General features: G+C 42.2%; 3 protein-coding genes across 3 annotated transcripts in view; all 3 read left to right on the forward strand.

The window, feature by feature from the left end:
* pi4k2b (phosphatidylinositol 4-kinase type 2 beta) overlaps positions 1–1,602 on the forward strand; it is a 17,318-nt gene extending 15,716 nt beyond the window's left edge. Inside the window, exon 10 of the mRNA XM_079692219.1 lies at positions 389–1,602. Within this exon, the coding sequence (XP_079548345.1) occupies positions 389–562 (174 nt within the window). The 3' untranslated portion in view covers positions 563–1,602. The remainder of the gene's footprint in view (positions 1–388) is intronic.
* A 138-nt stretch (positions 1,603–1,740) lies between these two features.
* LOC307018955 (serine protease HTRA3-like) lies at positions 1,741–11,446 on the forward strand. Its single transcript, XM_079649508.1, has 8 exons — positions 1,741–5,322; positions 6,024–6,134; positions 6,285–6,513; positions 6,880–7,074; positions 7,180–7,212; positions 8,276–8,420; positions 8,510–8,560; positions 8,850–11,446. Exons 1-7 carry the CDS (start codon positions 4,844–4,846, stop codon positions 8,524–8,526), a joined length of 1,209 nt encoding a protein of 402 aa, XP_079505634.1. The 5' UTR covers positions 1,741–4,843; the 3' UTR covers positions 8,527–8,560; positions 8,850–11,446.
* Positions 11,447–21,085: 9,639 nt separating this feature from the next.
* Positions 21,086–45,853, forward strand: LOC307016920 (neuronal acetylcholine receptor subunit beta-2-like). The gene is made up of 8 exons (XM_079646303.1): positions 21,086–21,769; positions 28,405–28,550; positions 33,547–33,591; positions 33,678–33,787; positions 35,357–35,883; positions 40,777–41,270; positions 44,315–44,457; positions 44,878–45,853. The coding sequence occupies exons 1-8, from the start codon at positions 21,724–21,726 to the stop codon at positions 44,891–44,893; spliced, it is 1,527 nt and encodes a 508-aa protein (XP_079502429.1). The 5' UTR covers positions 21,086–21,723; the 3' UTR covers positions 44,894–45,853.
* The last annotated feature ends 26,236 nt before the right edge of the window (positions 45,854–72,089 follow it).

Below are 72,089 nucleotides of genomic sequence, written 5' to 3' on the forward strand. Positions count from 1 at the left end.
CATGTTATGCTATTTCGTACTTCTACTCCACAACAAGGAGGTACATCCTGTGCTTTTACTCCATGTGAGACACTACATTTATTTTGCGCCCTTAGTTACTTTACAGATTTGGATTAATTATGTGAAATATAATCAACACTTAAATCAGACTTTAGTTACACCTGGAGTAAATTCACAAGCTACGCTGCAGTATACAAGTCATTACAGCTAGCTGCACTTTTACCAGCTTCAGATCTGAGTATATACAGATGCTTCATATAACAGTGTTTATGGATCAGTACCTCATCAAGCCCTCTCAATTTAACTTCACATACTCTCAAAATCAAGCAATGCAACAATGAAAACTGCTTTCTCTATGTCATACATGACCACCCCTGTTTATCACCAGGTGTTGAACCTGACCCAGGCGCTGAAGGACGGGAAGAGCCCCATCCAGCTGGTGCAGATGCCGCGGGTGGTGGTGGAGCGCAGCCGCTCGGGGGGGCAGGGACGCGTGGTCACCCTCGGCAACGCCTTCACACAAACCTTCCACTGCAAGCGGCCCTTTTTCTCCTCTTGGTAGAGGGCAGCGGAGGGAAGACTTTTGCTACAGCTCTTTATTTTTCTTTCCTGAAGGGAGGAAGAACAACATGGCACTCATATTTTGGGTGGTAGGAAGTAAGATGGAGAAACATTCCTCAAATTGTGAAGAGGCACACCAGTGTCTGCAAAAGACCTTGGGGCTGTTTGTTGTTACCATGGTGACTTGATTGGATAATTGGATTTTCCACAGAGGTGGGCTTTGTTTATTGTTAGCAGGCAGAAAGGAATTTATTTTGTACCCACCTAAAGTACCTACGGAAGTCTTTTGCAAGGTCTCTCAGTGGGCTAATGGCCAAAGACGAAGTACTTGACAGATTTGTGGTTCAGTATGTTTGGGGATCGAAAGAGATTTTTTTAGAATTTGGAACAGTTTGTTCCTGATATGGGATAAACACCCAAACTGTTTGCTTTGCCTTGTAGGATTACTTAATAAAATATAGATGCACTTGCACTGCTGGAAGTGTTTGACTTGTTCAGCAGCACTGGGTCAAAGCGCTGTTTTTACCCAGTGTTAGTTTTTCAAATCTGCATCTAACGCAAACCAAGTGTCTTCAACTCTCACTACTGCCAAAATCTGTGTGTGGACGGAGTATTTAAAAGCCTCAAGAAAATGAATATCGTTGAAACTTGAATATAGACTTTGGAGAAGGAGGACTTAGTAAAAAAACAACATTGCTTGAATGTAATCTGTTTACGTTTTCTATATAGATTATTACTCCTGAACATTTCAATAAGAGTGAATGCTGTCAAAAATATACTTTTTTTTCTTTTTCGTAACAAGGAATGTATTTGTTGTTTGACATATATTTAATTGCTCCTTATAAGGCGCAGCACCTCTTTCCTGCCCTTTATGATACGTTATATGAAGAGAAGAAACTAAACAGAGGACAATATTTCCAACATGCTCGAGGCTGTTTTGATTTCTTATGTATGCATCTTGAAATTTCTTTTCCAACTCAATGATTGTATAAGAAAAGTGGTATATTTAACAGGTGAAAAATTAAAATGTGGGGAATTTGAGTCTTGTTACGTCTTAAAACATTGTCGACCAAGGTGTGTTCAGCAAAGACAGTTTCCACTCCCACGCCAGGAGCATTGAACCTTAATGATTAACTGATGACGGGAGTATTAGCTCAAAGTGAGCTATTAATAACTCCAATGCAAACCAACCAGACTGTTCCCTTTGTTATTACAGTTAAATCAATGACCTTGTGGACAATAATGTTACTAACAACCTTCAACCGACACCATCAAATTGTAGCTGTGACTTAGACAGTGAGGGAAGAAGTATTCAGATCATTTCCTGAAGTAAAAGTACTGATACCTTATGCTTAGGGGGGAAAAAAGAAGGGAAATGTTTACAAGAAAAAACACTAAGAAAATGACTAATAAAATATGAAAGTATATCAGACTTTAAAGTGGAAGAGCATTAAAAAAGTCCCAGATTTAAAACCTAAAGTAGGTTTATGGACCTATTATCTACAAAATAAAAAGAAGCTTAACATTGAATTAAGATACTAGATCTAACTAAGTATTTAGGTCAATAAATTGAGATCATGTACTAATTTACATTCCACTGCTGGTCTTGTATGCAGTGGAACGATCCACATCCTCAAAGATCAGGTTGCAGGTTAGAACATTTTAATTTGAAAGGAGGCAGTGATGATCACATGTTATTACCTGAGCACAAACACATTCATAATTTAACCGCTGTCAATTAAATGTATATAAATATATGAAACACGTGCACTAGCAAACACCCACATGCTCCCTCCCCAGTATGCCGTAAGTAGTTGAAAAGTGTCAGCACACACTCATATGGACTGAGGCAAAGCATTTGGAGAAGAAATAAGATATGAAAACATATGTTACAATACGATTAGTGTGTGTTTCAGAAGTACAAAAAAAGAAAGAGCACACGTGGCTTAATACTGCCACCATGTGGATAAAAAGGTGCATCTCTTAAAATTAAAAATGCAATATTACCACTCTCAAATTGACTAACACTTTCTCTAAAAACAATGACTAAATATTACAATCATGTTAAAAGCTGTTTTCCGATGCACACTGCATGTTTACATCAGTCATATTTTAAGCAAATGGCTCATGCACTTGTATATTTGTGGGAATTTGTTTAGGCCTATCTATATTTTGATTTGTAGGCTACTGCGACATAAGCAGCAATAAAATAGATGAGAAATGCTTAACGCAAGGATACTAAAACAGTTTAACTGTAGTCTGCACTGAAAAAACTGAAATGTTCATTTTAATTAACTGTATTATCTCTACTAGTTTCACATAACTATTAGGTTAGTTGAAAGCAATACTATTAAGTTGAACCTAATATTTGTTTCTAAACTCGATATTATAGTTTTCAACTACCTAATACAGTTGTGTGAACTCTGCTGACATCAATCAATCAATCAATGTTTATTTATATAGCCCAATATCACAAATGTTACATTTGTCTCAGTGGACTTCACAGTTTGTACAGAATATCAGTATGACAATACGACACCCTCTGTCCTTAGACCCTCACATCGTACAAGGAAAAACTTCCAGAGAAAACCCACAGTTTAAAGGGAAAAATGGGAGAAACCTCAGGGAGAGCAACAGAGGAGGGATCCCTCTCCCAGGACGGACAGACGTGCAATAGATGCCGTGTGTAAATTGAAAAGATAATACATTTGCAACATAGGTAGTCCAAATGTTTGGAAATGCATGTGTGTATAATAGGAAGATGAATCCACGAGTATATCCATCCAGGACTTATGATCCAGGACCACAGCCACGACTCAAGATCCAGGACTCGCAATCCATGACACAGGACCGCAGGATCATCCATGACTCCGGATCCCGGCGTATAGACACCAAAAAGAAAGAAATTTGGGGAAGCTGGGTTAATCGGAACATGAGAGTACACAGGTATAGACAGAGAGAAGGAAGAAGTAAGATGTCCCCCGACAAACTAAGCCTATATCAGCAAAACTAGGGGCTGAATCTAATCAGCCCTAACTATAAGCTTTATCAAAAAGGAAGGTCTTAAGCGCACTCTTAAAAACGGATAGGGTGTCTGCCGTCCGAACACAAACTGGAAGCTGATTCCACAAAAGTGGAGCTTGATAAGAAAAGGCTCTGGCTCCCATTGTACTTTTAGAGACTCTAGGAACAACCAACAACCCTGCATTCTTGGAACGCAATGCCCTAGTAGGACAATAGGGTATAATGAGTTCTTTAAGATAAGATGGCGCCTGCCCATTAAGGGCTTTGTAGGCGAGAAGAAGAATTTTAAATTCTATCCTGTGTTCTATAGGGAGCCAGTGTAAGGCAGCCAGAACAGGAGTAATGTGGTCCCTTTTCCTAACTCTGGTTAGTACACGAGCTGCAGCATTTTGAATCAGCTCAACATCAAACATTTAATTCAAGTCAACGATTCAGATATTTCAGCATGTAAGGTAAGGTACGTTTATTTATATAGCACATACTGTTTTGTTTTTGTTTAATTGTAGGAAATTGTTGCTCATCCAGCTACTGATTTGTTCCATGCAGTTGGTGAGGGATTGTAATTGTCCGTAGTCGCCATGCTTTATTGTAATGCATAACTAACTGAGTGTCATCCGCATAATTGTGGTACGACATTTTGTTTACTTTTAAGATCCGGGCTAGTGGAAGCATGTATATGTTGAATAGAATTGGACCAATAATCGACCCTTGGGGAACTCCTCAAGTCATTACTGTTTGTTGTGATTTAAAAGAACCAACAGAAAAAAGGCGCGTTCACACCGCAGTACTTTTCCCTCTTTAGTTCCGAAATGTCGCTTTCACACAATTGATTCCTGTACAATATTTCACTCTGAATTGTTGAAGAGAAGAAGTATATAGTTACATAAGAAGATCATAATAAAATAGAAGCATCAAACGTGTTTCTCAATTATGTCCAGTATTTTTAGTACATGCACTTACTACTGGAGGAATAGGCTGCTTTTATTTAGTGTTGTGCGTTTTATTCCCACTGGATGGCGTGCACTACCAGCTACATGTAGTGAGTGGCCTCCAACTAAGTGATGTAGTCACCAGGTTGTCAGAATATGCAGGCAGGCCCTGATGACTAATGTCCGGAGTAAAACTTCCAGAGAGCTGAGGACACGAGCCCAGTCGATCTTTGGAAGTAGCCATCGGGTCCAAACACAGAAAATCATTAAGAAAGAGATATTAAACAATCCAGAAATATCCACCATAACTTTTTGTCAAGTCTATCACAATGCAGTTACTTTTACTCGCAGCTGCATTTCTCTTTACGCACGACTTCACCGGAGCTGTGCGTCCAGAAAGGTGCGCGTCCCGTTGCGAGGTGAGCTCATGTCCGAGCCCCAGCTGTCCGGCCGGCGCGTATGTCCCGGACAGATGTAACTGCTGCATGGTGTGCTCCCCCCGCGAAGGAGACCCTTGTGGCCGAAAGAGCGACCTGCCCTGCGGGGATGGCCTGGAGTGCAAGCTGCTCGCTGCGGGGAAGCGGCGAGGCTCCAAGGGGGTCTGCCGGTGTAAGATGGAGCATGAAGTGTGCGGGAGCGACGGGAAAACGTACGGGAATGTGTGTAAGACGAGAGTGGCCAGCCGCAAAGCTGAGCAGAAGGGGAGACCTGCAGTCAGCCAGGCACATAAAGGACCCTGCGCATCCACAGGTAGGACAGCTTGGAGTGCGCACATTTTGGGGGATGGGCAAATGATGATCATCCAAATGTATAAAACTTCTTTAATTGAGTACATTTTTCTGTTTTGATAAGTGCTTAAACGGCATTCTCATGGTTATTTTGCAAAGCACACGCTGTGATAGTTATCAGTGCCAAATCAGTACAAAGAATGTTCGGTAAAGTTGGAAAGATATTGACAAATTTGGACTTGACGGATCTATTATTCGGAAACCAAACACCAACGACGTCTCCTAACATCTGTAGTAAGGTAAACAACTCGCTAAACCCTCATTTTCATAAAACAACAAGCCAAACACGGTCCTATCATACAGTAAAGTGCTACCAAAATCCCTTCACACATTAATGGTCTCCTGTTTGTTTTACCACCACAAAATCATTTATTTTTGCATATCTTTATGAATATTAATTGTGTCAAATATTAAAAACTTCACTACTATGCAGTGCTTTACAAATAATTTCTCACATGATTTGTCTCCTTATCGCTGTACTACACAACAAGTTAGGGAAAACAATTCCTCGTGCATAGATTTGGTGAATGTTTCATGTAAAAAATATTAAATCCATTTAATATTTCTTCCTATTTATCTTCCATAGTGTATGTTTTACTAACTATAATACATTTGAGCATTTTAGTGTCATTGCCTGTCTCAAAATGTAATTTAATCCTACAGTAACTATCGGTTGTGTGTTTGTGTGTGTACTATTAATGGAGTTTGTTTTTCATGCCAGTACAGGTCGCTTCTCAATCCATCCCAGCAGCCCTCGCTATAAGTTCAACTTCATCGCTGACGTGGTGGAGAAAATAGCACCAGCTGTTGTCCACATTGAAATGTTCATAAGGTGTGGCATTTGTTATAATACATAGCCTTTTAAATTATAAATATAATTATTTGGGTAGCCTTCACACATCTTGTCAATAGAAACATAAAACAACCTGCACCCAATATAAGACGTGTTACAAATGTAAGCCTCACTCTCTGCCGTCTCCAGACACCCCCTGTTTAGTCACCACGTGCGTCTCTCCAGCGGCTCTGGTTTCATCATGACCCCCTCAGGTGTGATTGTGACCAACGCTCATGTGGTGACCACGGATGCCATTGCCACGGTAACAGGGCGGCCCCAGCTGCGCGTGCAGCTCCACGACGGTGACGCATATGAGGCTGTGGTCAGACATGTAGACAGGAAGGCAGACATCGCCACCATCAAGGTCAATCCCCAGGTGAGAGCATACAAACTCAGCACCCTTGTCTCTTCATCCAAATCAAAGTATGTTATGGTACAAAAACATTCTGAACTACTGCACAATAACCCACATCCTGACACGTGTCCTTGACAGCTTTCTGCTAGATATTCTTAGCCAGATACTTTCCTAAACACCCGCTCTGTGACTCAGAGACACCGCGCCAATGTGTGTATTCTCACACCCACGTCTCAAATACTAAAACAGTTTTGTTTTCATTACACTTTTTCTTAATTTCTCTCCCAGTATGTCTCTATTGCACATTTATTTTCAATACATTTCAATGTTTTCATTCTTCACGCCTGTCTGTTCTGTGCTGGTATGTTTGATCCCACATGGGAGCAGAAGAAGCTCCCTGTGCTGTCTCTGGGCCGTTCAGCTGGTCTGAGGCCAGGGGAGTTTGTGGTTGCTATTGGCAGCCCCTTCGCCCTGCAGAACACCGTCACCACCGGAATCGTCAGCACCGCCCAGAGAGACGGAAAGGAGCTGGGCATCAAGGACTCAGACATGGACTACATTCAGACCGACGCCATTATTAATGTGAGCACAGCACACACCACAGCACATGAGGTTTCTTGTTGCATAACGATGTTGGTTGTTTGCATATTTCTTAAAATGTCAATGTTTCATCTTTTCTGGGAGAAGTATGGAAATTCTGGAGGACCTCTTGTTAACTTGGTGAGTAGTGTTATGATAAGCCTAATATTTTTAGCTCACATTTATGATTGTACACTCAAGGGCCACTCGTGGTTGCTGAAATTCACAGAACAATTGTATTGAGTGTTTTATACCTTTATTGACTGCCGACACCTTCCTCCTTGTACACAGCAGTTTGGGGCCTCTAGTTATTAACAAGACTAAAAACAGTCTGATGACAGCCGCATTTTGCCCTTTTTCGGGCCTCTAAAACTGACATCTATAAATATAAATCTGTGTAATTTGAACCGGATTGCAGAAGATCAATTCCATACATACACCATGTGTTATGATCCATGTAAGTATGGCACAATACAAGGTGAATAAATATGTGGTTTTTTATTTGCCTTCTGGACTGTAAGCTTGGAGATTTAGTGAGTTTTAGTTTTGATCTATATTATTAAAATTGACTTTTTGGTTTTTAAATATCTGCACTTCAAATAACAAATACAAACTTGTTGCATGAAGAAAAGGATAAAATAATGTAATTGAATGATGAAAGAGGCCCTATTACGCATTTCTCTGCCACACACTCACCCCCCTGCCTGAAACGTATACATTGTAGTGTTTACCTCCGCGACATAGTGACATCATTAAATAGGGTCAGGACATCTCTAAGCAGTTGACCAATTACAACAGAGCTGGCCAGTCAACCAATAAGAAAAGACTGGGCTCTGGTTTCAGACAGAGGGTGGAAAGAGGTGCTGCTGCACAGGCAGTATGATAAACCTAAAGAGCTTTTTGAACATAAAAGCATGTAAACATTTCAAAGTAGAGGCAGAAAATATAAATATGAACCTGAAAATAAGCTTAATAGCCCCTTTTAAGACGTGAATCAGACTGTATTCCATGCTAACATTTGCATGAATAATTGCTTTATTTTGTATCAGTGCCTGTTTATGGCAACATTTCTGGTTTTAACCTGTATTAACTATTTTCCTTTAGGTGATATTTGTACTAATTGCAATGATATTTAAGCCTTTTTTTTACCCGACACTAAAGTCCAGTCTTATTTGAACTTTGTTAATGTTTGTGTTGCTTTCAGGACGGTGAGGTGATAGGCATCAACACTCTGAAAGTGGCAGCAGGGATCTCCTTTGCCATACCCTCAGACAGAATCAGTCGCTTCCTCAGAGAGTCACAGCCCAAACACAGCAAAAGTCAGAGGTCAAAGGCTGAGCAGCACAGAGGTACTAATATAGTTTCAGTTTGATGTCCTGTGAGAGTTTAATGCCTATGAAGTGGTTCCAATCACAGTTGTTGATTTTTGTTGTGACAGAAAAGACAAAACTCTAAAGAAGACTTCCAGAGGAACCACAGGGTGATGCAGGTGAGAGCTGTTGTAATGCTTTAAGTTTGACCTGTGTTGTTTTCGGAGATGAATATTCTTTAGCCATCAGGATGCTTACCGCGAACAAAGCTTGAGTTGTGACATCCATACACACTTTGAGTAGTTATACTAGCACAAATTTAACTCAGCTTCTATTTGAAAGACAATGGACTTTTCCCCCAGTTTCTTTCAGTGAAACTACTTTTTATCCTATCTGAAAATAAGTTTATTAGTATTGTTGTTGGTATTTCTAACACTGATGTGAGCGTTGTGTTTTTGTGTGCTTCAGTCTGGTAGCAGAGTTGAAACGTCAGAATCCAGACTTTCTGAGGGCTGCAGTGAAGTTTTGGTGCAACAGGTCATACCAGACACTCAAGCAGAAAAGTATGTTCACACACTCCTGCAATAAGCCAAGCACACACACTGACATCGCAGTGAGGAAACCCCGCTGGGAAACGGACAACGTGTCATCAAAGTAGCACTCAATCGTTGATTTTCAAATGCTATATTGATTGCCATTTTGTATTTCCTTTTTTACATTTGGTCTGGTGTTGTCAAGTTCTTACATTCATTTGTAAATTATTTGTGCAAAGGGAATTACACTTGGTTTGTTTAGCTCTTGTTACATTTGTTTTGTCCTGTTAGCCATTTTAAACCAATTTTGCATCTCGAGCTGCTTAGCTCGCTAACTTGTGCTAACGTCATGGGCTCTGCCGCAGCCTATTTTGTCACTACGGCAGACTGAAAGGTGGTGAATAATTTATTTTAACTTCAACCCTCGCAAAATGACTGTTTCAACTGAATTTGATACATTTTAGGGAAGTCCCGAAGAGCAGCTTGATTTATTAAGGAAGAAGAAAATGCCACAGCTAGCTAGCTAAAGCTGCATTCACATGATAAGCTAATTTCTTTGCAGTGAAAACAGCCATTCAAGTGTCGTTTCTTAAGTTAAATTCTCTGCTAGCTAGCGTAGCCACGTCATCTTATTGGTTGTGTGTTGAAAGGTCAGCAGTGTCCAGAGGTGGGAAATAGTGGAGTACAAATACTTTGTTACTTTACTTGAGTAGCCTACATTTTTCTGGTATCAGTAGGCCTACTTTACTCAACTACTTATTTTTCTGATGACTTTTTACTTTGACACTTTACATTTTTAACACAAATACCTGTACTTTCTACTTCTTTCATTTTGAAAACAGGTTTGTTACTTTAGTTTAAATCTGTGTTTAGTGGCGTGATCATTATTATTTAGAGTCATTGCCTGCCTATTGATTTTAACACGATCCGTGAATCCATAATTTCCTCTTTTCTCTAAAGAAGAGGGACCAATACAAACGTTGTCATTTTGCCGTTGTTCAGCATCGAAACATTCTTTAGCTAACAATGACATTATTGTTCTATTAATATAAAATTACATCAGTTACTCTTTAAAACAGTTGGTAGTAATGGGCACTTTTTACTTAAGTACATTTCAAAGCCCATACTTCTTTACTTTTACTTGGGTAAAGAAGTTTAGTCAGTACTTCTACTTTTACCAGAGTATTTTTTAACACGAGTATGTGTACTTCTACTTGAGTAAAGGATGTGTGTACTTTTGCCATCTCTGGCAGTACCTAGGTCAAAGTTTAAATAATTGTAACTTTCAAGCAGTGGTCGGCGCTTCTGCCTAGTCGGGCGGCACTGCTCTTTCCATAGACACACAACGGAGCCGTTTTTCCACGTATTGGATTCATGAGGGTGATCTAATTTCATATTTTGGTAAATATACAAAGTAGCCTGGATGAACACACCATTTAAAGCTCCTGTTGTATTCGGGTCAAATCTGAACGATTTACTACTTTCATCAATCATAACTTTTTTGTTTTACATTAGATTGCATTAAGGCTTTATGATATCCTTCACAGTAGACATTTGAACATATAAATTGCTGATCACCACTTTCATTGAATTTTCGATGATTTAGTCAACTTTGTAACACCCATGGTGTCCCCATAAAGACATGGAATTAGTAACCATCCGGATCAGATAACGCACGCACGCACGCACGCACGCACGCACGCACGCACGCACACACACATATACTAGATGTGTTTTCCCCCCCTTATGTGCCCATCCCCCCATGTGAATCACACCTGGTACACACACACACACACACACACACACACACACACACACACACACACACACACACACACACACACACACACACACACACACACACACACACACACACACACACACACACACACACACACACACACACACACACACACACACACACACACACACATACACACAGAGAGAGAGAACAGCTTGATACATTTCCCGCTCTGATGTGCCTATGTGGATCACACCTGGCACACGCAATACATGTTCAGTGTTTATTTTTTTTATATTTACTGCAGTTTTTCATGTATACCAGTTGTCTGATACGATATTTACAGTTTGAAAGGGTGTTAAATGAAATTTGGTAATGATTAATGTTTTTTGTGTTAATGCAATAGCAGTAACACCAAAGTAAGGGGGAAAACGAAGACAACAGGAAGGTTAATTACTTATTGTTTAAAATAAATATAAAACAAGAGTAGTTTATTGGTGATGTGATTTGTTGCATTGTGTTTTGTTCTTATTGGACTGCATTCAAACCTTGCATGTATCAGGACACATGAGGACTTTGAACCTCAATTATGAATCATGATTCGCACTATTCAAAAATAAATGTGTATGAAGCACCAGGTAGGGAATCTGACTCAGGATCTACATGGCAATAATTGTGTTGGTTCATTTTATTTTATTTATGTTTTGATGTTCAAGCAATACAAAGGAGAATGGCGTTATGTTCTCTTTTTCCCTGGTATAACAAATATGACTTGTTTTGGTACCTAATCATTCCTCCACCTGTCTACTAATGAATACCAAAGACCTGGGGCCTAAAGCTGCCTTCAAAACAAAAGCATATAGTCAGACTAACTAAAATATTGGCACTAATGTAATGCTCACATTTCTCTGTACAAAACAGCAATACAATACCTATAACAATATAACAATATAACAATATAACAATATATATATATATATATATATATATATATACTTATATATAACAATAAATAGGACCAGTACATCTCTTTTATATGTTCAATACACATCACACAAGTGTTTTTTAAGTTTAAGTCAATATATTTACTGACAAAGAAAACAACAACAAAAATAATAAAACAATAGAATAAATGAAGACCATGCAATAAGCTGGTTCAGTTGCTGTCACAGCGGACACAGGAGAGTGTTTCTGATGCGTTTCTGATGCTCTTCAAGAATCTCCCGACTCTGCTTTTTCTTTCGCCGCTGGTCACTTTGATAATCTCTGAACAACCACAAAGAAGCAGGATGTTAGTGCGATCAAACAACTACAAACACATGAGACTGTGAGGGCTTTAGACATGTGATTTACCAGGCTCCATGTGAGCAGCTTCGTCTTCAAGCTTAAAATAAACTGTTTCTGGCTGAGCAGAGACTATTTGCTCGGGAAGAGTCACAGCCTTGAACGCAACACTTTGGACGTTCTTTGATAGCTGCAGAGTGACACTTGGTTCAGAGTCTCTCATGTCAACAATCACGGTTTCAATGCTTTGGTTGACTTCAGGGTCCTGCTCCTCAGCGAAGAACGGATGCTCCAGGACTGTGAGGGGAATAATCCGTCCGCACTTGTCCGGCACTAGCATCTTTTTCAAGAGGTCCACAAAGTTCAGCAACTCCTCTCTCTTGGCCATGTGTCTGTAAGGTATTACCTGCAATACATTGAAGGTAAAACATGTGTAAGTAATCCTGTAAAATGATGCAAAGCAGTCAAAAAATGTATCAGAGAAATCCTTGTAATGACATTATATTATCTAAAAAGACAACCTACCTCCACCAGGTCATTAAGAGACCTCAGGTAAAAAAACGGGTTTCCTCTGAAGTGATGCCCGGTCTGTAATGCAAGCTCCCATGGAGTCTACAGAGAGACAAAGTGTTGCTTACATTGTTTATCCTGAGAGACAGACAGACAGACAGACAGACAGACAGACAGACAGACAGACAGACAGACAACACACACCTTAAGTGTCCAGATTTGCTGGTTGTAGCTCCCCTCAATGTTAAAATAGAAGCTGCTTTTTTGTCCACAGTTCAATAGAACATCTGGAGGCTGACCCACCAAGTCCACAATGAGCTTAAGCGCGTCATATTCGTGGTCCGCGGGGAACAGTCCAAAGCCTGCTGCTATTTCCGCAGCCACAGCACCGAGAGACCACATGTCAATCTGTTCACTGAAGTCCATGCCCAGGAGGACCTCTGGTGCCCTGAAAGGAGAGGAAAACTTCTTTTTAAGCTCACTTTTGTTTATTTTCCTTTACAGAAACAGACTTTTAATGTTTGCATCAAAGCCGCAGCCTCTGTGCCACATGTTTTATTATTCCTACCTGTACCACAGACTCTGAACAGCGGTCCCTGGAACGGCCTCGGACACGTGGCGAGCCAGGCCGAAGTCAATGAGTTTGACCTGAAGCGGATGCTGCCAGCGGTTCACCACCATAATATTCTCAGGCTTTATATCAGCGTGGATTATTTCCAGGGCCTCAAGGTGGAGCAGTGCTGTTGTCAGCTGAAGAAACACAAAGATTGAGATGCTTTAGGATCACAACAATGTACATTTTTAGGTCTGATTTCTCATTAAATCTCAAGTAATTAAATGATGCTCCTAAAGAAAGGAATGATTCCACATACTTGACGTAAAACTGGATGGATCTCAGCTATGGGCAGAGCGTTGTGTTTCCTCTGCAGCATGTACTCATAGAGACTCAGGTCCAGCAGCTCAAACTCCAAACAAATTAACTTTTCATGGTAGAACGAGCCATACCATTTCACCAGACTGCATTTATCGGAATCGAGAGTCTGCAGCTTCTGGAGAATTTTAATCTGTGGAAGAAATACAAAATGTGATTATTGCCATTTGTTTGTCACCTTCAATACGAGGTTGTAGGTTTCTCATTTCAAAATATCTCATAATGCAGCTTCAGATTTTATAATAAGAGTTTGTAACCTACCTCTTCCATAGCTCGCTCAGAGAAAAGGGGCCTATCCTTGGATATTTTAACGGCCTTCTTTGTGTTGGTTACATTGTCCATACACATGGCCACCTTACCAAAGCTGCCCTCCCCGAGAAAGGCCTGCACCTTGTAGCCGGAGGACAGCAGGGTCCCCTCGTGGATCGGGAAATCGTCTGTGGAGGAGAGGATATGGACACAAAATTAAGTTTCCCAGTCCACAAAACAAATCACATCACATTGATCAAATGATACTAGCTTTCTATAATAGCTGGGAAACGAATGAACAAAACACAACACTCTTCTTTATGAAATTTTTTAGGATATGTCTGTAGTGATTGAGAAATGAAGTAGTCAAAGTATTAAACAATAAAAACATCACTTTGTTGTGTTATTAAGCATTTTTAAGCACACACTTTCCCCTTAATAAAGTACTAATTGTGTACTTCAAGGAACAAAATATTAGTTACTTAGTTAATTGTTACTGAGATTATTACAACATTGTGTTTAAAAAATGCACATTGATTTAGATTTATGTCATAAACAGGAGTATTCACAAAGATGTACTCAATTACTGTACACGATTTAAGATCCAAAAAAAGATATTTCTAACCATAGCATGTTACTTTCATTAGTCATAAAAATAGGAAACATGTATTTGATCACTTAGTACTAAGCCTGGTTCTTATTTTGTAACCACAGACTAAATAAAAACAGTGCATTGGGCAAGCATAAACTTAAGTCTGTTTTTCAGGACTTGACTTTAAAGACTGTTGTTTACTACTCTCTGCTTACCTGTGACTGACATGTCACTTATTGTCTCTGATAGTTCTGAATCAAATCGTACTTGTGTTGAAAAGGCGGTGAGGAGCAACAGATGTGTGTCTGTGCGTCTCAATTTCAGGTAAATAACTGAACAGTTGGCCTGGAAGCCGGTCCATATGTTTCTAAAACCTTCCAGTGTTCCATTCTGGAGTTCCATCCACTCTGATGGAACATTCCAAAATGGAAGGCATGCAATTGGGGAAACATGTAAAATGTATTTTAAGAAAACATGGAAGTCACATAAATGTAAGTCCTTTAATGGGCTGAGATGTTAAAAAGTGAAAAGAGAAGCTTTTTTACACACTCTGATCCACATGTGAATAGAAAATCACAGATCCATTTAGATTTTTTTGTCATTTTGTCAATAAAACTGCTAGTTGAGTGCATGCATCAACATCAACCTACTAACAGCAGCAGCAAACCAGTCAGCTGCAGGCTGTTTACATTGATAAGAGCCACTCAGTACGTCACTACTGCCATCTAGTGGTGATAGAATATCTATGACCAACATCTTATCTTTTTAGAAAGGTTGGCTTTAATTTACTTTTTTACTTTTTTTTTAGAAAGCTATATTTGAAGCACATAGCAGGCTATGAACAGATTCACCTTCGTCAATTAAAAAATGTGGGTACAATCCAGAGGTGGAAGAATACTACAGTGTAAAAATACTAACAATACTTACAAGTAAAATCCTGCTTTCAAAATTGTACTTAAATTGTAGTAAAAGTGAAAAAGTATTAGCACCAATATATATTTTATGTACCAAAAGTAAAAGACACTACTGGGTTGCTTAACCTATAATAATATATGATAATTTATGTGCCAATTTATATCTTGTACATGGCTAAATCTGCAAAATAACAAGTAAATAGGTCAAGTTAACGTAGTGGGGTAAAAAGAAGAACATTTGCCAACAAACTCTAGTGGAGTAAAAGTTAAAAGTAGCATAATATACAAATTCTAAAAAAAGTAAAATGTACTTAGTTACTTTACACCACTGGTAAAATCCTACATGTAACATGTCAAGTGTATTTAAATCAAAATTGCACTAGACATCACATACACAACTCTGTTAAACTGAGTCTTTATTTGATCAGATGACTTTATGAAATCAATCTTTAAGTGACGTTTTGAACCAGATCCAGGCTGCTGCCATGCATCAGTAAAGCAGTAGGTGTTGCATACATCGAGTCAGCTAATCCGCTTAATCTGAGTGAAACCCGTCCAAAACATCAATGCATGTAATCATCTACACTGTCATATCGTGCCAATAAAGAAAATAGATTTACTTTAAGTTAGTTTCAAGCCTTTCAAATACGCCCCCTCCCCTGTACCTGAGGTGAACTTACTTACTGCAAGATCAGTCTAAAAATCAGTTATTTGATAATATCAGTGAGCTAAGAGATGTTGAGTAAGTACATTTCTTTTTCATCAAGATACATACTTGATTCAACCTTTAATTACGTTTTTTGAGGCCATAGATTTAATTTTGGAAAGTATTTCTGTTAATTTGTCACACATGTCATACAGAAAACAGCAACACAGAAATACATGTCATTAGTTTTAATATGTTAAATGAACTGGAAACCTTGGTAGTAAATTCAAATATCCTATAAAAATACTATGAACTAAATCATTGCTTATGTAGAATATGTGCACATTCATATGATATTAAAAGCTAATTATTTGCCAGCCATGAAACTATAAAACACTTTGCAATAACAACATTTGTATAAATGGTTACATAAAGTTACACATGTTTTGCTGCACATGGACTCACACAAAGAGTGAAAGAGATGATGTGAGAGCACAGAAGGAGGATTAAATGCAGAGTATACGCTCCAGGGCCTGGATAACATATTACACCTGTTACCCTCCTGTATACATAATGTGCTTCGCCTGCTTATCTACGTCGTTAATATTGATAGTGTCCTGCAGTACCTGCTTTAGATTTGGCTTCAATAAGATTTCTTCTTTCAGACTAGTGAAAGGAATACATCTTCCTTTTCAACTTAGATTTGATTGATTTCAGACAATGAACATAAAACAACACAACAAAACAAACAACATAAGCACAGCACAGTACAGTGCAAAACATTGTTGTCAAACAGCCAGAGTTTCACTAAATAAGTATTACTGACACAGACGGCGGTTGAGATACATAATGTTGTTCAACAGCAATCAAGGTTAGTAGAATTAACGTTCCCAATAGTAGGGTAGTAGGGTATATCCACAATCATGCTCAATTTGAGATGTTTTTTTTTTTTACCATAAACTTAGATTGGTAGGTTTGATGTGAACTCACAACATAAGGTAACCCCTGTCCCTTACAGTGAGTTGATGCCCCCGGGTCTCATGTTGTGTGTTTGATCTGTCCACTTATCAGAGATGTGGTGGGGAGCAGGGAATTTCCGCAGGCGCCTTCCTGGACTCCTATCTACTTCTCACTCCAGTTTATTTGACCCTATCACAACATCCCTCACCTACCATTACTATTCCGACGACACTCAAATCCACTCCTCTCCCCCAGCCTCCAGCCTCCAGGCCGAGGTGTTCATATCTCGTACACCTCTCGCTCCAATTCACTCTCAAGTAGATGGAGTGAGTCTCCTCTGTGGAAGAGTTTGCCCTGCATACGACCTTTACATTTTAAACCCACAGTGACTTCTTTTTTTTCATGATCTTGGTGTGGTTATAGAAAACATAGTGCACTCAAAACATTTCCCCATGTGACTTATACTGGCTCATTGCTTCGACGCACATTCTTGGTGGTTCCCTGCCTTCTTCCTGTTTGCCACGTCTTATTTGAGGTTTTTTTATTTTAAGAAGCACTCCACTAAAATGGTCAGCTTACTGTTCGTGCAGAGAAAATAACCCTGGATGATGCTATATACCCCATATTACGTGTGGGATTAAAATGTGCCCTCTATATGGATAACATATATATGCTTATTGAAAAAAAAAAATGAATATAATAAAGCAATATAGAATGTAATAAAACTGAGGTCCAGTCTCAATGCTAGCACAAGCGGGACTCCAGAATCCTTTTAATAATAAAAATAATAATAATAATAATACATTTTATTTATAGAGCACTTTTCTATAAAACGGAAAGACACTTTACAGAGTCAAAATTCATAAAAACAACACATTTTAAATATATAAAACACAATACCCCTAACCCTTAATTACAGATTAAAAGCAGTTCTGAAAAGGTGAGTTTTGATTTGTGATTTGAGCATGGTGAGATTGGGGCAGTGAGGGCTGATGAATACCTGGCATAAGACCCGGTATCAGTTTATCCAAATCATTTAATAAAACTAAGTGTATACATGTTGCAATTGTGATGTCATAGAGTTTGCCTTAGGATTGGGGGCCAAGGTTAAAATGTCAAATTTAGAATGTTCCTACAAAAAAAGTTGAAGTGAAACTTGTATTAAAAGGGCCATTTTATTATGATCGTTCAAATTATATTAAATTGCGGCCATGGCAATTTTTGAGTGACAGGTCGCTACCACAAAGCCTGTTTTTTGCAAGCCACAATTAGCAACCCAATTAAGATCTCAGTTTATTTGAGTTACGCTAACCAAGCTAGCAAGCTGGGGTTTGCTGGCATTCAAGCAATCCTTGTGCTAATAGCACATGTCCCGCTGGGCCTCGCTCTTTCTCAGCTCCAACCTAAACAATTGGTTTCTTCTGGTGCCAAAAAACAAGATGCTGATGAAGCCAAACTCGAGACAAACATACAAAACGATGGCTACATCCACTTCTTAAATACAGTTAATGGTGTTTGACGATGGTAAGAAGTGCATTACAGGGAAATGTAAAAAAAGTGTTTGTAACTTTACCCATACGAAGTAAAATCAAGATATGATTGCTGCTTTAATGTCAATCATTATTTTGTCTCTGCCCCAACATTTTAGTGTGATACTGAGTTGCCCGGGAAGGCTCTCTTTTAAAGACAACCTGACACTGCATTTAGTCAAAGTAGCTTGGTTGAGTTTATGTTCTTTTTTTACTGTTTATATCTGCATTAAAGATCCTTATAAAATCCGCCACCGGAGCCGTTAACCGCTCTAACATTAGGCGCTCACCCAGGTGTGAGTGTGTGTGAGTGTGTTTATGAACAGGAAAAGGCAGGTTGTATGTTGCAAGCTCAGCAATCTTACCAACACACGCACACTCAGCAGACCTTATCGGGATAAATAAAGATTAAAAAACCAACAAGTACGGAGCTCGGACACAGTAACTCCTCCTCTGTGTAACAAGTTGATATTATTGTCAGCCCCAAACAGAGTATGTCCTAACTATAAATATATAAATGGGTCAGGAATCATCTTGGTTCCTGTCGTTGAGCAGCCCGTTACAGAGAGAGGGGGTGGTAGAACAGCAGAGTTACAGAGGGAGGGTGTTGGGGAATTGCCGTAAGCTGTGGCGTGCTCATGCCAGTTGACTTGACCGAAGCAGACACACACTTCCATTATGGCGGATTGAAATGTCCACTGGACCGTGTAAAAGGGTAATGTGTTAGCTATATGGCGTGGACTGTGAGGGATTTGTGCACATGCTAGAGCCATGAACACTGACACAGGAGTACATCTCTCATCAGTCTTTGTTGTGACATCATTATTTCTGTTTTAGGAGGCTTTATGAGTGCATTAGGAGAATGTGTGTGTGTGTGTCTGATTTAGATTCAATTACAAAAACGTGTATTTATTTTGTATTTTGACACAAGATTGTTGATTTTTTATTTGTATCTTGCTTGTGACTTGTGACAAAACAAATTAAAGACCCTCTCAATTCCCCTGGAATCTATTATGGCCCCTGTCAGCCAGTAAATCTGCATTGGGTTATTCATGAGAAACTAGCAGGAATATCTCAAAAAGGTGCAGACTCCCTGTCTTCTCCTCTTTATTGCTTTCACAACCGAGCCTTTCTCTCTTTTTCGTGAATCCTACAGCTGAGTGGCCTGCGACATGACTCTCCTTTTAGTGTAATGGCAAATTATAGCCATGTGCGCCTAACTCCTGGTATGAATATAAAGGCGAGGCCCACACACTGGGTTTCTGTATAGCAGCCCTGAGATTATGTAATTATTATAATAACATTATTTGGATAGCACTTTATGAAAAGATGCAGCTCAATGTGTTTAACAGCAAGATAACATAACACAATCAATACATAGCAATATAAACAGTTTGATAGGAATACAACTAACTACATCACTGGAAGTTATTATTTTCTGAGTTGAATTACAGAAAGGCTGCAGATGGTGGATGAATAAAGACATCGTGGTGACAGCAATTCCCACTACGCCCTGATTTGAAAGTCGCCCTCTGGTCAAAAATGTGTTCTTGTTGCTGTCGCGATGCAGAATGATGCAGGGTCAGAGCTATTTTTACATTCACCTGCTGAAGAGGGAACATTTTCTGTGTTCACCTCATTTACAGCTGGAGAGGATTCTGCTGAATCACAACTCGTTTCGGAGCGATTGTCATCCAGTATGCAACTTACACAAGTGTCATGTGGAAATAATATTTTGAATTAATAAAAAAACAAGTTTAAGGTAATGTTAAAAGATAAAGATTGTTGCTGTTACAGATGCAATCCAAAATGTGCAGCATGTGGATTGTCTTGCTTGGTTTCACTTTAGCTGGGCATGCTGTTATTGGGGATCAATACAGATTTTTTAGGATCCCAATTAGATTAACTTGCTGGGGTCTATAAAAAAGTTCCCTTACAGTTTTATGTGATAATGTAAATCCAATTAAATTAATATATATATAAATAGATAATGCTTATACAGTATATACAATGTAAATATGAGAAACAGAATGGGGTGTGTGGGCCCTCAGAGGTCTTGGCACTCATGATTCAGTCATTATTTTCACAATATATATTTTTATAAATAAAAGGTTATTTCTTGCTTTAAAAAATAAATAAAAATAAGCTAAGTCAAATGATTGCATTCATGAGGGGGTAGCAGTATTTTTTCTCTATTCTGCATGGGTCCTTGGCTGAAGAAAAAATATATAGCGTCTGTCAATCATATACAATAACGAAAATGTATATACATAGATGGTGTACTTTAAGTAGGTTTCAACACATTACTTTGAAGATGTAAAATATTTTACTGTATTTTACTTTTCTAAAATCCTGCAATATCATATTTTATTAGATGTTGTATTTTTGTTTAATGTATTATTCCATTACTCCCCCCTAGAGCCCTCCCCTCTCACATTATGACAACTTCTGGTGACAGCTGGCACGGCATGGCTTTCTGTTTATACTATAACGAATATTCCTGGAGTAAATGTGTCCCTATTAGCACAGAATGTCGTAGCCTTATGCTCCTTTAGCTCGCATGAATATGCAAGTACTGACAGATGCTATCATAGGCGAACACATGTCCGGTTACGGTCACTGTACTGTGGTCTCGTGCGCGTTTCCCTCCTTTTCTGGTCGAAGTTTGTGTTCGCTTAGTGCCATGATAAGTCGACTACCACAGCACCACTGGCTCAGCTAACCGACTGGCAGCTCTGTCTACATCAGTTGAAGCCGTGACGGAGCTCAATGAGGAACACACACACACACACACACACACACACACACACACACACACACACACACACACACACACACACACACACGCGCGCTCACACCCTCCTCCTCCTCCTCCTCCTCCTGGCTTCACCTCGGGGCCACACGGAGTTTCGTGGGAAACACATGTACAATGAGTATCCTTCCCGTTCACGCTGCTCTTTCTGCCACTGTGCCGAATTTATTTTAAACTTGTCTGCTTTTTAACAGAGACGAAGGAATAGCGCAGGTGAGCGTGGCTGCCTACAAGCAGAGAAGAAGAAGTTAAATACGGATTTTATTTGTATGGACGACAAGAGCGGCACTCAGTCGGACAGCTGTATTCGGATCGGTTAAATTTCCCCGTGGCTTCGCACAATGGACAGCACAGCTTCTATAGTAGTCATCTATAAAATAAAAGACCAACATGTTGTCTCTGGCAGATAAACATTGTCTTCAAATAACCTCTTTATCATATTAGAGAAGTTTCTTTTTTATGGTTTGGCGCTGCTGAGTATTCCGGTAAAAGGAGATCACTCCGCGTGGAAAGAAGTGAGTTGTAAAAAGGCTTACGATATCGGGACGGAGTATTAACACTGTATATTTCAGCTGTTCACTGTCGATGCAGTTTTTTTGGAAGACAATATAAGAAAGTAGCAAGGTCTTCCAGGAAAGGAGATGACTTCCAGCGCTGTCCTCCTGCTCTTCATCCTCTCTCTCACAAGTAAGTTCCCCTGTCAAAGTATGGCTGTGTGGTGACGTATTAAAACGAGTGTTTTAATTTTTTTTCTTATTTATTATATTTTCACCACAAAAACGCGTTGTGATTTTCCAAATTAGTATTATTGATATAGTCAGCTATTGTACAAATGCGTTTAACAAATGTAAATGTTCTGTCCATCATTAAACAATATCCATGGTGCTGATGCACAGACAATTTTGCAATTATGCAAAAAGATGAAGACACACTTCAGTACCCCCCCCCCCTCTCGCTCGCTCGCGCGCGCGCACACGCACGCACACACACACGCACGCACACACGCACACACACACACACACACACACACACACACACACACAGGAAGTTGACTTTATTAGGTTTCAGTGAGCTGATAACTTACCCAATAATACGAATTTGTTGTAGATAACGATGCACAGTTCACATTAAAGGTGTCACTAATTTGAAATGGGCTCTTAATGAAATGAGAATATATCCAGAAGGCTTGTTTGCTATGAAAGGTTCATTACTGTGAATCCAACTGTGAGAAGTCTTTGAGAGGACAGACTGATCAAACTGCTGTTTTTTATTTTGTGATGATGCAATGCATTACACACAATACATAATTCAACCTCTTCTCCACATACCAGAAATATCATACACATTATTTTACTGAAATTCTATTTAATATACTTGATTTTTTAACCAGCCACATTTGAAATACAATTGAGTGGAACAGGATATCAACATCACTACCAAATACCCCATCAGGTGTAGTTTATTTGTAGAATAACAGCTCCTCCAGCTGCCCACATCCCCCTTTTCCAGAGAGAACATCAAGGACATGACCTGAGTTTCATTAATAATAGCTAGGCTTCGCTATGTGTGTCTTTAAATAGCATAAGAGCAAAAACAGTTCCTGATGTGATTGGTAGGCTACCAGTTGCTGATACAAATGTTGCGACATATTTGTATTCTGTGACATCTCGTTTACATTGTGGGTATAGAGCCTGGTGATAAGTGTGAGCCCTCATGACTTAAAGAGGCCCTATTGTGCTTTTTGGGATTTACCCTTTCCTCTCCTACACACTCCCCCTGCCTGAAACACCTTGATAATAGTCCTTTTTTACATTTGCGTTATATAGTGACATCACTATGTAACACTCAAGCTTCTATTGGCTTCATACATTGTATGTGATAGGCTAATGGGCGGGAAATCTCTCAGCGGTTGACCAATCACAACAGAGCCTGCCAGCTAACCAATCAGATAAACAATATGAATTAAAAATAAAGCACTTTTTGAACATCCAAGCATGTTAACATATCACAGTAGAAATACAATTATGAAACCTGGAAATTACATAAGATGTCACTTGTTGTTCAATTAGCATAATAGCGCTACTTTAAGACACTCAGCGGACCCCTGTGAATCTCTTTTGGTATGTCTCTGATGACAAAGTTGAGTTTCTATATTCAAACTCTTAACTTTTCCTCACAGACAGGGTCCTAAAAAACTGTTTGTGGTTCATACTTTGAAGATACTTGTAAGTAAAAGCAGATGGGCCCTTGAATAATTTACAGGAGGCTATTTTATACCTACCGCCAAGAGAGCACAGTCTTTTATGCAGAACACTTGGCTGTCTTCACCAGTGTCCTAAAAGGAGAGCTTCTTTTTTTTCAACCTGACCTTCTTTCAGGGTTTTTTCCATGAAATTGCATTAGCTGGTGGGTTTCTCTTTCGCTTTAGCTCAATAGGAAAATAATTAATGAGACAAAAAAAAAAAATCTGAGCCATCGACATTCATATCTGCGCAACAGACAACTAATGGACTCTGACAAAGATCCGATATGACAGGAAACACAGCCAAGCATTATTCTGTTACATCCATCAAGGCAAAGATACACTAGAATCAAGCTTTGAATTATTGAAATGATGTAATACACAAAGAAGGCGCATAGCACTTCACTGTATCTTTCACCATGTTGTTGTGAGTGTTTGTATTTCCCCGAAGGACTGGTGATTTGACCAGCTCTTGTTATATGCAATAATGTTCGGCACTATTCCTCAGCATCTGTGCTTTTACTGAATCTGTCGTAAAACAAACCAGTTATAAAAAAATATACAACTTCATCAATTGTATACATCATAGTCTGTTTTGGAAGTTATAAAGAGCCCTTTTGGCCCTAGAGGGAGCTTTGTGAAAAATTGCAAATTTCTTCAAGATGTCACTTGAGCCATTTGCTGGGTCTGAAGACTGCTTGTTTAAAATCCGGGGGTTTGGAGAAAAGTGAGCTTAAAAGACGTTTGTAGCCTCCTCATTTCTACTGAAAAATGGCAGCTTGATGCTACATTAGCTGCTACTACCATAACACGCCTAAATATTTGACAGAACATGCTATTATCAGTTGTCATTCCCATTATGTACCAAGGTCAATTGGGCATAAGCATCTGATGGTGAAGCATCCCCATTTGGGCTTATCTTCTTGCAAATGTATTGCAGCAACATCCTTGGCTTCTCTTTGCTGCATTACTTCAATCATATACATGAATAAATACGATCGAATGTTTGTATTAGACATAACACTGTAATGTGCATCCTGGTCCATAACATCCTCTGCACTCATACTTTGGGGTACCATTTTTGCTTTTGTATACATTGCAATACAAGCAATGCTTTCTTGGTCAACATAGAACGCATAGAGACATTCTTTAGCATCCGAACTGATGGGAAATGTACATCAAAGTGTGCTGAATTTCCCTTTATTATTACCTTACCCCTTGTGTTCTTTCCCAATAGGTTACACATTTTTGCAGTATATACTACATCATAACTGAATAATTTGCAAGGTATAATCTTAAACTTTCCCAAACATGGTTATACGTTAAATACAAGCATTGTAGCTAACTTAAAGTCACTTCAAATGGAATATAAATATGATTAAGGCCTCTTACTACTATGTTAACCTTCAGTTTAACTTACATCTTCCTCTTGTGTTAAAGACTCAGGTTCTTAGACGTGAATTCAACAATAATTTATCAACCAATTAATTATTAAGTCGAAATAAACTTTAGACTGAAGTTCCATTAAGTTCCAGATTCCCTTGCCTCTCTTGCTTTCAAAATAGCTGAAGCTTTTGCCGTTGAATGTGACATGAAAACTTGGTACAGCAGGGTGCTGTTCTGGAAAAAGAACATCGAAGCTCACTCAGCCTTCGCTGCATGTGATATTACCACAGCAGAAACTTCATGTGGCACAGAGGGGCTGAAGCATTCCAAATATTTAACGCGCTTTCCGCTGTTGTCAGTTTGATTGACAATGTAGACACAATGGCTGAGGGAAACCAGGAGAGCATTTTGCTTCTGACTTATTCATACGATCACTTTTTACATAACCAATAATTTAGGGCTGAGGAAACACAAAGCTTCAGGGGTCCTCTCACAGGGGGAGGATGCATGACTGGGTTTTTTTGTTTGTTCTTTTGCTCTAAAACCCTGCAGTGAAGCGTGAGACCGCAAGAAGCACCAACACATACACACTGGCATTATCAAGAGAACACGGGATTCCACCTTAATGCCCCTTTGGAAACATTTACTTCATTTACAGCCAACTTGTTTATTGTTCATCATTGTGACTCTGAACTGAAAACAAACTGTGATGTCACGCTTGGAACAGCAACGCTAACACGCACACATAATTGTTGCATTTGAAGTCATTGCCAGGGACATAAAAAGACAACAACATCTTTATTAACATGTATTTTTTGTATTTTTAAATGTATGATATGTATTTACCTTTTAAAATAAATACATTTAAATTGAAAATCCATCCATCCATCCATCTTCTCCCGCTTATCCGTGGTCGGGTCGCGGAGGTAGCAGTTCCAGCAGAGAGCCCCAAACTTTCTTTTCCCTGGCCACATCAACCAGCTCTGACTGGGGGATCCCAAGGCGCTCCCAGACCAGCGAAGAGATATAATCCCTCCACCTGGTCCTTGGTCTAACCCCTAGTCTCTTCCCAGCTGGACGTGCCTGGAACACCTCCCTAGGGAGGCGCCCAGGTGGCATCCTAACTAGGTGCCCGAACCACCTCAACTGGCTCCTTTCGACGCGAAGGAGGAGCGGTTCAACTCCGAGTTCCTCCCGGATGACTGAACTTCTCACCTTATCCCTAAGGGAGACACCAGCCACCCTGCGGAGAAAACCCATCTTGGCCGCTTGTATCCGCGATCTCGTTCTTTCGGTCATGACCCATCCTTCATGACCATAGGTGAGGGTAGGAACGAAAACGGCCCGGTAGACAGAGAGCTTTGCCTTCTGGCTCAGCTCCCTTTTCGTCACAACGGTGCGGTAAAGCGACTGCAGTACCGCTCCCGCTGCTCCGATTCTCCGACCCATCTCACGCTCCATTGTTCCCTCACTCGAGAACAAGATCCCCGAGATACTTGAACTTCACTTGGGGTAAGGACTCATTCCCTACTTGGAGTGGACAGTCCATCGGTTTCCTGCTGAGAACCATGGCCTCAGATTTGGAGGTGCTGATCCTCATCCCAGCCGCTTCACACTCGGTTGCGAACCAATCCAGTGAGTGCTGAAGGTCCTAGACCGATGAAGCCATCAGAACCACATCATCTGCAAAAAGCAGTGGTGCAATCCTTAGTCCACCGAACTGCAGACCCCCTCCCCCACGACTACGCCTCGAAATCCGATCCATGTATATTACAAACAGGATTGGTGACAAAACGCAGCCCTGGCGGAGGCCAACCCTCACCGGAAATGGGTCCGACTTACTGCCGAGGACCCGGACACAGCTCTCGCTTTGGGAGTACAGAGATTGGATGGCCCTGAGTAGAGACCCCCTCACCCCATACTCCCGCAGCACCTCCCACAGTAACTCCCTGGGAACTCGGTCATACGCCTTCTCCAAGTCTACAAAACACATGTAGACCGGATAAGCGTACTCCCAGCCCCCCTCCAGGATCCTTGCGAGAGTAAAAAGCTGATCCGTCGTTCCACGACCAGGACGGAATCCACATTGTTCCTCCTCAATCTGAGGTTCGACAATCGGCCTGAACCTCCTTTCGAGTACCTTAATGTAAACTTTCCCGGGGAGGCTGAGTAGTGTGATGCCTCTGTAATTGGCACTAGGCATGGGCGGTATCATTTTTTTCATACCGTCATACCTTGCTGACATCATACCGTGGTATACGGTATATGACGGTATCAGTCCCAATTTAAGGGGTAATTTCTGCCAAATATTTTTTTTTTACTCACTATATCAACAGCCCCACCAAAAATATTTTCCACCAGCCGCCACTGACGGTATGACTTGGGTCGACTTGAGTGAGGTGGCGTTCGGCGGAAAATAGATGTTTCGAATGGTATATTATATGTTCGGTGTAAAATGCAGCCCGAGCCGGTAGACGCTCGCAAAGTGAAGCGACGTGCACGCAAGTGCAAAACAAGGGCTGCATATATGACACATTGTGCAAATGGCACATTTTGAGATCGGATACAGGACGCGTTTGTAGATGTACGACGTTGTTTCCATAGTGAGCTAAGTTAACAATATATCATCATACATAAACATTTTCCGGGAGTAAATACTTGACTTATTGAATAAAGTTTGCTACATTCACTAACTAGTTTGGCAATATTATTCCGTGCATGTGTTAAAAACCTTATTTCCATTTGATTCATTGGATTACTCGCGTGAATGTTTAGCACGTAAATGCTTTCGTTTTTAAAACCGTCCGACCTCGACTACAAAACCATCAACCAGTTGCATAGGATTAAAAAATGTCAACACTCACTCACCCCATTTTAAACATTCCCAAAGAAGTGCCTCTGTCTCTCGTTGTGCTGGATGAAGTCACTGGCGACGAGTAAACCCAAAATAGTCCCAAACAGGCGCAGAGGCGTTTTTCTTTTTTACTAGTTGTCCGAGTTCGGGGCCGGCAAATGCTGCCGCCATCTTGCTCAGCTCAGCTCTGTGCTGAGCTCTGAGAGCGGGAAAGACGGACTGCCCTCCCCTGCCCTCTGCTGGCGCATGCTGTGCATTACAACCAATGTCGTCCCCGTCAAAACTCCGTGTCAGTGTAATAGAATGAAACGCATCTGTGATTTGGCGCACAGTCTGTGACGTCACGGTATTGAAAATCATACCGACGGTATTTCGAAATACCCTGGTATACCGTAATACCGTCATACCGCCCAAGCCTAATTGGCACACACCCTCTGATCCCCCTTTTTAAAAAGGGGAACCACCACCCCGGTCTGCCACTCCTTCGGTACTGTTTCCGACTTCAACGCAACGTTGATGAGACGTGTCAACCATGACAGTCCCTCAACACCCAGAGCCTTCAGCATTTCTGGGCGGATCTCATCCACCCCCGGGGCTTTGCCACTGAGGAGTTGTTTGGCGACCTCGGTGACCTCCCCCCGGGAGATTGGTGTCGATCCCCCGTCATACTCAAACTCTGCCTCTAACATAGAGGGCGGAGTTGTCGGGTTCAGGAGTTCCTCAAAGTGAAAATTGAAAATAAATTGAAAAATTTAAAATACAACTTAACATTTTTATTTTTGGGATTCAAAGCCCTTTCAAAATTGAATGTTTTCCAACCCTCTGCATTGTGGCTTGTAGGCAGCAGGGCGGAGAATGCAGAGGAGCGGCTGGTGAACTACCTGTTGAGTCCAGAGCGCTACAACAAACTGATCAGACCGGCCATCAATAAGACGCAGCAGGTCACCATCTCCATACAGGTGTCTCTGGCGCAGCTCATCAGTATCGTAAGTATATTTGATTTTATTCAGATATTGACAAAAGCCCTGAGTCTCTCACAAAAATGCTCCTTATTTCTACCTGTTTGACAGAGGTGGACAGAGTATTCAGATCTGAACTTATGTTAAAGAAGCAACACTACAGTGTGGAACAACTATTTTACAAGTAGAGATCTCGCACTAAAAATCTAATTTCAGTAAAGTAAGATAGTATAGGTTTCAAATTGTATTTATTGTATCAAAATGACTCACACAATCTCTTATTTCAGAATAATATATGTTATTACTTAATTGAGTAGTGACGCATTGTTGTGTTCATTACTTTAAAGGTGCAGCTATTAAAAGAGGTTTACTGCCATGTACTGTGTGAATTGTACTTTAATAATAATACATGATTATTTGTTGATCATATATTTTTGTAATAAGTTACTGCAGAAAAATGTAGTGGAAGTACAATATTGACCTCTGAGATGTAGTGGGGTAGAAGTTGAACGTAGAAGAAAAATTGAGAATATGTAGTAGAGTTCAAGTGTCTCACAATTGTACTTAAGTAGAGCACTTAAATGTACTTAAATTCTAACAAACTGCTATTTGATAACCGACATCCTAAATGTGATGTTTATGATATAAAGCTTACAGCTGTTCTTGTGCACACAGCTCATAACAAACTTGTAACATGAAGTAATATTTTACACTTGGTTTCAACATTAAGTCTTTTAGGATAATATTAGGGGTACTTTTGCCATCAGTCATACTGTGCATGCTACATCGTAAAGCCCCTGCAGGCCCATTAGGCCCCCACACAGGTGATTTCACTTAAGTGCCCTGATTAGTGCGCTGTGGATGGGTAGCAGCTGTGTTTGATTGACATCTCCATTGGGGCGCGACACCCTTATCACGTTTTTTACGAGGTTAATTAACTTCATTAACTTCATTGTACAAGTTTTAAAAAAATGTGTATGGCACTCTACTTGAATCTACAAAAGGCTCTTCTTATAGTAGACATTTTTACAGTTTATAGTAAAAAGCAAAGGCGTTAATCATAAGACTGACAGTGGCTCAGCTCTATTCAAGTGCCCCAGTCAGAGAGACAGTGAGAAGAACGCATCAAAGCAGCTAAATGGAATTGAGCCATCATTAATTTGATTATTTACACCTGTGTTGTTTACACTGTGACCTTTCGTTTACATCACGACCCCATTTATACGGGAACGCAAACGCAAACAAACCGAATTCGATATCAAAAAAGTATTCCGTTCACACGCATTCGGCTCAATTAACGTGTCCGTTCACACGAGACCGCTCGACCCGCTGGAAACTCTGTAGTACATATGCCGGGTCTGTAAGTGGCGCTGTACTTCCGCCACAAAATACACCAAAAGCAGTGAAGAAGACCCTCGAGTGTGGTTGCCATGGTTGCCCTTCTGTTTATGTTTTATGTCTGTTTTATCACAATTGTACTTAAGTAGAGCACTTAAATGTACTTAAATTCTAACAAACTGCTATTTGATAACCAACATCCTAAATGTGATGTTTATGATATAAATCTTACAGCTGTTCTTGTGCATCACAGCTCATAACAAACTTGTAACATGAAGTAATATTTTACACTTGGTGTCACCATCTACTGACAGTATCTACTGACCATGCTACAGCAGTTAGCAGCAGAGGTGGGGAGAGGTGGGGCTATGGCTTCATCGTTATCAGGAAATGATCGTATAGACGTACACACTGAGCCGCTTGGCCCCCCAGAGCGTTCCATTTGCAGATCTATCCACCTTGGGACCAGTTTCCGCGGTTCCGTTACGGCCTCGTGTGAACGAACGGGCTATACGCGAGAGAAAAGTAGCAGATACAACCCGTGTCGTTCTTGTGTAAACAGCACATCAATCACAATGGGGAATTCACAATCACAATGGTTAGGGTTAGGGTTAGGGTTGGGGGGAAGGGTTAGGGTTAGGGTTAACCCAAAATAAATGTCAGTACTACATTTTAGACAATCTTGGAACTAATCAGCTGTTGGTCTGACAATGCTTTATACTTTGGGGATAACAGGTTATATTTTAGCAGTCTGGTGAAGCTAGCTGACCTCCAGATGCCCCACATTCTCTCCCTGCTCCAGGCATTGTTTACAGTTCAATTAACAATTTGAGTCATGAGACTGGAGTTGTTGCTGGGCAGACAATGTCTATGACCGGATTCTTCTATTTTTCAATGCAGAAAAACAGTTTAGAAAAAGTGTAATTAAAAGCTAAATAGACCTCAGTTGATAGTGTTCAAGATTGTACTTTGGCAAATGAGTTCAGCCTTTTTTGCTCTCCACGATCATACGTGACCACAAAGCCCGTTGTCAACAGATTCTGCATTCAGATGTAGATATCTGTTTTTTTAGATTAAAATGTACAATTTGTTATATTCTCATTTGACCACACATATTTTTTCACTGGGTGTGCAATTTGAAACTCTTGCAGAATAAGATACATTTCAGTTCTGTATTGAATCTACCTTTGTGACATTTGTGTATGCTATTTGTCCCCAAGATTCAAGATTCAAAGGCTTTATTGTCATATGCTCAGTAGCTAGAGTGTAGAAATGGCTAGAAAAGCTCCTCCAACATTGCAACATAGTTATATAGGACATAAAACCATAAAACAAATCAAAAATAAAAATAGTGCCAAAACAAACAGTAGAATGATTAGAATAAAATAGTGCAGATTATGTAGCAAGACCAGTGTTGGGCAAGTCACTTTTAAAAAGTAACTAGTAATAGTTATAGTTACTGCTCTCAAAAAAGTAACTAGTTACTTTATTAGTAGGGCCGGGACTCGATTAAAAAAATTAATCTAATTAATTAAAGGCTTTGTAATTAATTAATCGCAATTAATCGCATTTTTAATCACATATAAATATTTGACCTGAGAACAGTGAGAAGCAATTTTTTTCACATGGATTTTAGCATACCATTGAATAATGACATAAGCTTATGCAACAAAACATTGTTTATTTTTTTCAAGGTGGTACTTAACCAAGACCAACAGAAAAGTGCAATTTTTGCCATAAAGTGTAGCAATAGCATATTTAGGAATATAGTACATTTCAGAGACTCAGGTAGCCTATAGGTAGGTAGACCTTCTGTAAACTATAACACTTTGTTTTTTAAGTAAAACACAATACTTTCAAGTACATTCAGAACATTGGAAACCCTGACTATTAAAAAACATCTCTCTGTTGCTTCAGAGGCCATAACAGACTTTGTTGATTTACCAACAGTTGATTTAAAAAATCTAATACATTTCAGTCCAACTCTCTCAATAACCTTGGCCAAAACAATAAACAGTTCAACATAAAGTGCCAGTTGCACCAATAACATAATAAATAGTTCAACATAAAGTGTACTTTACCATTTAAAATAAAATAAAAAAGTGCCAGTGATTGACCTCAATCCCTCCTATTCTTCCAATATCCTGATGAAAAATAAAATCTCTCTGTTGCATAGGCCACTGTTTGATCAATGCGAAATGGGTGTGGGTCCTTGTACTCCGAGTCGGGCTAACGTCCAGGCTAGCTTCCACGCTAGCTGCTATAGGTTCTGCATTGAGGTGATACTTGAGGCTTGATGTGCTGCGGTGATATGCAAATTCCTTTTTGCATAATTTGCAAACAACCTTGCTCTTATCGACGCTTCCATCCGTCCGTTTTTTAAAACAAAATGTCCCATCCACGGGGCCAACCAAAGCGGTCTCATCAGCTTCTTCGTTCATGTTTGACTATTGTTCACTGTGGTTTGTTGTTGTCTGAAGTCATGAACGTTAGTTGGTGCTCCAGTATAATCGGTACCCCTGAAACTCATCCAGTGAGAAACGTTCCGCGGTACAAACATAAGTGCGATTAAAATGCGTTAATTTTTGTGTAATTAATTAATCTTAATTAACGCGTTAAAGTCCCGGCCCTATTTATTAGTTACTAAATTATAAAAGTAACTAGTAACAAGTTACTTTACTTTAAAAATAATAACAATAAAAATATAAGTTTTTGTGTTGTTTTTTGCCGACTAGTTCTCTGAAGGCAACAGACTCGACCGTTGCAATGGGCAGCATGTCCTCAACAACATACCTGGCAATCAATCTGTTTAGTTGACTCTGGGTGACATGTGGCGATTTAAAAAAATCGTTTTTTGTCTGTTTAGATGGTGTTGCTCCATCTGGGTCACTGCCGGTGGTTGAGACGGTGGGGTCTTTGGCGACTAGTTTTATAGCCCCATGTACATTACTTAGGTGCTTCAGGAGATTGGCATTGCTGTTTTTCGATGTGGACAATGCTTTCTGTCCTGCACAGTTTACATTTTACCGTAAGATTTTTTGCGTCCTTTATCCCCACAAATTGAAAATAGTGGTTATATTTCCAAGTTGCAAATGCGCTGCTGCTCTCGCTGATACTTGCATCTGCCATTGTGTGTGTGTGTGCTAGTGGTGAGCGTTGCCGTGTGTGTGTGTGTGTGTGTGTGTTAGCATTAGCAAGTGTTCTTGTGTGTATTTTCCCCATAAGGCAAGACCCGCCTAACTCTGTCTCTGATTGGCTTACCCTGAAATGTTACCCCGCGTTAACCAATCATCACTCCTCTCTGGTCACTTTCACTTTTCCATGCTGCTGTGAGAGGACATCGCTGTATTTGCCTTTAAGTTACATCTGCAGGGAGATTCGGTTGAGTTCCATCACAGGATTTAACGCAGTAACGCACCGATTTAAATCACAGTAACTATAACGGCGTTACTTAATGGGAATAGGTAAATAGTAACGCTGTTAGTTACCGCAAAAAGTAGTTGCGTTACAGTAACGCGTTAGTCCCAACACTGAGCAAGACCAATGTGAAAGTAAAGCAGATGAAGAAAAGGTTTATGTTTCTGCGTTGACTAAAAACACTGCCAGTAGACAGCACTATAATAATTCATCCATTTATTTTATAAAGTTTAAGTTTTATGTAAATGATATCATTGTTTTTTTCTAGAATGAAAGAGAACAGATCATGACGACCAACTTGTGGCTGTTTCAGGTACAATCATTTTTTATCTAGCGTGCCCAGTATGCCCATGTGGGTGATTCTGTCAGTGACATAATTTATTAACACTATCTCTGCAGGAGTGGAATGATTATAGGCTAAGATGGGACCCAGAGAAGTACGAAGGCATCAAAAAACTGAGAATACCATCCAAACACATCTGGCTTCCGGATATAGTGCTTTACAACAAGTAAGTATGTGCACGTCATCCAACGAAAGTGGAAACCAGTTTAGTTGTTCATCTAGTTCTATTATGTTGTTCTAAAACCGGTTGAATGGAAAAGTAAATATAACATTTTCAGCCTGTGTGCATTTGTGTGTGGCAGCCTCTTATTAATGGATTACAGTATGGTATTAGTGGATTTACAGTATATCATTAAGAGGTTTTCCAAAATTGCCATCGGCCGTTAAAAGCAGAAAATCTGCAGCCAAAATAAGCCTGTTTTTCTATAGGGATTTTGTAATTAAATGTTCAGCATTCTCTCTCTTCTAAGCCTAGTTTGTTTTTAATTTTTTTGCTGAGGTGAAGGGGATTAGGAATTGCTTCATCAACGTCTGCTTTTAGACAATCATGGGGGAGAGTGTGGGTTTGTTTGATTATTATAATTGCAATGAAGCGAAAATAGATTTTCCTGGTCTCCGGAAAAATATCGTCCCCATACAACAGATCAGCATTATCAATTACGCTTCTAGGGACATTTATTTTGCCCCAAATAGGTTTGTATTTGTGATTTTATTTATCACATTGATTCAAAGTCTGCGGAAGTTTGTGTTTTTAGGCTCGGTGGATTGAAGGGTCATACAAAGACTTTACCCCCGTTTGTGTACTGTTGTAACTTTAATAAGGGATCGTAACTTATTTTAAGCCATGCATTGATCACGTTCAGCCACAGACTCATCCCTCCTCGGCACAGCACCAAGCGCCTCGGACAATCCTTTGTGCCTGTAGCCATCAGGCTGCACAACAAGGGGTCAACAATGTGACACAATTACTGGACACAAATACACACTGTTTCCACACATTCATGTAAATATATCTAATATGTATATATGACCCAATATGTCTATAGTTTAATTTTAATTCATTTCTTAATTAATTTCTTATATTTGGTCATATGACCCAATATGTATATTAGCTCATTTTCATTCATTTCTTATTTCATAGTTTGTCATGTTTTTATTTTTATCTTTGATTTCATCTTTAATTGTATTAACCTGTGTGAATCTGTGCTGTCCTGTTTTTCATCCTTACCTTGTTGCTGTTGCAACTTCTGAATTTCCCCACGGTTATTAATAAAGCTCCATCTTACTCAGCCTAGCCAACTATTTTTGTACTTTTGTTTCATTTTCATTGTCATGAATGTGATTGAAACTGCTACCGTAATCCGGGAGAAAGAACATCACCCTTGAAGCGTTAAAGATAATGCCCATTAAGCACTTTTCCATTGAAAATAGATGCAGTAGTGGTATAACGTCTCTAATTAGACGCTTGCATTAAGACAATATTTCACCAGGATTTGCCTTCGTGGAGTTTTTTCTTCTTTTACATTGCGCTATTGATAGCATACCATCATCATCTAGCCTTAATAAGAAACCACATCCATATTTCTCATCCAGTATTGCAAATCCTGTAATTTTTTTGAAAGTCATTGTTACTTTATTGACAGTTAGCGGACTTGAAATAGTCCATATTTAAGTGTTGCATTTAAACTCTGATTTCACACACTCTCATCTTACATCTTCCCACAACCTCTTACAGTGTTGACGGTGTGTACGAAGTGTCCTTCTATTGCAACGCTGTGGTCTCCAACACAGGAGACATCTTCTGGCTTCCGCCCGCCATCTACAAGTCGGCCTGCGCCATCGAGGTGCAGAACTTCCCCTTCGACCAGCAGAACTGCACTCTCAAGTTCCGCTCGTGGACCTACGACCACACGGAGCTGGACCTGAGCCTAACAAGCGACTTCGCCAGCCGGGACGACTTCACGCCAAGCGGGGAGTGGGACATTGTCTCGCTCCCGGCGCGCAAAAACGAGGATCCCAATGACATCACTTACCTGGATATAACCTATGATTTTGTGATCAAGAGGAAGCCGCTGTTTTACACCATTAATCTGATCATCCCGTGTGTGCTGATCACGTCTCTGGCTATCCTGGTGTTCTACCTGCCGTCTGATTGTAGGGAGAAAAACACGCTGTGCATCTCAGTGCTGCTGGCCCTCACTGTGTTCTTGCTGCTGATATCAAAGATAGTGCCACCCACCTCTCTTGCAGTGCCACTCATAGGTAAGTTATATTTGCGTGTGTCTGTGTGCAACTATATATAGTTAAGGGTTTTAACTGTTAGTTAAAGATGCATTATTGGATATGTAAAGGGTGCCTATTATGCTTGTTGGGGGTTTCCCTTCCCTGTAGTGTGTTGCATAGGGTATTGTGCATGTTAATGGTCTGCAAAGGCTAAAATCCACATTTCCCAAAGTCTCTCTCCCACATACACATTACATTACATTGCATTTAGCTGACGCTTTTATCCAAAGTCCATTCGACCAAGGAGATACAAACTTGAAGAAAACAGAATCATATACAGTAAGTACATCAGGTTTCATAGAGCCAAAACATTTCAAGTGCTACTCAACTGGCTTTAGATAAGCCAGTTCTTTGTTAGTATATAAGTGCTTTGTTAGTAATTCTTTGTTAGTAATTCTATCGCTCGAAGTGGAGTCGAAAGAGATGAGTTTTCAGTCTGCGCCGGAAGATGTGTATGCTATCTGCTGTCCCGATGTCATTGAGGAGCTCATTCCACCATTTTGGAGCCAGGATAGCAAACCGACGTGTTTTTTTGCTGATGGGAACTTGGGTCCCCCTCGCAGTGCTGGTGCAGCGAGCCGTTTGGCCGATGCAGAGCGGAGTGCACGTGCTGGGGTGTACACTTTAACCATGTCCTGGATGTAGGAAGGGCCAGATCCATTTGCAGCATGGTACGCAAGTACCATTGTCTGGAAGTGGATTCTAGCAGTTACCGGAAGCCAGTGAAGGGAGCGGAGGAGCGGCGTGGTGTGGGAGAATTTAGGAAGGTTGAAGACCAGACGAGCCGCTGCATTCTGGATGAGCTGCAGAGGTCGGATGGCACACGCAGGTAGACCAGCCAGGAGGGAGTTGCAGTAGTCTAGGCGTGAGATGACGAGAGCCTGGGCCAAAATTTGCGTCGTTTTCCTGGGTCAGGAGGGGACGTATCCTCCTGATGTTGTAAAGAGTGCCAAGAGCGGGTTGTAGCAGCGATGTTTGCAGTGAAGGACAGTTTGCAGTGCATGACATTAAGGATTTTGGGAGATGGCCCTGTGGGCCATCTAAGCTAATTTACAGATGGCCCTGAGCCCAATAGAGATTGCCCTGAAAAATGCGCGCGGACGAAATGGCACGAAGGGTTTGGGGGGCCTCCCCCTAGAACATATAGATTTTGCGGGTCTTACTGTAGATGCTGCCTGGTGCATTCTCTAGACTGAATTATAAGATGAACCACCACAATATTATATTGTTCAATTTCATTCTTCATTTCACTTGTTTGTTTGTTCTTGTTTGTGTTTGCTCGCTTGCATGCCCTGCATAGCTATAAGAAATACTTAAGTTGTTGGTCAAGACACTTTCCATCTGATGAAGGCAAATGCCTTCCCAGATGTAAAAAAGTAGAAAACATTACATTCAGTTGTAACTGCCAAAACAAACATTATGTACATTATTATGGCCCCTGTTAAAAATATTTGAAATGTTATCTACTGTAAGTTGGTCGAACGAATGCCTCCTCATCCGGAAGCTGACCGAGCAGCAGTCGAGAAGAGCCGAGCGCATCCGCGAAGCACACAAAATGGCGACGTCAGAGTTGCCGTTAGCCGGCAAATCTAAATCTCTTCGGTCAAAATCATTTCCCTTTAGCGCAATACCGCTTCAGTTGCACCACTTATGTGACAGACAAGAAGAGTATGTGACAGACAAGAATAGTCAATTCTAATGTCTAACACTTAATGTGGAGAAAGAGATGTCCTGTATGGGTTGATTGCGCGTTGATCTGTTGGTAATGCCTCGGGGTTCCGGTGGGCATGTAAACAAATGCATAATGCTGCGCTATACTTTGCGGCCTCACCCAGTTGCATAGCGACACTTATTGTTTAGGTGTCTTTTAATAAGCAGGTAGTCATATCATTAGCTAGAACTAGCTGGATCTGATCGATATGGACATAAAATCGAGTGAAGTCTAATCTGACGGGAGAGAGAGATCAGCTGCTGCTGACGAGTCGACACGCAGCTCTGCATGATCACATGCAGCGGTGAGCGGACAAAACACACACTTCAGGTTAGAATATCACACGTAGCTATTTGAATTACCTCTCAAACTATCTAAAGTAGTTGTAGATATGTTTAGTTTTACTGTCGGGTCACTCATTACTGGATCCGCGAGCTGCATAATACTGGCATAATAGATTGCCCGATCGGGCAACCAGCAGGTGAGGCTTCATTGCCCGAGCTAAATACTAGATGGCCCCGGGCCATCGGGCAGCCCTTAATGTCGAGCCCTGGTTTGTTATCTAGGGTCACACCCATATTCCTTGTAGTCTGAGTCGGGGAAACAACAGAGGTGCCGATGTTGATTGTTAGGTCAAGAGTGGGACAATCTTTTCCCGGAAGGAAAAGCAGTTCAGTCTTGTCAAGGTTGAGCTTGAGGTGATGAGCAGACATCCACTGAGAGATGTCAGCCAGACAAGCAGAGATGCGTGCGACGACCTGGGTCTCTGAGCTGGGAAATACAGAATTATTGGGTGTTGTCAGCCTAGCAGTGGTATGAAAAACCATGCGGGCTAATGACAGATCCGAGCGAGTTTATGTACAAAGAGAAGAGGAGGAGACCAAGAACAGAGCCCTGAGGGACCCCTGTAGTTAATTGACAAGGGTCGGACTCCGACCCTCTCCAAGTTACCCTGTAGGTGCGGCCTTTGAGGTATGAGGTGAGGAGGGAAAGTGCAGAGCCTGAAACACCAAATTCTTGGAGAGTGCGAAGGAGGACCTGATGATTCACCGTGTCGAATGCAGCGGACAGGTCCAGAAGGATGATGAAAGAGGAGAGGGAGGCTGCTTTAGCCGTGTGCAGTTCCTCAGAGACAGCAAGGAGGGCAGTTTCTGTTGAGTGACCCGCCTTGAAACCAGACTGGTGCGGATCCAGAAGGTTGTTCTGATGGAGATAACAGGAGAGTTGTTTAAAGACTGTGCGTTCAAGTGTTTTAGACAGGAACGGGAGGATTGGTTGAGAGTGGGTTTCTTTAGTAGAGGGTGGGATGAAATGGGTGAGAACCGGTAGAATATCAGGAGCGATAGTCTGAAGGAGGTTTGAGGGGATAGGGTCCAGAGGACAGGTGGTAGGACGGGCAGAGGTAATGAGGGTAAGAACCTCACTTGGAGAGAGAGGGGAGAAGGAGGTTAGTTTGTGGGTAAAGGGAGGGTCTGGTGATCCAGTGGTGAGTAAAGGTGAGTCCGAAAAAGAAGGGTGAATATCATCAACCTTTTTTTCGGATGATTTAGTCAGAGAGCAGGAGGGACTGACGAGCCTGCCGAGATGTGAGAGGACAGAGAGAGTCCAGGAAGGAGAGTTTTTGCAGCAGAGTTTGGAGGCAGAAGTTAGAATGAGTCAGAGGAAGGGAGGGCTGAGAGCGCCGATGAGGCAAAGGCAGAGGGGGAGAGGGAACGAAAGTTACGGCGGACAGGTGCAGAATGAGAAGAGATTAGTTTGTTATGTTTGGAAAGGGGTAGAGAGAATGAAATGAAAAAGTGATCGGATGTGTGAAGTGGGTTTACAGAGAGGTTAGAAATAGTGCAGTTCCTTGAGAATATGAGATCAAGGAGATTGCCAGCTTTATGAGTTGGTGGGGATGGAGACAGTGAGAAAGCAAAGGTGGTTAAAAGAGATGTTAGTTCAGATATCTTCCCTGTCTGGAGGTTGAAGCCTCCGAGAAGTACAGCGGGAGGGCCAGTTTCAGGGATGTGTGAGAGGAGATTATCTAATTCCTCCAAGAAGTCCCCCAAGGCGCCTGGTGGACGGTAGAGAACAACAATGGTTAATTGTATAGGATGGGTTACTGTGACGGCATGGAATTCAAAGGTGGAAGGAGTGAAGTTAGGTAGCTTGAAGAGGGAAAAGCTCCATTTGGGAGAGAGCACACACACTCTGCCTGAAACACCTTGTTTGGACTTCATTGTTTGCTGCGGGGACATAGTGACATCACTATGTCACACTTGTACTTCTATTGGCTGGCACTCCAACATATTTTATGTTATATGCTAAGGGAAGGGACATATCCTACACATCTCGGAGCGGTTGACCAATCACAACAGGTTTCAGACAGAGGGTATATGTCCTCTTTAATAAATTGGAGAAAACTCAAACCAAACCTATATTATGACCAGATCACAGCTACATTTGTATACAGTTTGAAATGAACACATCACACACAAGCAACACTGTTAAACACTGCTAAGACCAGAACCAAACATTTTAAACATATCCTTCAGTCAAATGTGCCCCACTGATCCTAGGTAAGAAATATTGATTGGCTGATTTTGGTTGCCTCTGCATAGAGCTAGAAGGCCTAAAGATTGCCAAAGTACAAATGTCCAACTAATATATTTTTTAATGTATTATTGTAAAGAAAACACTTCTGCAAAGGTCCTTACAAACAATTGTTTGAGTTGAGTCTGAAAAAATTGCAAGTACGATGAGTTATGGGACTTTATTCATTATTATTACCCCTCATGTATATCTGATATATACATATATCCCAAAAATAAGGTTGGCTGCTCATTTCAACCAGCTATTTGCTGTTAAAGAAAGCTCACATTAGAAATCTTAAAGGGCATAGTCCCTCCTTTTCTGATAAGCTGTGAAACAGACAACGACAACTTAACAGCAATGGAATAAATACTGGTAGAAGCCTTTACAATTGCTCAGTAAATATTAACAGTGTTGATGTTACAATTGGAGCCTCAGAGCAGCAAATGGGTCATTGTGAAATTGTTCTGTTGTTGCAATGATATAATTAGTGGCCTCATACAGACAGACCTTTTTGACACTAAATGATATAAAATATAGGCCTTATTCATTTGTTCATGTTGGCATCTTGTCTTTCTCCCTCTAAGGTAAATACTTGATGTTCACCATGGTGCTGGTCACTTTCTCTATTGTGACCACCGTCTGTAACCTCAATGTGCATCACCGCTCCCCATCAACCCACCACATGCCAGAGTGGGTCAAACATTTCTTCTTAATCCGCCTCCCCGACATCCTCTTCATGAGGCGTCCAGGCTCTGCCAACAAATTTGATAAACTTCGCAAGAAGTACGCCACCAACCAGACTACCGTCGGGAAAACCAATTCCCAAAGCAGCACAGGCAAGAGGCAGTATTCCAACGTCAGACTTGGAGGGGTTCGAACAGATGCCGACTCTTTCTACGTGAATGAGGACTTGGCAAACAAGTTTTGCTGGAAGGTGGAGGACGTCCCAGATGGGGGTAGTGGGTTTTCAGACTTCCAGAAGCCCTTGGCTTCTCAGTGGGATGCAGATGTGGAGGAGGCAGTGGATGGAGTGAGATACATCGCCGAACACATGAGGACAGAAGACGACGATGACAGGGTGAGGAGATAAAGCTGTGGTTAAAAGAAACATATGAAGGATGATGAACAGGAAGAGATAGGACCAAAGGATGAAAGAAAAGGAAGACAGAATTCATTATTTGAAAGAAATAGGGAAGAAAAGACATATAGAGCAGATAATAGAGATGGGTGATGACAAAGATTCAACAGGGAGGAACATTGGTACAACAAATGAAGATGTTATCAGTGCCAGATAAGAAGACACGGAGCACACCATGTCTTAAATAATTTAGTGTTTGCTTTTTGCCCTTCTGTGACATTATTTCAACCTCTCAATTATTTATTTTTGTCTTCTGAAAACCTCAGAAAACCCTTAAACACAAACTGACTGTCCAACCCTAACCCCAGAAATGTAGCTCCAGGCTTCTAAACCAAACTCCCACATTTAATAAATATTACAAAAAAAATGTGCAGCTGTAAATGCTCATTGCAAATTCTTCATCAAGCTGCCTCCTTTCCTATTGTCTGCAGTCCGTTTAAAACTATTCCCCAATATGCATTAGGTTTCCTAGAGGCTTCCGTACTTGCATTATCCCGAATGTTACCAACTATTATTTGTTTTAATCAAGTTAACAGTCATTTGTTAAATACTTGTAATGTCGTCCTATCGATTTAGCGCATGTGTTGTTGTTGTAATTCCTTGCCATAAGCTGACATTGATGTATTTTATGTCCAGAGTTAAGCTGCATGTAGCGAAACACAACTTAGACCTTTGTCGTTTTAACTTTATATTAAGATAAAATATTTGATTCATGTGAGTTCTGGATTTTAAGTTTTTATTGGAACATAAAAACGAGGCGGAAGCATTGGCGTCAATCATCGCTCAAAATGTTCCCCCAGCAATGTGCTCAAAAGTTTAAATTATTTAAACTTTGACATCATTTTCTGCTGACCTTTGGATGCAAAACCATCATGTGACAGCTGTATGGAATGGTGCAAGCTAGCAGGGAACGTAACCATACAAATGAAACCAACTGGCTGTTTTCTCCGCGCCAGACCTCGTGAGCTAAGAAAAAACCACGTATCATGTGAATGCACCATAATCAAAAAAGAATGAAGAAATCCTGGCCGTAATAAATATCTACATACTGTCACGGCTTGGCTCTCAGCCATAACAAACGCAGCGATGAGACGACGACGTGAGTACGGAAAAAAGAGGAGTTTATTCACACTCCCCAAAACAACCGACCACCAAACAGGGTTAACAAGCTCTATGCAGGAGGATAGCTGTTCCGGGCTGCTCTTCCTCCTACGTTCCCCGGGCAGAGAGAGAGCCACTGCAGCCTACTTAGATCCTTTATGGAGGCGCTGATCAGATTGGGAGCACCTGGAGAGAGGCTGCACCTGGATACAATCAGGGAGAGAGAAGCACACACACCCACACACAAAGGCACACCCACACCAGCATAGGCAGTGAAGCAGGGGTCGTCACAATACTCTGCAACTTTAAAATGTATTAAACTTACTTGCATTTAAGATGGTTATTATTGCTAATTAGTGCCTAAAGGCGGCTTCAAAAGTGTTTTCAGGAGAATTTCAGGATGTCTATTTTAACTTATACCCCACAACTGATGGTTGCATGGAAATAGGCTATTTACTGTACAGATGCTAAGCTATCATTGGGCAGCCGAGGGAGGGAGGGGTCTAGCCAACAATCAATTCTAAAATATGGAATGTGAGCACACAAACCTTTAGAGACCCTTCACGGAACTCACCTTCTTCTGACTCAAATATGTTTCCCTGAAGATCTGTTCCTACTAGGGATGCTCCGATCGATCGGCCGCTGATCGATATCGGCCGATATTCACTCTCTGCCGATCGATCGGTGCTCTCTATAAATGCCGATCGGGAGAGCCGATCACATGACGTAAAATAAATGACATTTTTCTCTATGTGCGGTAAAACAAGCTCGCCAAAATGGCTAAACCAATCTCGCAGTATTTTAAGGTGTCCGAAAAATACAGTAAAATAGCAGTATGCAACGTGTGTGAAGCAGGAATCCTGCAGCTCCACCTGCTGTGACGAACTGGTGAGCGGAGCAACACACACACTAAGAGTTAGACTTAAAGCCGATTTTGGCCATCGATGGATGTCAGGCGGACGATGAGCGTCCTGTTGCCCTACTCAGATTGGTGTGTCCCGCACCGTCGTGTCTTTTCGGCCGTGCCGACACCTTTTTCTATCAAATAAATCACTCTGATTGGCTGTTCAGCTTAGTGAATCAGTGCATGAGAAGCTAAACGAAAGTGAGCGACATAAACAAACAATTAAGAAGGCAAATCTGAGATTTAATTTAACTCCAACTCTCGACACAGGTTCGGCAAAGCCCCATGAGCTTCTCGCTGTAGAGGGAAAATGGAACGCACACGCTATTTGTTTTTTTTTTATATCACTCAGTCTGTTCTTCTTCTCTCGGTTATCGTGCAGGCTGTCTTCCGGTTGTTGCCTCTTTTGAATGACGAATACACACTACCGCCGCCTGCTGGTAAGGAGAGTTATTGCCACTCAAGCATGCGCAGTTCGTACGTGCAACTTGGCCGTCGGCTGAAGTCTTTGCGGTGTGTTCCAGTGCGACACATGGCCAAAACGCAGGAGACGCAAGGCGACACAACAGTCGGGTCTGTCTGTGTCAGTTATTTGGTTTCAGCTTGGTGTGTCCCTACCTTAACACACTTAGCTATTTGATCCACCTCTGGAAAAAGCTAAACTAGTTATAAATATATTTATTCTTCACTGTCGGGTCACTCATTACTGGATCAGTGAGCTGCCTGCATGAGATTGATACTGACGAGAGAGAGAGAGAGAGAGAGAGAGAGAGAGAGAGAGAGAGAGAGAGAGAGAGAGAGAGAGAGAGAGAGAGAGAGAGAGAGAGAGAGAGAGAGAGAGAGAGAGAGAGAGAGAGAGAGAGAGAGAGAGAGAGAGAGAGAGAGAGAGAGAGAGAGAGAGAGAGAGAGAGAGAGAGAGAGACTACACGTACCACATAGTCTTAACAACCTCGATCGCATGTTGTTGATTTGGTTCCAGATCATACAAGACTGGAAGTACGTAGCCATGGTGATTGACCGTCTGTTCCTGTGGATCTTTATCCTGGTGTGTTTGACGGGAACGCTCGGGCTCTTCATGCAGCCGCTGTTCCAAGGCCACAAACCCAACGCTGATGACACAGAGTGAGTTACATACACATAACGTTTGCTTTGGCGATAACCAATAGCATGACACTTCACTTTGTATTCTAGCAGTTTTTCAGGTAGCACGCCATATTTGAGTTAATTTGCAAAACCTTACAGGGTCAAGTCATACTCCAAATGAATAATCAACACTAGTTTAATTGATATATCCTAGACCAGTGTTCTCGAAGTGTGGTCCGCGTGAGTATATTGGTAAAATGTCACATTTGAAATAAATAAATACATTTAAGTTTTCGCTGGAATATCTCCGCATTTAAATCAGAACCATAGTCAACCCTGTATAAGTTATTTTGGTCATTTTCACTACTTCAATATTGCACTTAATTTGAAACTTTAATCAGAAATACATTATATCTGCATATCTGCTTCTATAAATCCTTTGTTTTTGTCCTTTTATAGATATGGAGATTTCTAGGACGTTTGGAGATGAACTATAACAACTTTAACTGAGAAGCTGCACCAGGTCTAGCTCTGATCTGTTTTTTGCTGGTTGGATCCGACAGATTGCAGGCAGTTGGTTGTTTTTGAAACAGTGGACCTCAAACAAACCGAATGATACAGGGACACTTTTATTTTTTTTACTGCATGGCTTTCATTTCTAACCAACTATGCATCCATCCAAGCGCTGCCATCACCCCAGGCATGGCAATATTTTATTGACTCTCTTCTAAAACCTAAAAAAGTATTCTGACAAGATTATAATATTGTCATTTAGCCGAGATTGCTCCCCATGCCATTTTTGAAACTACCCACAAGACAAGTACGGTCTTTCCCAGCTGTAATTTTTCCCAATGTAAAGAAAAACTAAAAAGCCAATGTAAAATGCTGTTAATTTGTCTGTGTTTCATTTTGACTAGTGTGCTGCTGAGGGAACAGTTGGAGCTCTTCACAGACATACAGAGGGTCATTACACATTATAGCTCCTATACGACCATGAGGTCTGTTCTCCCTTGCAGCTCTGTCGATGTGAAAATCAGACAATAAAAGACTTAACACAAATTGTTCATGTTGGCACATTAAAGTGGATCCAAATGTCCTTTTTCTAAAATCAAGCTTTATTGCTGAAACTCCACCCAAATATCCACCTTTTCTCGTCATATTATCTCTCCCTCTGTTCTTCCCATGTTCTGCTTTAGAGCCTCATCTGCACCAGCCACCTGCAAGGACGGTCGTAATCATTGTCCTATTTTAAATAATGTGTATTCTCTTCTTGCTTTCTCTTTCCGTCTTTCACTTGCTTGGTTATACACACATTTTATTTTGTTTATGTGCCATATATAATCACATGTAGCTGTACAAGGCTACATACATTATCATGAAAAAAACGACACTGACTGTATTGAAATACATGTTAAATAAATGACTCTTTATTTTATGTGTTTGGCAAAGTTGTTTATTGTCACATGTTCCCCAGCTTCTTCCTCACATTTTGGATCGTACCAGTGGTTTTGCACAGCCAAGAACATCAATCAATCAAAGTAATCAATACAACACTTTATTAATCCCAGGGGGACATTGCATGTATTGACAGTTGCATTGCATTAGATTACATGACATAGTTATATTGACATAAGTTCAATTAAAAATGTGCAATAAAAGTCCTTGTAGCCAAAGAAACAAAACGTTTTGGGCACAGCGTCTGAGGAACTGGAATAAGCACAGAGACACTGACTCAGGTTCATGGTGAAGACTCAGGTTCATGGTGAAGACATGGTGAAGACTCGGGCTCATGATGAAGGCTTATGGTGAAGACATGATGAAGACTCATGGTGAAGACTCAGGCTCATGGTGAAGACATGGTGAAGACTCAGGCTCATGATGAAGACATGATGAAGACTCAGGCTCATGATGAAGACTCAGGCTCATGATGAAGACTCTGGCTCACAGTGAAGACATGGTGAAGACTCAGGCTCATGATGAAGACTCAGGCTTATGGTGAAGACATGATGAAGACTCAGGCTCATGATGAAGACTCAGGCTTATGGTGAAGACATGATGAAGACTCAGGCTTATGGTGAAGACATGATGAAGACTCATGGTGAAGACATGGTGAAGACTCAGGCTCATGGTGAAGACATGGTGAAGACATGATGAAGACTCAGACTCATGGTGAAGACTCAGGCTGAAGACTCAGGCTCATGATGAAGACTCAGGCTCATGGTGAAGACATGATGAAGACTCAGGCTCATGATGAAGACTTAGGCTGAAGACTCAGGCTCATGATTAAGACTCAGGCTCATGGTGAAGACATGATGAAGACTCATGGTGAAGACATGATGAAGACTCAGGCTCATGATGAAGACTCAGGCTCATGGTGAAGACATGATGAAGACTCAGGCTCATGATGAAGGCTCATGGTGAAGACTCAGGCTCATGATGAAGACTCAGGCTCACGATGAAGACTCAGGCTCACGGTGAAGACTCAGGCTCATGATGAAGACTCAGGCTCATGGTGAAGACATGATGAAGACTCAGGCTCATGGTGAAGACATGATGAAGTTCTCATTCGTAACACTCCGTTCGATGTCTCACTATGGGATGTGCCTCATCGCGGAGCAAACAGAAGCATAAATCTCATTACGCCAATCCTGATTGGCTGGTGATCTTGACGTCAGCGTCAGGGAATCTACCCCCTATAAGTAGCTTGCGCTACGCCGCATGCATCATTCAAACACCTCTTCTCGCTTCAGAGCACATCTCTATTGGTAGCCGGGCTAGCTCACACAGTCCACAGACGGAACCAAGCTATCCAAGCTAACTTCGGTCGACAGGCGCTCGCCGGCTACTTTTATATATACTTCTGCAAGAAGACTGTTAATACTAACACACCAGTTAGTGCTGCAATCTACCTCGCCGTTTATTTCTTCAGAATTAAATGTAAGGTTTTGATTTTTCAAGCTGGTAACACACCTGTTACTAGCTTGCCTTTCCTCACTACCGACACCAAGGTAGCGGGGACGGTTTTTTCTTTTTCTCTCTCACACCAGATGAGGGGAAGATAAAAAGGGTATTAACACACCAGTTAATATTCTTTGAGAATAAAATTCTACACCGTCGATTTTTTCTCCGGATTAACGACAGGTGGGGAAGGATTTTTTCTCAGCAATGTACCTGTTACGAGCGGGTCCTCTCCACGCCTTCACCACGGCGAACGAGATGGACGCTTCTCTCCCTCACACCAGAGGAGTCAGGGACTTGGAGGCTCGGCTCTGCGGCTGCGGGTTGAAGATATCAGGCACAGACTCACACCAGGTCTGCTCGTCCTGCCTCGGGCTGGAACACGCCCAGGAGGCCATCGACAACCCCGGCTCGTGCGGGCATTGTGCCCTCTTCACCATCAAGAGCCTCCGCCGACGGCTAGAACGCCAAACTAGCTTGTCGGGACAGGACCCCCTCATGTCCGCTGTTTCGCCGGCCGGCAATCAAGACATGGGGGCGTCCGCCGCGGTGATTGAGCCCCGCGCAGTGTCAGGCTGGGGCTCAATAACAGCGGCAGCTGCTGAACCGGAGCCCCGCGCCGTGTCAGGCTGGGACCCGGTGGCGGCAACAGCCGCGAGAGCGGAGCCCCGCGCTGTGTTAAGCTGGGGCTCCCAAATGGACCTCACCATGGTCTCGCCCGCGGATGATGTCCTGGAGTTGGACTACATGGAGGACGAAGAGGATACCTCTGAGTTCCTCCTGTCCGACTCGGATGAGCAAGACGATGATGTCTTCGTGTCATCAGCTCAGGCTGCAAAGCCGGGAGCGATGGCTGCTCTCCCGGGCGATAGCGCACCAGCTTCGCCCTGTCTGAGCATGGACCTGCAGGCCGTGTGTCAACGTGCCGCGTCCAGGCTGGACATCCCATGGCCTGAAATGGCCAAGGAGACCTCCAGGTCTCGCTACGAGGGGAAGACTTTGCCCCACGCAGCGAGGACAATGAGGCAGCTCCTTCCAGTCTTCCCGGAGATGCTGGATGAGGTGTCGGTCTCGTGGAGAGACCGCCCCTTCAGTAATAAGGCCCCAATCCAGGGTGCCTCCTCCCTGGACTGTGACGGTATGGAGAGGCTCGGCCTGCTGCGCATGCCGCCCATGGAACCGCTAGTGGCAGCCCACCTCCAACCAAGGCTGGCTCTGACACCAAGCAGGAACCCCACGCTACCGGTGAAGGCAGACCGGTTCCAGTCAGCGATGACGGAACGGGCCTATAAAGCCGCAGCGTTGTCCGCCAGGGCACTCAATGTCTCCTCACGGCTGACCGCCTACCAGGCGGAGCTCTGCGAGGACCTATCGAGCAAACCCGGGCCGGCCGTATGGGACGAGATCGCAGCGATCACGGACATTTGCCTCCGTGTGCAGCGCTGTGCAGTCCAGGCCACGGGCAAAGTCATGGGCATAATGGTGGTACAGGAGAGAGCCAGGTGGCTCAACCTGACCAACCTCCCAGACCGGGAAAAGGAGGATGTTCTTGACATGCCTATCGTTCCCGAGGGTATTTTCGGCTCCGCTTTAGTCTCGATGCAGCGGAGATGTGAGTCGAAAAAGAAGGAAGACGAGGCCCTGCACCTCTGTCTCCCCCGAAGGGTCCAGCCGCTACCTGCGACGGTCTCGCGGCAGTCCTTCGCCCAAGTTGCCTCACGTTCTGCCCAGTTCAAGGTACCGAGGCAGCAGAGGCCACAGCCCGCCCCGAGTCCCCAGCCCAGGCAGGAGACGAGGACGAGCTGGCCGAGGAAATCTCCGGTTTCGGCAGCTGCTGTTCAGGCACAGCCGACTCAGATTTTCGGTCACCAGACGAGGAAAAAGAAGCGGGCGGCCTGACAGCCTCCTCTCCTCTCCTCGGTGACAGAGCTGGAAGTTCCCTGTTCCCCAGCTCCAGATGTGTTTTCGGGGTGCCACCAGGCCTCCATCTTCCCGCCACCTCGAGTGATGCCGCAACGCCATCCTCAAGTTCGCGCCAGAAGGGAAACAGACTTAATACCAGAGACAGCGAGTTCTGCTATCTGCCTAAGTCACAAAAACACATGTCACAATTGTTGTTGTTTTCAAATAAACCATTTTTCACTGTCGCATCCAGGCTTCAAGCCGAGTGCGCAGTCCAAAAAAATGAAAAGAAAGACAATAAAAACAATAAACAGTCTGTCGCCTGTCCCTCTTTTGAGAGCAGCTACGGCCTCTCTCAAAAGGCGGATAATAGACGGGTCTGTGAAGGCACCACCGCCATGCGCATGCGCAGTGACGACTGGGGTTATAGAGCCGCTACCGTCAGGCGCATGCGCAGTGCCGGCTGGGGTTGTGAAGGCGCCACCGTCACGCGCATGCGCAGTCTCGGTGGGGATTGTCGAAATGGGGTACCATCGTGTTCAGAGACTAGAGGGCCCCATAACACAACAAATAGAGACTCAGAGGCCCGTCTACACTACAGGCATCAAAAAATGCTTTCAACGCTTTGCCCATTCACTTGAATGGGGTGACGTAGAAGATTTTTAATCTTTGCCGAACTGCATTGTGGGGAGCATGGCATGGCTTTGCAAGCATCACGAGCATCCATCGGCATCAAAAGTTGAACAATGTTCAACTTTTGAGGCTCGATGCTTAGCATCAGCCAATCAAATCCCATTTATGCAAATCCCGCCAGTGCAAGCGCGGCCAATCAAACCACGTGCAAGCTGGGAGAGCCAGACTGCAGTTCATTTCCTCATATTCCAAACGAGATATTACGGTAGCAAATCACCCGGTTCTTTACGACCAGAACTATTTACCGGGATACAAACCGGAGGAACCAGGCATGGAGGGAGGTGGCAGAGACAGTGGGTCGGAACAGGAGGCTATTACGCAGACAAATGTCCTCGTAAAGCACCTGCTCAACCTGGGTTTCATAATAAAGACAGAAAAGAGCATGTTGTGCCCGGCAAAGACTGTACTCTTCCTGGGTTTACACCTGAACTCGGTGCCTTTTACAGCCCGCCTGTCAGCGGAAAGAGTGAAAGCTTTCAGAGCTTGCCTCGCTCATTTCCAGCTGCGCAAACATGTTCTTTTCAGATCATGCCTGCGGTTACTCGGGCTCATGGCGTCAGCCATCCTGGTCGTACGACTGGGACGGTTACACATGAGGGAGTTTCAGCGCTGGGTAGCCTCTCTAAAACTAAACCCCACGCGTCATGGAGCGCGGAGAGTGATGGTTACTGTGAAATGCGTAATGGAACTGCGCCACTGGCTGCACCCGACTTTTCGGGTATGGGACGTGCCTATGGGTGCTGTCCTTTCACGGAAGGTGGTCACCACAGACGCATGTCTGACAGGCTGGGGAGGTATTTACGAAGGTCGTCCGGTGAGGGGTCTCTGGAGCAGAGACCTCCAGCGGTCGCACATAAATTACCTGGAGCTTTTAGCGGTGTTCCTCACCCTAAAACGCTGTCTGCCTTTTCTCAGAGGACACCATGTCCTCGTGAGGACGGACAATACGACCACAATATCGTATATAAACCGACAAGGGGGTTTGCGCTCTCTCCAGTTACACATGCTGGCACGCAAACTGATCTTGTGGAGCTGCGGCCGTCTCCTCTCTCTGAGAGCAACGCACGTACCGGGTGTGATGAACCTCGGGGCAGACCTGCTGTCCAGAGGTGTACCACTGTATGCAGACTGGACTCTACATCCAATGGTTGTGAGCCAGCTGTGGGTGCGTTACGGCCGAGCCGCGGTAGATCTGTTCGCATCAAAAGAAAATGCTCACTGTCAGCTTTTCTTTTCAATGCGCGATCAAAACGCACCATTAGGCGTGGACGCGCTCGCGCACATTTGGCCTCCGGTCCTCCTGTACGCATTTCCACCCCTGGCGCTGATACCCCCAACTCTGGCCAGAGTGAGGGAACGGCGACACACAATGATCCTGATAGCTCCGCAGTGGCCTGCAATGTACTGGCTGGCGGAGATATATCAGCTGCTGTGCGGTCAGCCGTGGCAGCTCCCCCTACGCAGAGACATACTGTCTCAGGCGGGGGGGACGATCTTTCACCCACACCCGGAGCGCATGGCCCTATGGGCCTGGGCCGTGAGTGGTATAATCTGAATGCAGTGGGTCTCCCGCAGAAGGTGATAAACACTATTCAGAGTGCGAGAGCTTCCTCCACTAGGTGTCTTTATGACTGTAAGTGGAGGGTGTTTGAGGACTGGTGCCTTCAAAAAGGGCACACCTCTTTTCAATGCCCTGTGGGAGTGATTTTATAATTTCTACAGGACCTAATTGATAAACACAGAGCTTTCTCCACGATAAAAGTCTACCTGGCTGCTATTGCTGCATGCCATGTGGGTTTTGAGGGTAAGACGGCCGGCCAACATCCTCTGGTCTGCCGTTTTATGAAGGGAGCTCGCAGGCTCCTTCCTGTTTCCAGGTCACTGGTGCCCTTATGGGACTTGACAGTGGTTTTAGATGGGCTCACTCGAGCCCCATTTGAACCCCTGGAAGAAGCTGACATGAAGCACCTGTTACTCAAGACAGTGCTGTTACTGGCCCTGGCATCCGCCACGCGAGTCAGTGACATTCATGCGCTATCTGTAAATCCTTCATGCACTCAGTTCGCCCGAGGGTTAACGAGAGTGTTGCTGAAGCCCAACCCTGCCTTTATACCTAAGGTGGTTGGTTCATGTACCCCCATTGACATTGAGGCATTTCCTCCGCCGCTGTGTCCCTCCGGGGAACAGCAGCCGAATTTGCTATGTCCAGTCCGTGCTTTACGCACTTATATGGACAGATCAAAAGAGTTTCGTCATAATGACCAACTCTTTGTGTCCTGGGCTAACCCTCAGAAGGGCAAGCCTGTTACTAAGCAACGGCTCTCTCACTGGATTGTGGAGGCAATTGCTTTGGCTTACACGAGTCAGGGTCTGCAGGCACCTTCGGGTTTGTGTGCTCATTCGACTCGTAGTCTGGCTACATCCTGGGCTTTGTTCAGGGGTGTTTCCATCCAAGACATTTGTGCAGCAGCGAGCTGGTCCTCGCCGCTCACTTTTGCCCGCTTTTACAGATTAGACGTCTCTGCTCCCAGTGTGGCCCATGCAGTGCTGGGCCCCCTGCTGAGTTAGAGCTCTAACTGTTAAATTCTGGTTGGGTTTGGTGATTTTTGAGATAAGCTCGTCTGGCAATACGGGAGCTACAATATCCCATAGTGAGACATCGAACGGAGTGTTACGAATGAGAACTAAAGGTTACTTACGTAACCCCAGTTCTCAGAGTAACATGAAGTGAGATGTCTCACCAGATGGCCCTCCTTGCTATGGTGAAGCGAGAAGAGGTGCTTATTTTGAATGATGCATGCGGCGTAGCGCAAGCTACTTATAGGGGGTAGATTCCCTGACGCTGACGTCAAGATCACCAGCCAATCAGGATTGGCGTAATGAGATTGATGCTTCTGTTTGCTCCGCGATGAGGCGCATCCCATAGTGAGACATCTCACTTCATGTTACTCTGAGAACTGGGGTTACGTAAGTAACCTATAGCTTTCAGTGCAATTCTTGTCGGCCCAAACTATCCGGAAGCAGACGAAGGAAACGTTGGACACATTGTTGATGGAAACGTTTCCCGAACAGTCCGAAAGCCATTCATGGAATTATTATTGTCAAATATATCATGATGCAGCAATGTGTCAAAGCACATCCAACTAAACCCAAGATTTGCCATCTGAGCCATTACCCAGACATCGTTTGTTGCGTGAATGCAAAAATCTGCAACTCAACGGCAAACAAGACAAATCTAATCTTTCTCTGCAAGAAAGTTTAGAGAGGGCACAGCTTAATAAATTACTAATGGTATTTATTAACAAAAAAAGTAAGATCAAACAAGAAAGCTTAAAGCTAATGGTACAAATATAGCAGGTACAGGCTCCGTTCAATGCTGGCAGTAAAAAACAAGTTATTACATTTTGGAGTTTAATATGTATCTTAAAATAGATTGTTTAGCAATGCAGCAGCACGTACAGAAAACACAGCAACAAGATTCTTTAGTGTACAGGAGGTGAATAGGATAGTTGCCCTTACAATTTAATCAAGGGGTATCCGACTGACGGGAAGTTTGTCTCCTCTTTTTCTGAACCACAGTTTTCCCTAGGCACACAAAAGGAGATTAAAACCACTAACCCTGGTGAAAATAGGTCTGAGCATCATTTAACAAGCTTAAAATCTTTTTAGAATCCTATTCAGCTGTCTGGCCAGACTTACTCTTGAACACTGACATCAGGAGGGTAAATATAGTTGAACCACTCTCTCAGTATGAGAGAGGAAGGGACAAACTATTAGTGGAAGAGATATAATTTCATAGCTTTTGTGGATGGGATAACTGGCACTGTTAAAAGACTGCTGAGACCTGACTGTACAGGATAAAAGGAGGTGCTCAGCATCTTAGAAGGGGGCAGACGGGGTTGGCAGAAAGTGGTGCAAGTATTTTTATACTTTTCAAATGTTGGTATAACAACACTAAAGTGTCATTTTTGACATGCGCTTTATCTGGGTGACCTCAAATATATTTAGAACATTCAGAACCCAAACTAGTTTTCATCATGTGTTGTTCAAAGAGCATCGGAAGACAAGCAGCTGTGTGTGCTTTGCGTCGGTGTTGTCACATCCTGGCCCTGGCTGATCGCCTCACTGCCTCACCTGTGTATTTTCACTCCCTGTTAATCACCTGCCCGGCCTCAATGAGCCTCAGCTGTCCCTAATCATTACTCCTCACCTGTGTATTTAGTCTGTGCTTTTTCTTTGGTCAGTGCCAGTTCGTCTTGTCTGTATAGCAGAAAGTGCTCCATGTTACTCTCCTGACGTAAGCTATTGTTCTAGCTAGCTGTTTAGCATTTGTACCAACCTAATTGGTTGTTTTTTTTGTTGCTTCTTTAGTAGTTTTCCGCCAACTTAGTTGGTTGTTTTTCGTTACTTCCAGTCAGTACATATTTTGATCAAAGCCTGTTTTATTTTTACCTTTTGGATTAAACGCTTGACGAAAGACCTTTTTGCCTGGTTGTGCTCTTGAGTCCTATTTTTTGCCCGTACTTGTGTCTGATAGGTGTGAGGTTTTGTGAACGTATAAGTGTGGCTCTGAAAAACATACTGTCTTGTTGAAAATGTGATTAAGGTAAGGATGTCATGAGTTAGACAATCTTGCAAACTATTGACTAAAGGTCTGAGCACACTGGGGACAGCACCCACTTTTTCTGATGTTCTGGTGTAGCTCACGAATATCCGGGCTAAGACCTTCTCCTATGATCCCTGGGTGGTCCGATTAGTAACTTGAGATGCGAAAAAGAGCTGCAGTCAATTGACGACGTCCAAGACGGGTTTGTTTATCGGCTTTCATGTGCAGCAATCTGTTTGTGGAGATTAATACAAATGTGTCCCCAATTTTGCTTTTCAGCATATTTTTTTGATCTTTTTTGCTTTCTGCACGTTGTGTTTACCTGCATTCAAAAAGCTTGCCTAAACGTGATTGCCCTAATCTCTAATACAAAACGTCTCAGACCGTAGCCTGCAGTGCGGCCCCTGGCCAAATTGGGGCCCTAAGCGACATTTTGTTATGGAACTCATGGTGGGGAAACTGTGGCGTGCATTATTGCGCCACATTTGCACATAGAATGAGGCCCTCAGCGCAATATGATGCCCTACACACTGCGTGTGTTTTGCCGGAGGGGCGGCCCTGGTTGCCTGGATATTCTGCATTCGTATGCAGGGATCTGTTTCTAGAGATGGTTGGTAATATGAGCAAGAGTGACAATATTTTGGGAAGAAATTGTGGTGAATCGGTGGGTAAACCAACCGCTGGATATTCCCCTAGAGACTGTTTGTGTCCCCTGTGAAACCAAATGTCATCATTTAATTTACTCCCATAACGAACATCGAAACTACGTATTTTAAGCCAAACCTTTATATTTTTTTGGAACCTTACCGTGTAGTCTCAATGCGTTTTTATTTATTTTTTCTCTCAATTTCAATAACCAAATATTAAAAACGGCAACTATTTCCCTCGAATTGTGTCGGAGGCAGCGATTGATTGGAAATCCATATGTGATCAATAACCTTCGATATCTTTGCTTGAAAAGGCAATAGATTTTTTACATAAGCTGCTCCCCCACACACACACTTACACTTACCTTTGCTGGTTAGTGGATCTAGCTGAAGTGGAATAAGGGTTGAATCCACATGCAGGGTTATAGCCTAATGGACATTCTGGTTATTATGTGTCTATGTGTGTGGACGAGAAAGCCTCCTTCCTCAGTCTGACAGTAGAGTCGACGCTCGCGAAACAGAGGGCCTCATCATATAACTTTGCGTGGGGTGTCAAGTTGGCCAGGGATGCATGTGTGTGACTGTGTGTTTGCCAGTGCATGTGGCCAAATTTGTGAATGCCATCTGGCAACCAAAAGGTAATATCAGGTGAAAATAACATCGCCTTCCAACTGTCAGCAGCCTCTGAAGACTGAGCACACATTTACTTTTAATGTAGTACTGAATGAACACGCACACACATAGACTATGATAAGATTTAACTGGCCAAAATCCTCTATCTCAGCAAAAGGGAGGCACTGATTCCTCAAGTCAGCACTTCAGCAAAAATACTAGGAGCCTCTGCTGCGGTGGACAGCTATCGACAAAGCGCATATTTACTGTTCCTCAGTTGTGTGTGTGTGTGTGTGTGTGTGTGTGTGTGTGTGTGTGTGTGTGTGTGTGTGTGTGTGTGTGTGTGTGTGTGTGTTATTTACCAGGTGTCCCACCCTATCAATATGAGTTGGACTGGAGCATAAATGTGACAGATGTGACAACGGTGTTACTGGAGGAAAGGCCAGAGTGGAACAGAGCAGGCCAGTCATACTCTAGTATAAGATTGTGAAACGTAATGTCCTTTTGTGAAACTTAGGAGCCGTAGCCTTTAAATGTGCATTTTAAACATTAATATGACAGAATTAAATCTAAATATATGATATAGTTCTACATGGATTTTTTGGGTAATCTGCAGTACAATAGACTGGTGCACACCAATAAAAAGTAAGGTATGGATGTGATAGATACCGTAATTAAATTAAATATATTTAATATTTCAAAACGTTTTCTAAAAGTATTTGATAAATGGTTGAAACAAGTAGCTTCTGCCAAGTGTTTTTTTGCTAACTTGACTAAAGCAACTTGAGCATGTCATATGAATTAACTTGTATTATGTTTAAGTGTTGCCAAACTGATGACAACAATGGGCTGCCTCGCGTCACTGCTTTCTTTTCTGTCACTTCAATGATTTTGAATTCTGAATGGTGCCACCGTTTTTTAACGGAGCAGCACTTTTCCAGGACACTGCTTTTTAAATGATCTCTCTCCATCCCTCCTGTTCTTGCTACAGTGACCTCTGTAGACACCTCCTAACCCATCTGATCTCTGCTGCAGCCTTACTTTAAATGAGCCAAGCTTTATAGATCAGCACCTTTTGTACAGCACCCACATGTACACACTGAGCTTTTGTCCCTTTGTTCAGGTACCTGAAGGAACCTGCTTTTGTCTGTCGTCAAGTTGGTAACAGAGATGTTAAGCCAGCTAATGTTGTTATAAAACTGCAGAGTCATTTATGTAATGGCTTGCTTTAATCATGTTTAACATCCATTCCGTACAATCCAATGATTAAACTTTTCCTAAGAGTGTGGTTTGATCGTCAAGTTATTTTTTATAGTTTTTTGAGGCATTATAGCTTTAAAAACACCGGTGGCTCCTCCCTTATTTACAGTAAAGTCAACCATCTCCTGGCTGAAGCTTCATATGAATAAACAGTGGCGGCTGGTGGAATTGCTTCTAGGTAGGGCTGTGCCACATGAAATCCATTTCAGCAAACATCCCAGTATGACTTAATGCAAAAAAAAACAGGAGTTTTCAGTGTTCATTTACCAGTCTTACATTTTAATGCCTCCATAAACAATTTAAGCATTTGAGACTGAGGACTATGTACAATGACTTAAAACAATGGCATTAGCAATACTTGCATACATTTCATTTCTGTTATGTTTATATGTATTAATGTGGAACCTACTTGCAGCAGGTCACCCTTGAAAAAGAGATCAATGATCTCAATGGGATTCACCTGTATAAATGAAGGTTTGAAATGAAATGAGCAATACTTGCATACACAAATGTATATATATATATATATATATATATGATCTATATAATATATGTGTATGGAAATATATATATATATGATATATATACAATATATGTATGTATGTATATCCATATATATATATATATATATATATATATATATATATTATATATATATATATATATTACAGAGCAACGGTATTGTTAAGTATTATTATTTGATGACGCCCTTAGTCTGTGTACTACGGTAGCAGTCGCACTGTTATTCTGTTCTTGTATGAAGGTACGTCCTAATGTGACGTCACTACGTTGACTGTTGTCAGTCTGTGAATAAACTTACCGGAGACATGCTGAAGAGAATACCGAGTCTGATTTACTTATTGTTCATACGCGATTCATGTGCACCCAAGCTTAACAGGTTATGGGCCCAGGCAGAGTTGGACACAAACCGACTTGGAGATAAGTGAGTTAGATTATCGGAAGAAGTGTTACGCGACGTATTACGCGTTAGCCAATTAAGCTAACAAGCTAGCTTAGCAAGTGAAGTATATTAGCAAGCTAGTAGCCCTCGCGGTAAAGTTGGCGTGCAAAAATGGCAAGCAGAGAAACAGGTCTCCTGGCACCGCAGCTCTTATTCAAAGGATGTGAAGATAAGTATGACCTTTGGGAAACAAGATTCCTAGGCTGCTTACATACTCTGAGGCTAAAAGAGACTATCTTACATGAGCCCACCGGTGCTGACCAAGAACAGCTAGATGCAGATAGAAGGAAGAATGCTGATTGCTATGCTGAGCTAATAAGGCTGATAGATGATAAGAGCCTGTCGCTAATAAGACATGAGGCCGCAGATGACGGCAGGAAGGCTCTGAAAATACTGAAAGAACATTATTCAGGGAAAAGCAAGCCGAGGATAATAAACTTATACACGTCGTTAACGAGGCTGCACATGGCAGACAACGAGAGTGTTACCGACTACATGATAAGGGCAGAGAACGTGATTACAGCCCTGAGAGATGCAGGCGAGACCATGAGTGATGGACTGACCATAGCCATGATACTAAATGGGTTACCAGACTCCTTCAAGCCATTCGCCGTCCATGTAACACAGAACGAAGATAACGTTACGTTCACAGACTTTAGAAGAAGATTAAGGGTCTATGAAGAGTCGGAGAAAATGAACACAGCAGAATCCATAGATAATGTGATGAAAACATGTGCAAGGCAAGGCCGAGGCACCAAGACGCACGCTAGCAACAGAAGAGATGAAGATGCCAATGTGACGTGCTACAAGTGTGGAATAAAAGGACACATATCAAGAAAATGTTTTCGAAAAGTGTGGTGCGGTTACTGCAAAAGGAATACACACGATGAATCACTCTGTAAGAAAAAGGGGGGAGAAGATGGTGCCAGAAAAGTCGCAGAGGAACAGAATGGCGACCAAGACCATCTCTTCAAGGCCAAGCACACAAAGAGCGGGAAACCACCAGACAACATGAAGATGAAAGGCATCATGGTGGACGCAGGAGCGACATCCCACATCGTGAACGACATCGGAAAGTTTAAAAGCTTCGACGATTCATTCCAGCCCGAGTCTCATTCAGTGGAGTTAGCTGAAGGGACCAAGTGCAATGGAACAGCACAGAGAAGAGGAACGGCGGTGATATGTCTATTAGACGACGCCGGACGACAACACAGAGCACAGCTACGGGATGCACTGTACATGCCCTCATACCCACATGACATCTTTTCGGTGGCAAGAGCAACAAACGGAGGGGCGACAATCACCTTCAAGAACGGGGACAGTCACATGGTTACCAAAGACGGCAGCAGGTTTGACATCCATGAAAGTGTAAATTTGTATTACTTACCAACTGTTGAGGGGAAGGTTGACCAATGTAAAGGGTGTCACGACATGCAAACTTGGCATGAAATTTTGGGTCATTGCAATTACGAAGATGTACAAAATTTACAAGGTGTAGTTAAAGGCATGGAGATAAGAGGAAGTGCAGTCAAACCAGCTCAGTTGTGTGAAGTGTGTACACAGGGCAAGTTCACCCAAACGAGAAATAGGGAGCCAGACAAAAAGGCTAAGATGCCCTTAGAACTAGTCCACACAGACTTAGCCGGTCCCATGTCAACACCAAGCATAGAAGGGCACAGATATACACAGTCTTTTACAGACGACTACTCTGGTACTATTTTTGTGTATTTTCTAAGGTCCAAGAGTGATACAGTGCAGGCCACAGAAAGGTTCTTAGCAGACATAGCACCTTACGGAGAAGTTAAGTGTATCCGTTCAGATAACGGCACTGAGTTTACAAGCCGAGACTTCCAGGCACTGTTAACCAAAAATAGGATTAGACACGAGACGTCTGCACCCTATTCACCCCACCAAAATGGTACAGCAGAGAGAGGTTGGCGAACTCTCTATGATATGGGCAGATGCTTACTGATAGAAAGCAAGTTACCAAATAAACTATGGAACTACGCCATACAGACAGCAGCTTATGTAAGGAACAGGTGTTACAGTAGGCGCACAAAGAAAACGCCATACGAGCTGTTCACAGGCAAAGAACCAAATATATCCAAACTTCAGACATTTGGGTCAGTGTGTTTTGCTTACAAACAAGAGAAGGGAAAGCTCGACCCTAGGTGTGAGCAAGGTGTTTTCATAGGCTATGATAAAAATAGCCCAGCTTACCTGGTGTATTATCCAGACACAGAGAGGGTCCAAAAGCACAGATTGGTAAAATTCACAACAAAGGGGGATAAAGAAAAGGAAACACAAACACCAGAGTCATACAATGAATATGGTGATAGTGATGTACATCCCAGGGTCAAGGACAGCGATGAAAATGTTGTTGATGAATGTGATGTGGGAAATGTGCCAGGTCAAGATACTCAAAGTGGTGCTTCTCGGACTTTACCTGAACAGACTGAACGTACACAGCCGGGTAAAGTCACCGAGACTCCAAACAGAAAAAACCCACCCAGAACCAGGAGGAGACCAGCTCACCTACAGGAGTTTGAGACTGACGATACGGAGGACAAACTGCAAACATGCATGGATTTTTGTTACAGAGCAGTATGCGACATTCCTCAAACCTTCCAGGACGCCATAGCGTCACCCAAATCAAGGCAGTGGAAAAATGCCATGAACGAGGAGATGAGATCACTGGAGGAGAACGAGACCTTCAACCTCACCCAATTGCCACCAGGCAAACGGGCAGTGGGGGTAGATGGGTCTACGCACTCAAGAGTGACATTGATGGGTCAGACAAGTACAAGGCGCGATTTGTAGCTAAAGGCTACAGTCAGAAACCAGGAATCGACTATGATGAGACATTCTCACCCACAGCTGATATGACAAGTGTAAGAGTACTCATGCAAAAGGCAGCACAGGAGAACTTAATCTTACACCAAATGGATGTTAAAACAGCCTATTTACATGCACCCATTGATTGTGAAATATATATGACACAACCAGAAGGTTATGAGAAACAGTCAAAACCAGGTGAAGAGTTAGTATGCAAGTTGCACAAATCTCTCTATGGTTTAAAGCAGTCAGGCAGAAACTGGAATGCTATGTTACATACATGTTTGACTGAAAATGGTTTTGTACAAAACCCCGCTGATCACTGTGTGTATACAAGAGAAAAGCACAGCGAAAAGGTAATCCTAATAATATGGGTTGACGATCTCATTATAGCAGCCAGCAACGAGGGTGTATTGGAAAGTGTAAAGGGGATGCTCACTGAAAGGTTCAAAATGAAAAACCTGGGAAAGTTGAAATATTTCTTAGGTATAGATTTTGAGCAAACAGAAGGTCAAGTCAAAATGTCTCAAAAGAGATATGTGAGCAAAATACTGGAGAGATTTGAAATGCAGGATTGCAAGTCCAGAGACACACCATGTGAGCCAAAACTAGAATACACAGCAGACGCTGAAAACATTAAAGAGCCAAGAAAGTACAGGGAGGCAGTAGGAAGTTTAATCTACTTGTCCACATGCACTCGACCAGATATATGTTTTGTGGTCAGTAAACTATCTCAGCACTTTGCTGAACCAACTGAAGAGCACTGGAACACAGTAAAACATGTGTTCAGATACCTTAAAGGTACAGCAGAACAGGGGTTATGCTTTAAGAGAAATGACACAGATAGACTAGGTCTGAGAGTGTACAGTGATGCTGACTGGGCATCAGACGTAACAGACAGACGTAGTACATCAGGATATTGTGCCAGTCTCAGTGAAGGAAGCTCCTTGATCTCATGGAAGGCAAGGAAACAACCTACGGTTGCACTATCTACCTGCGAGGCAGAGTACATGGCCTTAGCATCAGCCATACAGGAATACATCTACTTAGAACAATTACTCAGAGGTATAGACAAATACAAATATGCACAAACAAAGGTGTACGAAGACAACCAAGGTACTATAGCACTAGCCAGAAACCCAGTAAACAGGCAAAGGTGCAAGCACATTGATATTAAGTACCATTTCATAAGGGAGACTGTAAATAGTGGAAAGGTAATTTTGGAATACTGTCCTACTGAGCAAATGATCGCTGATGTGATGACAAAACCAGCCACCAAAATAAAGCTAAAGAGGTTTGCTCAGGATATGTTTGGCACCTAGAAGGGCAAAGAGTTAACATAGTAAAGGTAAAAGAAAAAGAAGCCTTATTTTGTTTTGTTCTCAGGTAACCCAGTAAGCTAAGAGCGAGTGGGGGTGTTAAGTATTATTATTTGATGACGCCCTTAGTCTGTGTACTACGGTAGCAGTCGCACTGTTATTCTGTTCTTGTATGAAGGTACGTCCTAATGTGACGTCACTACGTTGACTGTTGTCAGTCTGTGAATAAACTTACCGGAGACATGCTGAAGAGAATACCGAGTCTGATTTACTTATTGTTCATACGCGATTCATGTGCACCCAAGCTTAACAGGTATAATCAACAGTAATACAAAAAGTTGAAGATGTAACAAACTAATAATAATTGTGAGTGGTGCAGCAACGAGTCCTAAAACCCGGAAGTGAGTTAGCATTTTGCTTCTGGTGATTAGATTTATGATTCGAAAATTATAAAAGTAGGGTAGACATGTGGATATTTTCCGGCTGAACAAAACGTTCATTTATCAGGTTGGTTTTCCACAGACCTTATTTCGAGCTATTTTCCAAAATCCTATGGAGAAATCCGATTGCTTCTCTCTCTCGAGGGAACCCATGCCCAGTTTATTTCCGGGTCGGCCTACAAAAATACGTCATCCCTGCACCACTCTATTGGCTAACCTGCTACAGACACCCGCCTCTGAACTTCAGTCATACAGTGTATAGGAAATGCATAATATTGCGCAAATTATTTTTGAATCATGTTTTATGTGAATAAAAATACAGAGTTGTATCTATCTTCTAATTTTACTCAATGCCAATAGGCTTAGTGTATTTGTGACAGGGCCTGCTTTTGAGGAAAAATGAATTAATAAAACTATAGAAGAAGCAATAAGTTAAAATCAGCAACATGTTTAAAATATTTAAAATGCTAACAAGGTATTTTATAATTACATAATGTTTAGGTCAAAGCCATGTATTTAAGTTAGACTGTAAAAGTGTGGATCTGTGGTCGAGAAAACAGTGTCTGGGGATTGGCGCTAGTTTCCTCCCCCGTTGGCTCGTTGAGGAAACGCTACCTTCACTCCTGTGATTGTTTCTCCCCATTTATCAGGTAGGAGAGTTGTCAAGAGTTACTGTGACATTTTGAGTGAGTAAGGGGTTACGTTTTGGCGAGTTTAGATAAGTGTGTGTGTGTGTGTGTGTGTGTGTGTGTGTGTGTGTGTGTGTGTGTGTGTGTGTGTGTGTGTGTGTGTGTGTGTGTGTGTGTGTGTGTGTGTGTGTGTGTGTGTGTGTGTGTGTGTGTGTGTGTGTTAGCCCATGTAAGGCTCCTTAGCTAGCCGTACAGGTGAAGTCAGAAGGATGTGGTCGCTGGTATCCTCCAAAGATGGACGACTTGCTGTTGATGATGTCATGTTCCCATTCCCTATTGTAATTTCCTAACCCTTTTTTTAACTTGAACACTAAGCAGAGTTGTTATTTTTTTCTTACTTGTCTTCTCCTCATACTGACATACTGACTAATCTCCTCCAAAGAAATCCTCTCCAGCACTCACTTTAAACTTTTTTTGATCGCACATATCAACAGCACGTGAGGCCTCCAGCAACACAACCATATTGATGTTGTTATGCTCTGCAATGTTCGCCAGTGTTAACAGGGGTCTGCATCCTGGTGGATTATCCGACTCCCTGCGTAGCTAAAATGTCCTAAGGTTTCTCTCTCAAATAAGCAGGGTTTTGTGGGGCACCCCTGCAGTCATCCAGCAGGCTCGTTCTGCTCCGTCTAGTCGCGCTGGAGCTCGAGGGTGGAACACACTCCTGCTCCTTCACACACACTCCAAGGAACCTGGACACGTGCCAGGCTCCATCTATGTGACCCATTCCTTTTGTCTCTCTTGCCTTTATTAACCTCCATTCCTTTCCTTCCCCTCCTCCTCTCTCTATTTCTGTTCTCTTCCACTCTCTTACTCCCCCCACCTCTTTTTTCTTCAGTCTCTTGTAAATTGCGTGAGGAGAAATGGGAACTAAAAATACGCCAGTGACAAACCCAATTATCCGTACTTTTTCACGCTACACGCCCAAATAGCTTAGGAGGCGGTACAGGCCGAGTGCCAGATACAAGCATTCTGTGTGGATACAGTGTGTGATTGTGCGCCTCCACCTGAGTCTTGTGTAGTAATTTAAAAAAGCTTCAGCTGACTGCAGTTACCAGTGTGGAACTACAAATCAACTGACCACAGCATTCACGCTGACTCTAAGAAATTTAAATTGATTTTTGACACAATTCTTATTCAGGACTAGAGGCGAAGTATGGTATATTCCTCAGAGGAGACTAGTGCAGAGAGAAACCGCCGAGATAAAGTTGTGCCGGCCCAGCAATAGGCTACTCCCTGATGACCCTGCAGTATTTTACTCTCTGAGTCTCCGCTGTGTCTTTGTGGCTCTTCTAGATATCGCCTGCTAAGCATGATGGCTTAAGTCAGCTTGTCCCATAGGATAACCACCTTCAGGCAGCAGACAATGTTTGATAGCTGTGTGTGTGTCGCTGTGTGTGCATTTTTATGTTCGGCCTGCAGTCTGAAGATGACCAGAAAGGTCACCAGCACAGAAAGACTGCACTGCAAAATAAATTCAAGATGTAATTCAAATATTTTCTGAAACAACTTTGAATATTTAAAAGACATTTCCTTTCAGATATGTGATTACAGTCTGCATACAGCTCTGATGCAATGTCTTTGGCAGCTGAGTTGGAACTATGTAAAAACATTCCCAGTGTTGACATTTGGTCTCTAATTATACTCCCATTTTGCCGCCACAGCAATGAATTAAAGATGCCCAGCTCTACAGACATTAATAAGTGTGATGCTCTTAGACAGCACTTATGATCTACTAACAGAGATTTGAGCTTGTTTAAGTATTCCTCTCGTCTGTGAGCTGGAGTATGTATGAGTGTCAGATACAAGGCGCACCCTCACTTTCACAAGCTGTAACAGTCAAAGTGTTGCCAGACTGGTGAGCTGCGGCATTTATTTGAGATTTATACGTCAGTTTACAATCCCTGACTTGCAATCTCCTTGGGCTCGGACCTATGGTGCTCAGTGATTTGCATGTGTGCATGTGAAAACGCCACATATTGGGCAATTTTTCAGGACTTTAAACTAGCAGTCGGGGAGTTTTATATACAATTTGGGGCGTCCCCAATTTGATTCGTTGGTATTATAGTCAGCATAAGCTAACCCATTTTTGTTACTATATGTACCTGACCATATGACATTTCCTGTCCCAGAGGATATTAGTCTTTCAAGACCAGCTTGTGTGTGTTTCTGTGTGTATGTCTGGGCTCCAGTGTAAACTATGGTACCTGTAAATCATCTCTATGTTGGTGCACTGAGCTACTACACAACAGCACGCTCACACTGTGCAGCTATAATAGAGCTACGTGGGCAGAGTCAATCAAATGAATGCTTTCCTTAATCAGACAAATGAACAGATGTGTTTGTGTAGGTGTGTGTGTGTGTGCTCTTCCACCTGCATTGACTTGTGTGTGTACCTTAAGCTGATAATCCTTCGATGAAGAACAACATTACTTCTTTGGCAGACCTCATTTAATTTGATATATAGACACAACCAGATGTGTTGATATCATTTATACAACATCTTTACTGAGGTTGCTTTTGCTGGTCTGAATGTACACTTAACTTAGGTGTTGATTGCTTCTGTTTTAAAAAAAATTGATTTAGAATTAAAAACCTGGACAAAAGATCGCTCTCAGGTAAGGACTTTTTGATTCCAAGGCTGCAATTAGGCCACCATTGAAATAGCCAATGTGATGTTACCTTGAGAGGCAGCTTTATTTTTACAAAATCAAAAGATCACATTAAGATCCTTGAAGCTGATTCCCGGTAATTCCCCAATAAGCAGGGCATGAACCCTCCTTCCCACCAACCGGGTCTCGGGCTTGATGAAATTAATGGTTATTTAATGTTTTGGACCTGGAAGATGTCCACGGTTTTGCCATTATGAAATGTCATAGCCCAGCGCTCTATGTAAATGACGTAATAACGTGAGGCTAAAAATACCGTCTCATTAAGTGGTTAGTGTGGCTTCTGCTATAGAATCAGTTATAGCCAAACTGGACAGTATTTCTTCAGTGAAAGAATAGCAAAGATTGGCACTGAAGGTTTTATCTTGTTGAAAAAGCTGTTTTCACTCTTTTACCACCTGCCTCTCCAGTACATTGATTTACAGATGATGTGTCCAATCACCTGCCCTTTTCAAAATGTTTCCAATGGCGACTTTTCAAGTGTCTCATGCATGAATATGGGGAGCCAGTTTTGAATGTATTGTCCTTCTCATGGACGATGACACCAAGTACTGCTCCCCTCCATATACAAATAATGAGCAACCTGCTCCACCATGTGATATAGTAACCCGTCTCCATGGTGATTTATTGAAACACATCATGTAGGCATCCTTTTATATTCAGATATATTGAAAAGTGACTTGTTTTAAATACCTTTTTTTGAAGTATCTTTGGTAGTTAGTTAACATATTTGACACTTAATCAACATCATGAACCAACAACATCAATACGATGCCCTAATATGTTATCTTGTCCCAGTGAAGCATTCTGCCTTACAACACTTTGAAAACATTATTAAAAACCCTTAGCATCTCTTCCTTAAGTAATATTTTGTGCAACAAACACAAATATATGACATTATGAGTAATGTAGGCCGGGCCATAAGTGCAAAGCAATATCGATCAGAAAGATGTATTGATTCTCTTTTTTAATAAGCTTTACATTTTTTACGACATCACCAATATATGATATGATGCAATAATCCTGACTCTTTGTTTTCAGAAAATGTTTTAGGGGGCGCGGCTTTGACTCTAAAAGTAGAAAGCATATTTGTAACTGTATTTCAGAAAATGCTCACAACCTCATTTGATCAACTGGTTAGGTAGAGGTATTATATAACCATGACATATTCCAGTTGTGTTATGAATTGAATCTAAGTGCAGCCATTATTAGATTGGACTATTGTTTGGTGTGTGATTGATGCCTTTCCTGGATGCAGCAGCACTCAATTCATGCCTTCTGCTCTGTCCATATTGCAAAACCTTTTCTCTTCGCTCCAACAACACTCCTTATTTCTTCTCTCTTCACATAGGGACGACATGATATCTACTGTCCTTCCTCCTGGAAGCTTCCAGAAGCCTCCGATCACCTCCGCTCCATTAAACCCCACCTTAGAGAGACGATCATGCCAGGGAGAATAAAAAAGCCCATCCAGATTTCATTATGTGGGGTTGAAAATAAAAGCATTTCTCTCGGGGGTCAGGGGATGTGGTGCTGCAGATATGCGGACGTGAATAATTCAAGATGGTCTAAAAGTTCTAGCGAGGGGAGATAGATCTTTTTATATGTTGTGTTTCACTTGAGGCAGAAAGATGGCACCAGTGTACGCCGGATGAACGAGAGCAGGTGCAGGGGGGGAAAGCGTGTTGGAGGTATGTGGGGTGAAAGGAGAACGCCGAGGGAGAGCATGGAATGGCAAAATGCTTTGAGGAAGTAAGGACAATGCAGCAAAACCAAAAGAGGAAAGATGTTGACAAATAAAGGTGGTGTATTGTTGGCTGGAAGAGGAGGAAGTCAAAATGGGGAGATGACAATGTGGAGAGATAAGAGGATGACACTAATGGCTTTTGGGCTCATGAAGCTTTTACGAAAAAAAACATGAATTAAAGATGGCGCAGGCAGAGCGGCACAGTGCGTCACGCTAAACAACCCTGGCAGAAACATTGATTCTCACCTAGTTCCTGCTCTAAACCGCCACACTAATAAGGACGGCGAAGACAAGCGTGTCATGACGCCACACTGTGAGCTCAGCACTTGTCAGATGGCGACACCAGCAACAGCGAAAACACATTATCCCCGTCATGCTTATTCTGTTTTTCCCTCATCTATCCTTTTTATGCAGAGCTTGTCAGCCGGGATTAGACTCGGTAAACTCCTTCCAATATCTAAATAAGGAAGAGAGGAATGCGTGTTTTGATGCTTTTTACATGTGCTGAAATGAAAGGATAGAGATTGTTGTGACAAAACACCGACTTTGTTGTGAAGGTTGATTGTGTTTATCCTGGTGATATGGCCTAAGGGTGAAGAGGAAGATCTGGCATCGTGTGTGTGTGTGTGTGTGTGTGTGTGTGTGTGTGTGTGTGTGTGTGTGTGTGTGTGTGTGTGTGTGTGTGTGTGTGTGTGTGTGTGTGTGTGTGTGTGTGTGTGTGTGTGTGTGTGTGTGTGTGTGTGTGTGTGTGTGTGTGTGTGTGTGTGTGTGTGAGCATATTATACAAACACATATTCTCACAGGATATTTATATCGCACATCTGGTAGTTTTACCTGAGGCAAAACACCATCCTGTTTAATCTGTCTTTTTATCATCTTGTTAATTAACTAAACAAGATCAAATAAACTTAATTACAATTGATTATAGTGAGTGTATTTCTTTCTCTTTTTTTGGCTAACCAGTGCCCTTATTGTAGATACAGACTTGAATGGATTCAAAACCTGGTCCTCCGCATGGGGACCAATGCCAGGCAGCCAGCTAACTGAACGATACAGCGGTCCATAATGGGTGTATTTGATGGTTGGCACTGTGGTTTAGTGAGTCATTGGTGTAAGTGGATATATGATTAGGGGGATGTAGTGTGAAAGGGTAGGGGCCAGGCATAAAAGAGAAAATATAGAGGATTTGATTTACTTGTTCTGCATTTGGAGAATATATAATGGCCTTTTACTCTGATCATCTGCCTCTGCTGTACAGAAGAATACAATTCATTAATGAAACCCTTTATAATTTAATGGAAAACTATTGACTATCTATCTTGATTTAATGATTCATACATGTTATTCATTGGTTAAGATACTATGACACTGAGAGAGCCAAAGGACATTTTCGGATTAAGAACAACAACAAAAAAACTAAAGCTAGTTTTGGTCAAATTAAAGCTAACATTCAGATCTTCCAATACAAAACTCTCTTATTAATTGTCAATTGAACAGCTCCAGATTTGTTCAATGTAAAACATCACGTTTCAGACTTACATGGCCAATTATTGATTGAACTAACATAGTCCGAAGGTGAGTTCTTAATGTGTGTTCCCCTTTAAGCAGGGGGATTGTGATGATTGTTCCCCTAATGGAGCCTAATGTGTGTGCCCCCCCCCACTTTTCCTGTCGTTGACTTTCCACCCACTCAAATATTCTGTGTGTGTGTCGACTCGGTTCAGCTCAGCTCTGCTAAGCATCAGGCTACTTGCTTAATTACTCTGTGTGATGACGTCAAACCAAGCAAGGAAGAAACCGCGGGCTGAAATTCAACTTAATCAGGGCGATCGGAGCACCTGCGGAACATTTATCACGGGATGAGCGTATCAGTGAGACAGAAAGCACGGGTATAATTCGGAGCAGCTAAACTTTCCTCCAGCGCAGCGCAGTGCTGCAGTTTAGTGGCTGGGGAAAGACACGGCATGCTCCCTGTGCATTAAGTGATGTAAAGAGTATGCTTGAACTCATTAGAGTACACTCAGTAACATATTTTTCCAACATCTTATTGTCTCGTGGAGCAGCACATGTTGCTAAATGCTGATAATGTATGAAATACCCCTTTAAAGTAGCTAATTTCAGCACCATGGACAACACACAATGTAAATTAGCGGCACTGGCCGTGGTGCCGAGATCATAAAACCTGGGTTTTCTATAACACTACAACTTTCTAAATCAGCCGGAAAGCTTCGCAAAATTACTCTATTTCAAAATGATGGTTACTGATCTCTCTGGCTCTACCAAAAACACATTAAGGGGCTTTTCAATATTACCAGCTATTTTACATGTGCAAATCTTGCCTTTAATTAGACGCCAAAAATTCCTCCAGAATTTAGGCACAGGTAGTTTGACGGGATGAAATGACTCCTATAATCCCACAGAGCAGTTGTTTAGGGCGGCTCTTCCCTCCCCGCTGTGTGGAGTCCGCGTGGATGCGCCAGAGGGGAGCTTTGCTCTCATAGGGGAGGGACGAGTCAGTCAAGTTCGGATCAGATCAGGAAGGAGCGCACCGGCAGAGCGAGACACACGGCACCAGGGGAGAGTCAGCGCGCGGTTTTTTGTTTCATGCCATTACAGATTATTTCTACCGCTCATCCGTCAAACCAACAGCACTTTCTACTGTAAAAAAGTCTAGGATCCTCAAGCGACACGGAGGAGAGATGCAGCCGGCGGCGAGATGGACTTTGCGGCTTCTTATCGTGGGTTTGATGGCGCAAGGTAAGTAGGATTTATCCAATGTTGTCGTAAATATAATGTAGAGTTAATGTTTTTAGCAAATATTTTCTTAAAAGTGTAGTTAATTAGAGGTTAGCCGGAGCAATTAACTTGATGTTTTTATGGTTAAATTAAACGCGATTCTATAAGTTTGTCTTCATATTCTTTTTGAATAAGTCCTGTGCGTAAAGCCAATTACGTTTTCCAGCCATTATCCGTTGTAATTGATCATCAGTCGTAACTTTTTCAATGTATCACATTTTAATCATGACCAAATAGCCGAAATAAAAAAAGGTGTCGAAATAATTATAAATTCAAAGTTGTTTCCGATGTGTTGTTTTGCTCTCTCGACATGATGGCGTCATAAAGCTCATCCACGACTTAGTTTGGCGATAACGAGGCCAACCAAATGAAATGCAGAAGAATGCGGGAAATGCATTTTGATTAATGCAAATGTTGTTTTGAGGCTTGAGTCTTAATTTCAGGAAACCAAAACTGATTATAATTTGTTTACCGGATCTTGTTCCCCTGTGTGCGGGCTGCTGGCAGAGGGTGGAGGGTCATTCAGGGAAGGCCTGGGCAAACACTGGATTATTCAGACAGAGGGCAGAGAGGGGTTTAGGCAGGGGGGATTTGACCGTCTGCAGGCATCTGATAATAATAACAACCCATGAGGGGTTATTATTATCCATGCCATGTGCACATTTGGATAAGTCTGGAAACCTTTGCTTTAACCCAATTGTGCTATGAATGAAAATTTGTACTGACTTGGCATTCATGTTTTTGCTGCTGTACTTCTTTATGTGAAGATTGAAGTGTATTAAAGGTCTTTGTCAATGTTTTGTCAAGTGGGGACATTTAAAGGTTATTCTTGATGGATTACAAATTGTGATTAGCTGGACTCGGACATGAGGAAATGTATATTATTTTGAATGACAAGTAAGAGATTGAATATTGATTGGACAAGGAAGGAAGGAAGGGATAGATCAAAAAAGAAACGATTAACTGAAAGAAGAAGAAAAGGCAGGTCAAGGGGTTGGGAGAAGGAATTAAGGAAAGGATGAGAAGCAGTATGGGAAGGAAGGAAAGAAAAGACAGACTAAGATAAAAACAACTAAATAAAGCAACAAAAATGACAGTCATGGGGGGGCGGCTAGAGGAAATAATTACAAAGAGTAGGAAAGGAAGAAAGAGAGAGACAGATAGAGATATGAAAAAAATACAGAAAGAAGAAGGAAATGATGGCAAGGAGTAGGGAAGGAAGGAAGGGTCAGATGGATAAAAAAAAGAATGATGGAATGAAGAATGAAAAACAAACAGGTGTAGGTGGTCTAGAAATGGAGGAAAGGATGGCAAGGAGTAGGGAAGAAAGGAGGTAAGGAAGGAAGAAAGGAAGGACATGACAAATGGAGAAATAAATGATTGATGGAAAGAAAGAGTACAGGCAGGAGGGGTTATATGGTATTAAGGAAAGTATGGCAAGGAGTATGGAGGGAAGAGAGGGACAGAGGGAGAAAGAACAGGTTATTGGAAAGAGGGTGCAGGCAAAAGGCTGTGGTCAGCGTCCCTAAGGAATTAA

The sequence above is a fragment of the Notothenia rossii genome (genome assembly GCF_949606895.1).
Source record: "Notothenia rossii genome assembly, chromosome: 1".
NCBI classification, from domain to species: Eukaryota; Metazoa; Chordata; class Actinopteri; order Perciformes; family Nototheniidae; genus Notothenia; species Notothenia rossii.

Bases quoted from the DNA above. Each gene is read 5' to 3' on its own strand.
- LOC307018955 (XM_079649508.1), top strand. From the start codon at position 4,844: ATGCAGTTACTTTTACTCGCAGCTGCATTTCTCTTTACGCACGACTTC. The intron at 7,075-7,179 runs GTGAGCACAGCA...TTCTGGGAGAAG, and splicing joins AGACCGACGCCATTATTAAT to TATGGAAATTCTGGAGGACC. The intron at 7,213-8,275 runs GTGAGTAGTGTT...TGTTGCTTTCAG, and splicing joins GAGGACCTCTTGTTAACTTG to GACGGTGAGGTGATAGGCAT.
- LOC307016920 (XM_079646303.1), top strand. From the start codon at position 21,724: ATGACTTCCAGCGCTGTCCTCCTGCTCTTCATCCTCTCTCTCACAA. The intron at 33,592-33,677 runs GTACAATCATTT...CTATCTCTGCAG, and splicing joins CCAACTTGTGGCTGTTTCAG to GAGTGGAATGATTATAGGCT. The intron at 33,788-35,356 runs GTAAGTATGTGC...AACCTCTTACAG, and splicing joins GATATAGTGCTTTACAACAA to TGTTGACGGTGTGTACGAAG.